The sequence below is a fragment of the Triturus cristatus genome, chromosome 2_2, assembly GCF_964204655.1.
Source record: "Triturus cristatus chromosome 2_2, aTriCri1.1, whole genome shotgun sequence".
Classification (NCBI taxonomy): Eukaryota; Metazoa; Chordata; class Amphibia; order Caudata; family Salamandridae; genus Triturus; species Triturus cristatus.
This window is the reverse complement of record NC_140582.1, coordinates 36,547,330-36,619,418: the sequence shown is the minus strand read 5'-3', so window position 1 is coordinate 36,619,418 and position 72,089 is coordinate 36,547,330.

Below are 72,089 nucleotides of genomic sequence, written 5' to 3'. Positions count from 1 at the left end.
TTTACCCCAAGTTTGCCTTTTCCTATTAACATTATTTTAGTTTTTTTTATATTAACTGTTAACCCATTTTGGGTTACATATATATTAAAAGAATGTATTAATCTTTTTAGTCCTATCATAGTTTGGCTAAGTAAAATAGTATCATCAGCATACTGTAAGTATTTAATTTCTTTACCCATTACAGAAGGGGAATGTGAATTTACGTCATTAAAATGGGTTGGGAGATCAGACATAAATAAATTAAAAAGACAAGGAGCGAGCACACATCCTTGTTTTAAGCCAAGATTTGTTTCGAGGCGACGGGTAGTATGTCTACCATTGCCAATTTTGACCTGCACCCAAGTATTTGAGTACAATAATTTGATATACCCCAATTCTTTAGCTTTTTCCAAAGAATATTTCTGGGTACAGTGTCAAATGCTGCTTTTAAGTCAGTAAAACAAATATACAATTTTTGTTTCCTACATATGGCTCTTTCTCCTAGTAAAGACAATAAAATCAAATTGATAAGAGTCGATTCTCCCTTCCTAAATCCTGTCTGAAAGATTGGAATCAATTCTTCTCTTTCCGCCCAAGACTCCAACTCCTCTAACAGACAACTTGCAAATATTTTAGCATCTACGTCTGTGAGGGTAATTAAATGATAATTTGCAGGATTCTACCGGGGCCCACTTTTGTAGATCGGTTGTATTATACTTCCCCTCCATGAATCCGGAATACAGCCTGACTTACGAATTTCGTTGAAAAGGACCGTTAATAGCTCTGGCCAATATTCAGTTTTAACTTTAAAAATAGCGTTCGGCATTCCATTAGGGCCAGGTGCTCCATTTGATCTAATTTTAAGTAAAACTTTTTTAACTTTGTCTACCGACCATAACTTAATATTAGTAGAGCCCGGTGTATCCCTTATAGCAAGAGGGCCACACCCTTCAACTGGCTCCAATTTATATTTGGGGTCAAGACATTCAAGCTCCTCTATCAGTTGGCTTCGGGGAATTAATTTATTATTAAAAAAATGTATCCAGCTTAATTGATCTATATTGGCACTTGTATTTCTAAAATTTCCATTTTCTAAATTATTAATTATGCTCCAAAACATTCTCGGATCCTTAGATTTACATGCGTAATGGAGTTTAGCCCAGGTCTCTTCATAATACAATTGTTTAGCCCTCCAGATTTCATTCTTGTAACCCCTCTTTAAATTTCTGATTTTAAGCAATGTTAAAAAATAGAATGAACCCTTTACTTTTCTGTACACTGATCTTATTGATTTGTTAAGAGACCGTTTCAGATATAATAAGCGATGGGAAAACCAACCTTGGTTCCTAGGATTCAAAATTCCACCCCCAGATGGTCCCCTATTGGGGAATTTATTCAATAGAGATTCTCATATGGTGGGCCAAAGGGCAATCATCGAGGTTCCGTCAGAGTATTCGACCCACGCATCAAGGATTAGAAGAGTGAGAAAGTCAATATTATCTTTCTCTGTTTTCTCATTCCATATTAACCTTTTTACATTTAAAGCGACCGGGCCGTTCTTAATATTTTAGTCTCTGGTAAATACTTGAAGGGTAAATTAATCGTAATAACTTGCGGATTATGGTCGCTCTCAATCCTTGGCACAACCTCGTAACTTTGAACTCGTTCTGCGAGTTTATCTGATAATATCGTAAAGTCAATTATAGAAAGACAGTCGGCTTTATTAAAAGTTGGAAAATGCTCCCTATCATACAACATCGTTAGATTGTATTTAATAAATTCACACTTAGACCATTGGGATAAAAGATCTGAGTGGGTTTCCCGCTTTTTATACGACAAAAGATGAGTATTAAAATCTCCCGAGATGATCATCTGTGCATCCCTATGATCATAATATAGCACTTTCATCATCTCCCATAACTCAATAAGTTGAAGTGATCGCACCTTTTTTTTCGAACTTAAATAAACATTTGAAATGATCAACGATTGAGTGGCTATTCATTTAACACATTGAATCCATTTGACTTGAAGGTCTATTTAATAGTGTTCAACATTACGATTTAAAGAAACATATATTGAGAGTCCCCCACTTGGACGACCATATGCAGCTTCCCTGCACGCTGTATTCAAATATTCGTAGTAGCCGATCAGCGGCGTGCTGGTCAAATTCCACGTTTCTTGCAGAAGTAACATATCAAACAGATTTAAAAAACTTACAGCATTTACATCTTCTACAAGTGTATTGAAACCATTTATATTCCAAGAGCAAATTCTGACTGCTGTTGGAGCATTAAACGAAGTACCCCAACATCAATCAGTCTTTGCTGAATTTTTTCCAGATAGGATAGCCGGGAGCCAACTCCAATCGTCAGCTGCCGCATTAACCCCTTTTAATTCCTCACACACTCGTGTCCCTGGCTGACAGCTTTTGATTTTAATGCCACCTAGCCTGTTTAGGGCTGATGATGGACCTGAGGCGCCTTTCAATACTCTAAATTGGTTAACAACGATTTGTTTTGGAGCCTCCTTCTTCACTATGGGTATTAGTGGGGTAGGGTATTGCAGACCGTGTAGTCTCCATACTTTAATCCCCCAACTTTCGAAGTTATTAGAATTCGCTAATATTTTCTTTACAATATCATCCGTTAGCCAAGTCGTGATGGTTGTCTCCCTATTACCACCATCTATCTTAAACTCTACAGAATCCAGGTCTTCAGTTGCAACATCCTTAAGATCAGGAGTTGCTTTTAGTAATTTCAGAATGTTCCCTCTATTCAAAATATCATGTGAACCGCCAGTCGAGTATTGGGGGCAGAACACCACTTTTCGATTTTCAACTTGCAGTGATTCAATATTACTCCTAAGCTTTAGACCGGATTGATCAGTATTACTCCTAAGCCCTAAATCTGATCTAACCATATTCCCAGCAGTCACCAACAGGGAACTATCCTGCAATTTAGGGGATTCAATATTACTCCTAAGCCCTGGACCGGATCGATCAGTATTACTCCAAAGTCCTGAGTCCGATCGATCTGTACTCCCAGCAGTCACCAACAGGGGATTATCCGGTTGATTTAAACGATCAAACTGCCCTGGCTTAGATTGAACCAGAATACGGGGACTCTCAACCTGTTCATTCTTGTTAGGATACAAAGGAGGGGGATTTACTAATTTTCCATGAGACAGCTTCTGGTCATGTACACGGGGCTGTATTCTCTGACTAATCTGGTCCCTATGCGTAAGGGAAAGGTTTACAATTGTTTCAATGGCCATATGTTGCTCACTTTTTGAGACTTCTCCTTCGTCACTGGACCGAACGGGCCCTATTTCTTTTGAATAGGTGTGTATATTATTATTAGACCCTATTAATTCTTGAACTGGGATAATCTCATTCTGGAAAAAAATTTCAGTACCCTGATGAAAGAGTGAATCTTGCATAGGCTTATCTTGACCTACCTGATTCTCTCGAATTGACAGAATCTGGGTTTTAGTTCCCACATTTAGATTAGATCCTTCCTTTGACCCTTCACTTCCAGCTTTATTGCATGGCTTAACCTTTTTATTGGCTTGAGGTGCAGTCGTAGGTGTAAAAATTGGGAAGAGAGCTATTGGATCAGAATTCAAGTTTAATGGGCCGCTGTTGTTTGCAACCCCATTAGCTATTTTTTTTAACCTGGACTGCCTTGTTCTGTGTTTTTCTCAATCTTATCCTCGCCCTTTTTGATAATACTTCAGGTACTTCTGTTACTTCGGTGACCGTAGTTACTATTGAGCTACTCATATTTGACTCCAAATTTATCTTTAAATTAGGGGAGTGTAATGCCTCTAAGGGTACCTCAGTATTACCTGCTACAAGTCCGGGGGCCCCACTTTTAACACTAGCCTTCCGCGGGGGAGAAAGTTTTAGGACCAAAGGATTTTTTTCTATGGTTCCAGTATTTCTTATATCATCTCCCGTCCCAACTTCCCTACCGGATAATAGTTTTACTTCGTGGACCATAGAACTAACAATTGATGGCAGATCAGAGATTTTATCGATCAATTGAGCACACGTGCAGAATATTAACAGGTTTTCTTTATCAGTTTGAACTTTAGAAATCAGCTTAGTTAGTTGAAAAAGCTTCGCGTCAATTCCTACAACATGAGTTGCTAAAGTATTTAAAATATCTACCTGAATGTCTAGCTTATCAGAGTGGAAATTAAGAGCTTTTGTTATAGAATCCATAGTATTAAGCATACAATCCCATACTCCACGCTCAGAATTACTAACATTATTTTCCAAGGTATCTGATTTTACCTGAAAATTTCCATGAAACTTTGTTAGAAAAGATAAATCTGCGGGGTTAAAAGACTTACATTTCTCATTAATATCCAACTTAACCTTATCATTCCTACTATCCACACCTGGAATCAATACAGACTTATTGATACAAAAGCTATTTTCCAAAATGATACTGGATTTATCCAAATGAATAGGACGAGCCTCCCCAGTTAAGGAAAGATGTTCAATCGTGCTTAATACTAAATCATCTCCGCCACCCTTATTAAGTGGCTTAAACACGTTATAATCAGCCTCTATGGCCACATCACTGACGTTATGATTCGAACCCGAAGAGATTTCAATTACCGAGCCTACATCAGTTCCACTTTCTGTTGATCTTTTGTTCGACTCTTCCGTTCCTAAATTTTGTTGGTTCTCCATCGCAAATAGATCAGTAGGATGTTCGATTAGCTGATCCACCATATTATCACGGTGAATTTGTGCTTGTGCTTGCAGCCTTCCAGTATACACTGGTAAATTTTTCAACAGGATAAGCACTGGGTCTTGTGAGTCTTTAACCGGCATTGGAAGCTTTTCCATAGGGCTACTCATTTCCAATGCCTTAAATTGGCCCGAAATAGCTTTAGAATCTTTCAATGGGGATGAATGGCCAACAATTAGGTTCGAAACCAAGAACACCGTCTCATCCCGGGGCCTTGGTAGAGACGGGACAAATTTGGGCTCAAGATCTTTACCCAGTTGAGCACTATTTAAACACGGTGACGATACAAGAGAAGTAAATGAAGATGATCTGCAATCGACACCGGGGTTGCCATTATCCTTCTTATTTTGAGTTCGATCTTGCTTTTGAGTATGGTACTTGAAAAAGAAACTCTTAATTGAAGGTTGAGCGTCAATGTTGGCAATCATCTGGATCTTTCCTGGGACTACGGGGCATAAAGGTGGTACACTCAGCTCAGCTGATTCAGTCAAGCAGACCCTTGATATAGTAGCCCCCTCATTTTTTTCATCTGATTTTGACTGTGTCCCCACTTTGGTTAATGCATCAAGATTCTGACGCTGTTTTAACTTCGGCAGAGCACCGCGTTGGCGACCGGATCTCATCGTTAACCAGCACCTTGATGTGACTTCAACAAGTTTCAATGACGTAATAAGGGATTATTAAGTTATGATTAAATTATACCAAAGACGTCAAGGGGATCCTCACACCTCCCAAACAGGCCCCGTTGTTCCTTTGTTGATCTTTGTTGCTCTTTTTGGCCCTGTCCACTTATACTTTGGGGGACGCCCTTCACCACCACTTTTACTTTTACTTTTATCACCACTACTGCTTACCTTCCAGGCCTGCCAGCCTGACCGCCCCAAGTCCTGCCGAGCCCCGAGCTCCGAAGACACCGCAAACCGCCCGGACCTTCAGCCGCAAAGGCAGAACAGCGGGGGAGACACGGCCCTCTCGGCACCACCTCCAGCAGCCAGGCGGACTGCAGACCAGCCAGGTTCAGTCTCTCACCCTCACTGCAGCCACCCACTAATGGCGGCCTGCGCTTGCCGTTGCAGTGTGGGTATTGGGCTCGTTACGGTGGCTGTTTTCAGCTTGGTCCCGCCAAGCTCACTGTAGATCCACCCCCTGGTAGCGGCCGCACGTACCGCGCTTGTTGCTCAGAGGGGGATCGCGAGCCAGTCCAAACATGGCCAAGGGACCGCTCAGCTCCGCTAGAAATCGCAGCTGGCTCCTTCGCGGCGGCTTCAGGCGACACTAGCTGCGAGCACTCCGCACTCCGCACTCCTGCAGCTCTCTGGAGGATCCGGACAGAGGTAGCCAAGCACTTGATGTGGGGGCCAGGGGCTGGTGAGGCTCAAGGAAGTTGGCAGAGACTAGCGGCGCTACACGGGAGATTGCAGGCCAGCCGGCCGATTGTTTGTTTAATTGTTGATTCAAGATTCAAGATTGTAGCGTCGCTCACTATGGATCACTGCACCTCGCTGTGCCGCACCTCTCTATAGGATGGAGAGACCACAAACCGCAAGCTGAAATCCCCGCCTCCGCAGCCTGCAGGGTGGCCACACCAGGAGTCCGCAGTAACTTCGGCAAACTTCGCCACCGCTGCCCCCGCTAGGAGGTAGGAGGTAGATGGTGAAGGCGGACGGTGACAGGGCCCACAACGGGCGGCGGCGAGGCTGGAGGAGGCAGACGGTAAAGCACAGCGGCAGCAAACGGCGGCCAGCGGGAGGGCGGAACACACCAAAAGCCAGGACTGGAATCGCGGAACTCGAACTCAGAGTCTCTCCCTGAACCAATCAATACACAGAGGAGCAGCTTTACATGGGGAATACTGTTCTTGAATAGTTTTTACACTTGGGAAATGTTTTAATAGATTTAGCAAACACTGTGGCAATGTTTTAATTCTTTTTAATATCCGTATTGCGCTTTGCTCAATAAATAGCTTATTTATTGTCATTTAAATATTGTGTCGTTCACATGTGTATCATTTATGATATACTTTTTTATGATCTAATAAAGATTATTGATTTGAATTGAGACAACTCAAACTGTTGCACAATGTCATCTTTAATACGCTCATACATTGTCCTTGCATTCACTTGGCAACATTCACACTATGGCGAAGAAGGTTCAATAGAGCCTCAACCTTCTACTGTGGACTTAGCTTCTCTGTAGAGTAGGCTACTCCAAAGGGAAACAGCCACCTCACCTGTGGGGGTGGGGGGTTAAGGATATTTACAGTGGAAACTGTAGTGGAGGCAATCATAGCTGCTGCTTCACTATTTCATTTCAAGTCATCAGCAATGCTTTCCTTCTAAAATACCCTCTCCTTTATTTTCCTATTGTTTTTTCAACAAATTTGTATTTGTCTTCAACTCAGAAATCAAGACCTCACACAGGTGGGGGTTAAAGATCTTCCCCCAGTCTGTGTTCACTCAGTCAACTTCACACCAACAAAGCAATACACAATAGCCCCTACATTCACCCCTCCCCCAACTCAGTTGTGCCATCTCTATTGAATCATATTGCAAGGTGTGAAGTCCTGGTGTGGACCGGCCATAGCAGAGGAAAGCCCCCACAAATATCCGGAGGAGGTAGCCCTCAACCCACTCCAGTGTATTATAGCATGTCTAATTCCCTCAAGCTTCCTCCCTCTACTGCTGAACCTCTCTCCCCGGTGACCGCAGGTCCGGGTTTCCCATGCAATCAACCAAGTTCTCTCATGATTGTGCCACATCAAGGCAACCACACCCTTGTTTTGCCTCTCTGAACAACACACAACTGTCATAGCCCCCCCATTTGACCAATTCTCTACACTAGGCTTTTACTCTGGGTCCCCAGCTGCCTTCCTATTCTGCGTGGTATCCCATTTTGTCAAGACTATGGCCAAATCAATTAACCTATTTATAACCTTACACTTGGCCTGGCACAGAAACCAGCCCAATAAAGCACAAACCCGGAGAGCAGGAAACATTACACTGGGTAACCTTATTAATACAGGTTAAGATCTCTACCCAGATTCTCACCAATGAAGGGCAGGCTCACAGCATATGATACATTTACACTCCTATTTCCCCACACCTAGGGCATGTGAGCAATACCCAAGGACATCCACCGAACCAACCTTTCACCAGTTACCTCTGCTGGCCAGCACCACCAGCCACTGCAGCGCTATATCCGGTAAATATGAGAGCTGCGTATTAGTTTTCTGCAAGCAGTGCAGCCAGCACTCTCTCCTAACACAGAGCTCAGCAGGGCCTTCACGGGGCAGCTGACTGGGGGGGATCAAGAGCACTTGAAACAACTGTTGGGGCATGGGAACAAACAGGCCTATCTCTTTGCCTGGAGTCCGGTGGCTATCCACCCACTGGGTAAACCACTGCATGTGCCCCATCAAATATGAAGTTTCAATATCCAAGGCAACGAGTCTCCCATCCGCGACTGGATGCTGTTACTTAGCCAGTACCACTCTACGAGGGTTGGTAAACCATATGAAAGCAATCATGAGCGAAAACTGCAACGAGCCACGAGTGGGCAGTCGTGGAAGAGCAACCATTTTGGTAATGGCTATACAGCCAGTCACCAATATCGATAAAGACTGCCAAAAATCCACATTAGACTGAAGGGCCCGGATAGCTTTTGCCCACATTACCAGCCAGGAGAGCCAGTGTGTAGGAGAGTAGGATCTGCACTTATGTTGCCCCCACTTTTTTCTGATGTTAACACTGGTTTCTGGCTATAGTCTGGCTGGGTCCCTGCTAATCAGGGCCCCAGTCTCTCTCTTCTCCCTAAACAACTTGGAGTGCATATTAGATGCACTAGTGATTGGATACTGTGGTACCTTATGAGCCCTTAGTATATGGTACCCTAGGTACCAAGGGCATACGTACTTCATAGGCCTACCAGGGGCTGAAGCTTGTATTATGCCACCCCTGGGAAGCAGACTAAATCTGACACCACAGGCCTGCTACTGCAGCCTGGGTGAGGTAGCGTTAGCACTCCTCACTGAAGCATAGGTTCCTATATCTCACCATACACACACATATAAACCTATCAGTCACCCCTAAGGCAGGCCCTATCAATCCTGAGGGCAGGGTGCTTGGTTTACAATGTGAGGGGGTGCCTCTGCATGAGCAGGACCCCTCTGCAGCTGGCAGAGTCTATTCCCTGTTTCTGTTTGTGGATGCGGTTAAACCATATACTCTTAAGTGCATTATAACCCAACGGTAAATGCTAACTTTGGAATGACTGCATCAAAACATGTCATATTTGGTGTCAAACAACTTGGAATCATACCCCCACACCAGTAACTGGTGTGGGAGTATGATCCCACCCTTCTAGAGGGGACGACATGTACCCACTGTGGAAACACGGTAGAAATCTGAAAGAGCCCTGGCATCACAAAATGGATGCCACCAGCACAGACACTGGGCTGCCCTCCTGCTGCTGACTGAAACTCGCAGTGGAGGAGGCCCAACAATAGGCATCCTGTCACAGGGAGGTGTTACCACCTTCCAGACAGGATTTAGTGTATTGGGGCTGGGTGGGTGCACTCCTAGAGTGCTTTGATGTCCTGCACTGGGGGAGCAGTAGGCTTCTCTGTGCATATGCCAGCTCAAACCGGTTCAGGGGCTACCTGTCCCTACTCTGGCGCAAAACTGGACAAAGGGAAGTGGGTGTAACCACCCCCTACCCTGACCCTCCCAGAGGAGTGGTCATAGAGCTAGTCCCTCCCTGTCTTTTAGTATAAGATAGGGAATATCCCTGGACGACGCTTTACAAGAAGAATCCTGGTCCTTCGACGTTCCACTACCTTTGGAAGACGGAAAAATCTCCCTTGGAGTCAAGGAGTGACTCCCCTGCTTGGCAGGCACCAAAACTTTGAATCAACAGTCGCGAACTTTCCCACTCCCGCCAGAGTCCGAAGTCCCTGCAGGCCCGGAAGTGGATTTCCTGACTTCTCGACGGCCATTGTGAGTCCCCAGCAGAGCTGAGGCGAGTGGACCCCACGAGTGACGAGGAACAGCAATACCCGGGTACTGTGTACTATTGTCAAGTGCAACCCCTTCACGACATTCTACGAACTTCTGCATTGGACCATTTATGTCCCAAGCCTCCAGTAGGTTGTGCACCGAAAATCAGAGGCCTACCCCATCCCGTGTGACCGTGGGCTCCTGTAAAGCATTTCCTCATGAGGCATCTTTGCCATCCCTTGCCCATTGGCTTGTGGGTCCCCTGAAGACTTTCTGATCAAACCAAAGGGCTCCCCTGGTTGCTCCAGGCCTGCCCTCACTTACCTTTGCTGGGTGAGTTCCTCAGACCTTGCTGGTCTGCACCATTGACTTTATTCATTTTCCACAAGACTTGCTGTTGCCAAGGCTTGTTGGCTCCAATCCGGTTGCCAACACCTCAGTAAGCTGCAGACGTTGTGGGGCACTATGAATCCAGCTGCTGGTCATCGTTGATGCCTCCTGATCCTCGTGAGCGAAGAGTCAAAACACCCTTGATCACCTGAAATCACCGCGGGTCGCTGGCAAGTGACTGTGAACACTATCCCTTCTGCTTTCAGGTCATCTTCATCTTGAATCCAGCCTTGGATTCCACCGGACACTTCTTCAGTCTTCGTAAGCAGCAAATCTTCTTTGGCTTCCATAGAAAACCGCAACGCAACCCGCCACCAAAAGACACCTATGCACCCGGCTTCCCTGGGTGAGGTAACTCGTGCACTCCGGTGCCCTAGTGTGTGTTGGCCCTCTAATTACTTACCTTGTAAGTGGCTTGCTTGTAGACTTTCTCGAAGTACCCTAAAACTTTAAAAATCTTATTACCTGCCTTGGGTGGATTAGTGAAGCACCAGCGAATCTACAGGCCCTAGGCCTTGTCCCTCTGCAAGTCGACATTCCTAAACCTCTTTTTTAGATTATGGTCTGGTACGCCCCTAGGGCCCCAGCCATATTTGTTCTTAACTTATTGTGAAAAGTTGATATTTGAATGTGTTCCTGACTTCTAATCTCATAAAGAGATTAGTAGAGTGTGTCTAGTAATAAATACATATATATTTGATATATATACCTGTGTGGTGTCCTTTCATTTGGTAATTCAAGAGATTATAAGGTAAAACAAGCTGCTTTACATTCCTCAGAGACTTAACAGCTTCCACTAGGATAGCTTTCCTTAAAAGGTTGTCTTAAACCTATCTACCATAAGATTCAAATTGGACTGGTGCAATGTGGCCACTATAACTAGTGACCAGCATATGCCAGGCCAACTTCTCACACAGTGTATCATCATATATATGTTAACTTCCAGGTATCGCAAGCAGGTTGGTTCCCACCACAATCCTCTCAGGATCTGGGTCGGCATTTGCAACTCACTCCTAGAAAACAAGCTATACTATTTGTAATTAATACGGAGGCCCAATACTTTCACAAAATGATCTTGTAATCAAACAGCCCCAACCATCTCTGCAGCTGGATTGTGTAAAAATAGCACCATATCATTTGCGGGGGGTACCATCTACGCCACTTTCGTGGATCTCAAAGCAGCTTTCGACACTGTACCAAGGAATAAGGTTTGGTCTGTGTTGAGAGACCTAGGAATCCCACTAGAGCTATTGCAGTTGGTGATTAAATTGCACGAATCCACCTATGCTCAGGTCCGATGGGGTGGTCAAGGGAATACCACAAACAAATTTCCAATCTCCAAAGGGGTACGACAAGGATGCGTGTTGGCCCAAACCCTGTTTTCATTATTTATAAATGGAGTGATTAGGTATTTCCTTGATCACCCCACTGATGCTCCCTCTGTAGCAGGTATCAAAGTTCCAATTCTCATGTTCGCGGACGATACCCTCATCTTATCTAAGACCCAAGCTGGGTTGCAAAAAGCCCTGGTACGTTTTGAGGTGTTTTGTTCCAAACATGAATTAATGGTGAACGTGAACAAGACCAAATTTATGGTGCTCCATAATCATAAAGTTATAAAGTCAAGAGTTCTAATGAATAATGAGCCCTTAGAACAAACTGACATATTCACATACCTAGGAGTAACCATTGATCGAAAAATGGATTGGAAGCCCCAAATAAAACTAATGGCATTAAAACATTCACAAATAGCAGGGGTGATTCTGAAAGAACATAGGCTCTCCCAAACAAAGCCAATAGGCCCCTCACTTCAGATCTATCAGGCCAAAGCTATGGCATCTATCTTATATGGGGCGGAATTGTGGGGGTTTGAAAACTTGTCTGTATTAGCCCAGGCCCAAAATAGTTTTTTGAAGGGTCTGACTGGCCTCCCTCAGAGTACCCCCCTAATTCCCTTATATTCTGATTTGGGGTGCCACCAGCTGACAGAGGTTGCTAGATTCAAACCGTTGACTTACTGGAGAAGGCTATGGTCCACTCCGGAATTAGCCCATTACGCGGCAGCCCTTTTGGACATAAAAGGTAATGATAATTCCCATAAGATTAGCTGGTTACAGCAGGTTAAAAGATCTCTGGTGGACATGGGTATGAGACAGCTATGGGATGATCCGGCTCACAATTTATTTCCGGCTAAAAAAGAATATAAGGATGCGTACCGGTCTATGATTAGATCAGGTATACTGAGACATTCAGGGGCTACATCATTGACCAGTGCTTTCCTGGAACACAAACTGGATCCACATTACGAAGAATTCTGGGATATTTTAGCCAAGCCACTGGATAGGAAACGCTACTTCCAGTTTAGGGTAGGATCATTACCCACCAAAGCTTTTACGAAATCATGGTATCCGAACCTAGACAGTAAATGTTTATTTTGTAAAAACATGGATGAAACTATTTCCCATATACTTTTTGTGTGCCCAGCATATTGTTCTCCAAGGAGGACATGGCTAAAACCAGTCTGTCAGAAGCTTGGTACTAGGTCTAGTACGATTGCCCTCAGAATACTAAAGTCTAGTACCCAAGAGGTAATCGTAATAGCCATAGCGAAATTCCTGGGATGGGCATGGAGAATAAGACAACAGTTGGAAAAAAACAAGCACACTGCGACAATAAACTCTAGTGCTCTGTCTTCTGCTTAGTTTCCCTCACCTGGTATTGTTAAAACTTGTCAAGAATTCCTGTCATGCGAGGGGAGGAAAAGGGTAACCAGCGAAAACGGACTACATCTCCCAGGATGCTTAGCGGTTGAGAGGTTATGTAAACAGGAGAGCTGTTACATAACTCAAGGAAAACACGCCCTTATGTAAACAGGAGAGCTGTTACATAACTCAAGGAAAACACGCCCTTATGTAAACAGGAGAGCTGTTACATAACTCAAGGAAAACACGCCCTATAAAGGGAGGAACCGGGAGGTACAACGCTGTCGGATATTGTGTTTACACCGACGTACCTGCTTAGTGAAGAGCAGTGTTCCGGAGTGGTGCTCCAGTAAGGCAAGAACGGAGGTAGGTCGAGTCGTTACTCCCTGGGCCGTGTCTTGCCCCATCGTCACCTGTGAAGTTCCGGAAGCTCTACCGGATAACCATTGAGCTTCGCTTTTTGACTCGGCTGAGTCAAAGCGCAGTGGCGCTTTTGCTGGTTGGAGTCGTAACTCCCAGCCCGACCAGAGATACAGGGACTGCCAGCTGTAACGCACACCAGGAGGTGTTTGCCGCGTTACAGACTCGGAAGTCCACGGGATCGATCGAGCGGCTGCTCTCGGTTCAGTCTTCTTTGCTTGTGATTGGGGTATCGGTGACGCATCACCAGGAGGTGACTCCGCGTCCCGGTGCAGTCTGAGGAAGAGGTTGAGCGGCTGCTCCCTTCAGGTAGAGACCCCGGCTGGGTGTTTCCCTGACTCCTCGATTCTCCCCAACACTCTTCGTGCCCCTCACAGCCTACCGATTGGCATTGTCGGCCATTTCATTTCTGCCCTCTGTTGGCATACGCCGGGATCGGCGTATATGCAGAGGACGGTTAGGACCATCCGTGCTGTGGGCTGGTAACGTACTTAGCCTGGAGGATTCCAGTGACTATAACCTTTGTTTATTCCTTGTATTATTTTTTTGCCTTCATTAAAATAACTAAACCTTCACAAGTGGTTGCGTTCTCATTTTCGTGTCTGTTAAACGATCCTGAGACGTTCAGGGCGTTACAAAACTGTGATTATATATATATTTATAAATGTTTTATATTTGCATATTTGCACAGGGGCATCTTGGTATCTCTTATTTCAAGTAAAGCTCCCTTTGGCACGGGTTTTTCAAATGTTCTTTTTTTGGGGTTTACTTCGGAGTGGATCCTGACTGATTTTAATATGTTTTTAATATATGTGTTATTCATTTTTGTAAAAGCCCCAAGGAATAACGGATTTTATATTGTGATGTTTTAAATATGTGTGTCTTTTATGATCAATTTGGTCAAAATAAAGACTAATAAATGAAATGAAATGAAATGAAATGAAATGAAAAATAGCACCATATCATTTGCGTATGGGGCAATGTGATGTAGTAACCCATGTACCTCCAAGCCCCTATAATGAACCCTTGCTCTCCTGCTACAGGTTAACGGCTCAACAGCCAGCACAAAGAGCAATGGGGACAACAGGCATCTATATAGGGTACCCCACCCCACCACATACTGCTCTGATATTGCACAGCCGGTTATAACTTGGGCTGTGTGGCTACACACACAGAACAAGGAAGGACAAGAGAGTGTGCCTTCCCTAACTCTCCCTACTCAGACTGTAGACCTCACTAGAAGAGAAGGACAGAAAACAGCTACTAATTAGAGAAAGGTGGTGATTTAGTTATCCAAATTAGTATAATGTATGTAAAGGGAGGAAACAAAGGAAGGAAGGAAAAACAAATAAACAATGAATGACCCTACGATGAAGCATGCCACTACATAGTGGGTGAGGGCAGTCTTAAAAATAACCTTGGGCTTTTCCAAAAGGTTTTGGTGTTTAATTGTTTATTTGTTTTTCCTTCCATCCTTTGTTTCCTCCCTTTTATATATATATTATACTAATTTGGATAGCTAAATCCCCAGCTTTCTCTATTTAGTAGCTGGTTTCTATCCTCCTCTTCTAGTGAGATCTACAGCTAGCATACAAAAGCCTACCCAGTTTACAAACCCGCTACCCAACTACATCCTTTTGATCACTCTGTAAAGAAATCACCACTCTAAACAATCAACAGTCATAACCATTGCGTTCCACTTAACATATGTTTCAACCCTCATCAATGCTAAAAGCCTTTGGATACTGATCGACATATTGCGGCATAAATAAGGCCTGATCTGCGTGTATCAGCTGGGTCCTGTAAGGCAATAGTCTTGTAGCTAGGACACGACTCAGAATTTCATAATCAACATTAAGCATTGATAACGGTCTATAAGCCTTCATATCATGGGGTGGGCGGCCTGGTTTCAATAACAGAATCACCAACACTTCAGATGTAGATGTTGGTATGTAGATTTCGGCAGAGGGCAGAGAGTGTGCTCCATATTTTATACCTCCATGAGTTTGGGGTCGAGTACCTTGACATACGCAGCATAAAAGTCAACTGGGAGCCCATATGTCCCTGGCACCTTTCACCTAGCCATATCCTTTTTTGCACTCCTTATTTCCATCAATGAAAAGTCCTCTCCCAAGACTGTAGCCTGCTCTCGGGTGAGCATCAGGAGGATGAAGAGTTTCAAAGAAGCTCCAATCTCATGAACTAACTGACCAGGAGTGCTTGCATATAGAGATGTGTAATAATCCCTAAAACTATTGCATATGTCATCATGCCTCAGCCCTTGTGCTATCTCAAGTTCCATAATCATGGAGCCTCGCTGAGTAGGGCTAACCGGCCATGCATCAGTAGGCATCAGGACTTGTACCTCTCATTATGTGCCCGAACCATATACTCTTGATAGTTAAAACTTCTGAGCTCTCTACATGGCCCTTTAGAGTTTCCCTGGCTGATACCAGCTCCTGCTGCAAGGCAGGGTTTCCTGGCCTCCGTCTTTCCACATCTCCCAGTACCATCTCCTAAGTCTCAACTTCCTGTAACACCATGCGCAATACCCCTACCACCTCTGCGATACATCTCCCCCTGATCACTGATTAAAAGCATTCCACTCAAGATGCGGTGTGGATGCCATGGTCTCATTAACTTCAAAGTACTGGTTAATTGCATCCTCTATCAAATTCAAGAACACCTGCTCATTCAGCTCCTTAAACGTTAAGTTCCAAGTAGGAATATGGGGGTGGCAATTTTCAGTTCAAGCTTCGGAAAACTGGGTTGTGATCTGCGATTCTTCTAGCTAGATACTCGACATCCTGCACTGTTGCATGTACCCCGGGAGAGCAAAAGGAACATGTTGAGGTTGACATGCAACTCATGTAGAGTAAAAAAAAAAAAAAGAGTAGTTTCTAGTCCATGGATGGGTCCATCACCAGGAATCAAACCGCTCTCTTTGGAGCTGCCGGTTCCCAAACCTCCAAGCTACATGAATAACAAGGAAGTCCTGTTGGGGCGTGTGTACCCTATCTAAAGTGAGGTCCGCTACACTATTAAAGTCACCCCCCAGAAGGACAGGATGCACTAGGTAGGACACCAGGACCCAGGTCAGCTCCTCCAAGAAGCCCGCCTGGTCCTTGTTCGAGGCATACATACTGACCATTATCAGGTCCCACTCAACTAATCTCCCCATCGGTACTATATACCTCCCTGCTGGGTAGATCAGTTCCCTGGTCTTCTGGAAGGGAACCCCAAGATGTACCTACAAGACAACTTCCCCTGTTCAAATGACAAGCACATGGTGTGGTAAGTTTGACTGTGCCAATACCTATGGAATCCTAATCCCCCAGCAACAGTTAGATGGGTCTCCTGCAGAAGGGCAATATGAACGCCAGTTCTCTTAAGATAGGAATACACTTTGTAATGTTTAGACATGTTGTTAAGGCCTCATCAGGACATTATCTTATACATCAAGGAGGCAGCCACAGGAAATCAAACAGCAAAGCACATAACATCCAGTGGGCGGAGATTCCCTCTCACACAGGCACCCACACCCAGGACCGCAACAAAGGTGAAGTCCATCGAAGAGCACAGCACTAACTACAACCTCAAACCCAACTCCCTAAACCCAGGACAGGAAGCCAACATTCACCCACCCAAACCAGCAATACAACACCAAACATAAGTGCAATTAATACATGTGAAACACTGGTGGGGTCGAACACCATCATGGGCAATTTCTGGTCACACACCATTCCATCCAGTCAAACGAGGTAGACCCTTTGTAGGGCCAAGGTATCTGGTTCATATACATGCTAGAATAGACACATCATCCGGAGCATACCTTCCTTCTAGAACCCCCAATGTAACAAGGACAATCACCAATCAAAACAGATCATCAGCAGTCCGAGGTGTACCTAGGGCAGAGCAGTGTCCAAGCCCGCCGTAGACCAATGTTGCATCACAGTCAGTGTTCCTGGTTCCTTCATCTCCCACCATTGACAGGTAGCTCGTCCTTGTCCCCCTCAATGTTGCTGCAGCTGGCACTGCTCCCAATTGTCCATGGTGGACTTGAGCCTTGGAGTGCACTATCAAGTGACCACTCTGCCCTCTCCATCATGATGGCAAAAACAAAAGTTGATAGACAGAATGAAGAACAATGTCATACATTCACCCAGTACAGAAATCTGGACATAAATCCATCGTTTTTTTGCTCACCATGCCGTTCCAGTTTGAACCCAGCCATATGCAAATCAGTGTTGGCCCTGAGCCTCATGGGAACAGTCTAGCCCGAACTGCCAAGCCAGGTCCTCCCTGGACTGGAAACAAGCATCCTAGGACCAGTTTCGTGGTTTCACCCCTCTTCAGCCAGGATAGCTTGATTCCAGTGGCATGGAGAGCATGGGACCCATGTCTGGGCATACCCGTCCCACTCGGGGTGACAAAGGCAAAAACAACAGTTGATGGGCAGAATGCAGAACAATGTCATACATTCACCCCCAGTACAGAGATCTGGGCCTAAATCCATCATTTTTTAGCTCACCATGCCATTCCAGTTTGAACCCAGCCGTATGAAAATCAGTCTTGAGCCAGGGGAGGTTTTCAGAAAGCTGATGGCCATCAAACCAGTCCCACGCTTGTTTTGGCAAGGTAAAAAAACGGGACCTCATCCTCTATCACGCAGCCGGGTCAGGAAAAACATTGCAAATTGAAGTCCCATCTGGTGGAGGTGCTTCTTAGTCTCCAAGATGGTGGCCCTCTAACTCTGGAAATCTCTCTTAAAGTCTGGGAAGACCATGATCCTATGGTTATCAACTATTAGGTCTTCTTTCAATCTGGCGTGGCGCAGAATCTGATCACAGTCTTTGTAAACAAAGCAATTTGGCAACCTCTGGCCTTTTTGGACAAACATACAAAAAGAAGAACACCCCTTTGAGAGGACATGCATTTTTTTAAGGAAAAGACCAGAGAACGTGGGGGAAGACGGAGGAAGAGCCCCTGAAACATCGCGGTACAAAGTAATTTGAGTGGCCTTACCATGAGACAATAAATCTCAAAAATAGAGATCTCTTGTGGAACAAGATACTAGTGCCATACCAAGTGACTTCCTCGCTAAAGCCCATTGGAGGAGTTCCTTCTGCAAATAATAGATGGAAGTTAATGTATTTTAAATCACTGGACCTATTAGGATCTATGATATAATAATACTTTCCAAGACCACTCTGAATAATTTGAAGGTAGTGGATCTAACCGACCAACCAAAGATTAACATCTGTTGTAAATATCTTGTCCTGAAGAAGGTAGTGTTATGTTAATTACATTTTGTTATTTACATTTGCTGAGTGCACATATAACCCAGAAGGGTCTCACGGCACTGTAGCCAGTTTGATAGAGGGAAATCATTCACGGCATGAGAGAAAAGAAAAACAATTTCTAAAAAAGCCAGGTTTGAAGATTCTTTCTGAAAAGTCTATGATCTGTAATAGTTCAAAGTTGCATTGGTAGCTCATTCCAGAAAAGAGGAGCTAGGTAGGAAAAGGATCTGCCGCCATTCCTGTTGTTACGGATCCTGAGAGGAGTAAGTAAAAATGTTGTCCTGACCGAAGATAATTTTTTGGTACATACCACTTAAGTTTTTTGGCCATATACCTTGGCCCATTTCCATACAAAGCCGTGTGAGTCATGCAGGAGATCTTAAAATAAACACACTTCCTGATAGGGAGCCAATGCAGGGATTTTAAACATTGAGCTGATGGGTACCGAGATGGAAGATTCAACACCAGTCTGGAAGCAATATTTTGCAGCACCTGGAGTAAGGTATATAATTCCTCATTAATGGAGACCATCAACGCGTTTCCCAGAGTCTAGATGACTGATTATTAGACCCTGGACGAGTGATTTCCTTGGTTCTAAGGGAATCCATTGGAAGATTTTATGCAGGGTTTGCATAATACCATTGCAGGTGGACAGGACATGCTTTATCTGGTCCTTCATAGACAGTTTATCGTCTATTTTTACACCAAGGTTTCGTACCATGGGCTTAGGAGACGTACAGAGGACTAGGCTCACTGGCCAGCAGTCATTTGACCAAAATTCATGTGCCTTTCCAAATAATATCACCTCCGTCTTACTTGCGTTTGGCTGAAGATGGTTAGTTTTCATCCAGGTCTTTATATGAATCAAGCGGGTTTTGAATCTAGTTCTGGTGACTACTGGATTAGGTCCAAGGGTGATTAACAGCTGCATGTCATCTGCATACGAAACTACAACAAATCCATAAGGACTGATTATTCTTGCCAAAGGAGCCACATAAACAATAAAAAAGCATGGGGCTAAGTATCAATCCCTGAGGGACCCCCTTATCTACCATCAAACTGTGGGGAACTGGTGTGCATAATTGCACAGTAGTAGACCAATCTTTTAAGTAGTTTCTCATCCAATTTAGGGCTTTGCCTCCGATTCCCATCTCCTGCAACCTGAGTAGTAAAGTTATATGGGATATGGTATCAAAGGCAGCCGATAGATCGAACAGGACCAGCATTGCTGACTGCCTGTTGTCTAGGGTCAGTCTTATGTTATCAACCACCTCTACCAGGGATGTTTTGGTGATATGACAAACACTAAAACCTGACTGAGAAGGATCAAGTAATTGATGGCTTTCTAGATAGGTTGTTAACTGTTTATTAACGAGGGACTCCAGTACCTTTCAAAAGTAAGGAAGTAGAGATATTAGCCGATAGTTACTGGGCTCTTTCGGATATGCGGTTTATTTTTTAGGATGGGTTTTGCCCTAGCTGAATTCCATTTAATTGGACCTGTCTCCTGATTTAAGGACATGTTAAAAAGGTTGGTGAGACCTTTAAGAAGAACAGGAGAGACAATTGACAGAATACGGGGTAGAACTAGGTCAACTGGAGAGCCTGATGTGATCCTGAAAAGAGAACCTCTAACTTCCGCCTGAGTAAATTCAGTGAACTTTGCTAGGAGTACTGTACTAGGAGTCTGTATGCTATCAATCTCGATGTTTTGTTCTTCCGTCCTATATTTGAGAAAAGTATTGTAAATATTGTCAATTTTATCCTCAAAAAAGGTAGATAGTGTGTCTACCCGGTTTTGCGAGGTTGGGCTGTCTAACTGGATAGATAAGGGGTTAGTAAATTCTTTCAGGATTCCGTATATTTCCTTTTGAGAATTTGCCACCTTGTCAATTCTATTTATAATGTAAGTTGTTTTGGCTTCCTTGATGTTGTTCAAATATTGTCTGTAAATGTGCTTATAGGCTAGTCTGTCCTCTATGCTTTTTGTTGTTCCCCATTTACGTTCCACTTTCCTGCTAGCAAGTTCATCAATATTCAGCGCGTCTGTAAACCAAGGTGTGTATCAAGACTTATCCACAGATTCCCGGCATCGAAAATTTGAAATTCTTGATTTTAAAAGATATGGGCTTGATGATTTTGAATTTTAAAGGACAAAGGACTAGTGAATCTCAAGAGATTGTTTTTTTACCCACTTTACGATGTGTATTTTTAGCTTGACTGAATGATGTAGTCTACTTGTCATGTTTTGTATATATTGTTGAAGGGATCTGTTTTATAATCACAGTGAGAACATTTTGTAAAAGAGAATATTTTTTAATAAATGTGACATCTTTACATATAACAGCGTTTAAAGTTTAGAAAGAAGAACAAATGTTAGAATGGATACATAGAGGTCCAACACGCATTTTATGTCATTATCTGAATGTGTGGTGAGTTAGATTGAGTGACACAAAAGGGACTGTTTGCTGTTTTCGTTATATTCTGACCCTGTCCCATTTTGGTGGTAAAGGGCACCTCTCCTAGTTTGTGGAGTGCACTGTCCTGTGACCATTCTGCCTTCTCCATCATGATGACTTTCGGGAGGGTACCCATCATCAACCCAGTCCCACGCTTGTTTTGGCGAGGTGAAAGAACTGTAGCCGCACTCCATCACCACACGTTGCTGGGTCAAGAAAAACATTGCATATTGAACTCCCATCTGGTGGAGGTGCTTCTTAGCCTCCACAAAGGTGGCCCTCTGTCCCTGGAAATTTCTCGTAAAGTCTGGGAAGACCATGATGCTATGGTTATCAACCATCAGATCTCCTCCCAATTTGGTCTGGATGCAGAATCTGATAACAGTCTTTGTAAACAAATTTGATAACCTCTGGCCGCGTATCCATGCCAGGCAGTGGGGGCCAGGTTGGGACACAATGTGTTCACCCCAGGGCAAAGAAGAAGGAAAGGCCCTCCGATGGCACTTCCTCTTTCAGCTATTTCTACAGGAAATCTATCATATTGGGCCCTTCAGCACTTTCTGGAAGACCAATCACCCTCATATTGTTCCTCCAGCCCTATTTTCAGCTTCCTTGGCCCTGGTGTCCAGTGTCTTAACTCTCCCTTTCATGGGAATCAGGTGCCCGCGCAATGATTCCACTTCAGGAGATAGGTCTGTCAAGGTACATTCTGTTTTTCGCTCTGCCAGGCACCCATGATCTTCCCGAAGAATCCCCATATCCGCCACATGGTATGCATATTCAACTCCAGTGCCTCCTGTGAGTCAGCTATCGCCTGCAGGATATCATCCAATGTAGCACTGTTTTACTCCCCAGGGGAGTAGGTGTGTTACCCTCCCCACACCATTGCTGCCCGGCATGGGCAGCCACCAGGGGTCTGCCTCACGTTTCTTCATGGTTTTGCCTATTATGTGTCCCACCAGGAGTGTAGGGAGGGCAATCAGGTAGGTCAGACACCTCAGCAGTCAGATCCAGTAGGCCTCAATCACCTTCACACAACAGAGAGAAAGGAGAGCTCCCCAGTAGCCCAAAATCGCAAGCAGCTCATTCCAGGGGTCGCACAGCTCCCTAGATGGGCCCCTTCTAAAGCTCTGCACTCTAGATGCTGGGAAGGGCAGCAAAACAAAGGTTCTTCCAATCCCAGACTGTCCTTGCAGGGTCTAGCTGTAGAGTAACCCTTCCCACGCTCTTCCGATGCACTCGAACGTGGAGGTCCTCCTCCTGCCCATCGACCAGCAAATCTCTCCCTGTCAGGGCGCTCCACAGCCATGGGGCCCCACCTGTCTCACCTCCTGATATTTGAGGAGCTCCAAGGGCTGATCTGGTAGGGCAAGGCCTGCAGCACCTTCGGTGTCCTTATAGTGTTGCAGGCTCTCCTGTACACCACTATTGTGCTCCCCAACTTTGCAGAGCTCCGTAGTGCTGATTTTAGCCTCTACCATGGCCCCTGCTCCCTCTGAAGCATCGACTGCACCGGAAAGCACACCGCACTGTGATCCTGCACTCTGACAGCAGAGCTACTTCTGAGCCACCATCTTGGAGCACAGCCGCACGGCTCTCAAAAAATCCCAGCTGCACAAATCTCCTTTGCAAAAGGATAGGGGACCACAAAATCAGTTGAACCTATGAGTCTGTGCAGGGCTAAGGCTCACCACACCTCAGCCAGGATTCTGACAGGATGAGACTAGATCAATGTGGCTGGTGTGAATTGTTTTTAAAAATCCAATTTCCTAACTATAACATCACTGTAACCTTTGTTTTTTTAGTGAATTTCTAAGGTTTTTTAATTCTATTGCCTAACTATAACATTCCTGTATACTTGGGATTTTTCAGTGTATTTCTATGTTTTTTTCAAAATCCATTTGATATCTATAACGTCCCTGCAACCTTTGTTTTTTTCAGTGAATTTCTTTGGTTTTTCAAAACATTGCTCCATAAGTGTAACTTGGAATGTTTCACCATGGATGTATAAGCACCTATGTGGGTCTGTTAGTGGGTCTGAGTGGATTTCTGAGTGGGAGCGGGAATGTGTCAGAGGGTGTCTAAGGTCGTCTATGAGTGTGTAAGTGGGTCTGTGAGTAACGGTGTGTATACCTCTATGGGTTTGTCACTGATTGTGTCAGATTCCGTGGTTGTCTGTGATTGGAAGTACAAGTGGTGGTTTGGATCTTCAAAATGTTTCATGTAGAGGTTTAATTTTTCCAAAATGACAATCATTCTGTGGCCAAGATGGTGGATGGTTGACACGTGTGTCTCTGTCTCTCCGCTTGGGGCCCCAGGCTCGCCTGTTCTAAAGCCCTTGTTAGCTGAGGAAGGGGCCTGACTCAAACAGCGATAGCCCCCACACCCCACAGGGATACCGAATTGGGCAAGCTAGAACTCCGCTGGTCCTGGAGTGAATGTCTAGCAGACCTGCTCTGTGTCCTAGGCCTGTGTAGATGCAGAGCTGTGGGGTCAGGGATCCAGCCCCCTGACCTGGATTGCCAGTGTCAGGCACTGTATTGGACTCCCAATACAGCTCGGAGAGGACCAGAGGATGGGACTGTTTGCCCAAATCCAGAGGCTCGGCAGTCCTACAGCGATGGGATAGCAAGGAGTGGACTGGCACTGGGCTAGCTAGGACCAGGCTGTGAGAGCGGTAAGATTCTGTGGGGGACTGCGGCATGAACTGAGGCTTGACTGACCCCGCCTGGGGCTCTTGAGATACCTTTACATAATCTGCACTACGCGGTGGGGCCCCCAGGGTGCATTGGTACCTGGGCTCTCCCTGCCTTGTTTCCAAGCTGTGTGGCCTCCGATGGCTGGCTGGGCCGCGATAGATCACAGCGGGCCCATTACGGTAATGCAGCCAGGCCACATCATGCAAGGCAAACCGGGACAGACCTTCAATCAGGACTATCTGCCGACTCTGCATCCGCCAGGCCCACGAAGACCCAGATAAGTATATTGCGATCATACAGCATTGCTCAAAATCCTGTTTGCTCTGACCGTGCTGGGGCACATAGTATCTGTGCAAGCTCCTTCTTCAGCATACACCAAAGGCAGGGGGAACCCAGAGGCCTCAGCCAAGCAAGAGTCTCAATACCTGGGACTACCAGACACTAGGACATTAACTATTATATAAGCCCTAGTGAACGGATATTGAGCGGAAACTGTCTGGCCTGGGGCTGATGTGCCCTCTATTTCAGGACTGGGTACGCATGGCTGGAGATCATCTCCACAGCTCCCTTTGAGGCCCCTCCAATGATATCACCAAGTGTTTCTGTTGATTCCAATCCCAGGTCCTCAATAGTTGCCTGCTCTGGAACTACGTCTCTTGACTACACACGGGCTCATGACATGCCCTTAGGCCTTACTCCAAACTCTTTACTACTAATATAAATCTGCTGCAGGGGTCCACGGCGACATGGCTACCAGTAGGAGAAAGAAATATAGTTCTGTGAAAGACATGCAACTCAAACTCCCGGCTCCCACTCAGGGCCCCACGCTACTCCAGTGCATGGCTGAACTCACGGATTCTGATGGTCCAGAGGCCCCAATCAGCTGCACCTTCATTGAAGCCCTATTCACATCTTTAAGGGAAGACATCCAAACCATGAAAAGAGAGCTCTTGAGCGACCTTAAAGAGGTCCGACACGACCTGGATGCCCCGAGCAACAGTGTCCACACTAGAAGACCATGAATCGAACATCTTCAACATGAAGTCCTATATCTTCGCACCCAGCATTTGGACCTCCATTTTTTTGGGAGGTTGTTTGTTACTTTTCTCCCTGCCCTGGAACACCCATAACTTGGATCTCCTCCATACACAGTTTAATATAGATGTGACTTCCTACATGACACCTCTATCGGATAATACACCCATAATACCAGCCTCCATGCGTGGGCCCATGGATAGTCCTTCATTATTCCCACCTACATGACAGCAGACCTAAAGATTCTTACCCTGAATGTAAACAATCTGATCAAGAGAAGCGCCATTATCTCATATTTAGAACATTCTAGTGCCCATATCTGCTTTATACAAGAAACACACTTTCTAGCAGGGGACTTTTACAGGCTCCTCTCGAGGGCGTTCCCCCAACAGTTTTTTTTGTCCCACGTGTAGTTATTGTTATTTCTAACACCTTTAAGGAGAAGATTGACCCTAGGCAAGCCGAAATCAAAGGTAGGTTGCAAGCTTACTCTGTCACATGGGATCCCGAATCTTGACCCAAGGCTTGGCACAGGCCCCCAATGAAGGGCAGGAACTCTTCATCCAGCAATGCAATTGGCCGGATCTCCCGATCACAGCTTGCTGATTGGGAGGGACCTTAATCGGTCTTTGACAACAAGATGGACCGTTCTGCCCAACGCCATGGGCAATCTGGGGCCCCATCATCAGATGGGGCAACGTGGCTACAAGACATTGGTTTGGCAGATATCTGATGGACCCATCACCTCCACACTGAATATTACACGTTCTATTCCCATGCACACAAAACATATGCCAGACTTGACAAACTTTTAGGTTCGCAGGGACTCATTCCCCTAACTACTACCTCCAAGATCAAGGCTCACTCACTTTCTGACCATGCGGATGTAACCCTTATATTGGCTATTCCCCAACTGGCCAGCCCCCAAACACTTAGCAGTTACGGGACCACCTATTACATCACCTAGAAGTAGTAAAGCAAATCACCAAGACACTAGGGGACTTCCTGGCCCTCAACAATACCCCTGGCACTTCTATCACCACTCTTTGGGAAAAGCTGAAGGCAGTCATTCGGAGGAGGGGGGGTGTTCATAGCGATCTCCTCAGCAGACAAAAAGATACAGAAGGACAAACAAGATAACCTCTCCCGCCAAGTCCTCAATTTGGATTGCATACACAAATGAACTGGAGCTCCACGGGTCTGCGTCAACTCAAAGCCACATGCTCACAGCTTGTGGACATCGACATGGACAGTGCAGAGTATGCTGCTCTGTGCATGCGGCTGTCATACAATGTGGGGGATGACAGATGCGGACGCCTTCTGGACAATAGATTGCGTGTACAGTGCCAGGCGGCAAGAGTCCAGATGGTGTTGGACTCAGCCAGAACAGAATGCAGAAACAATTCACAAATTGTTGAGGTGTTTCACAGTTTTTAGATGGACCTCTACACAGCTCAACAGCTGCCGATACCTTCAGGATGCGGCCACCCCCAAATTAACTCCATATCAAGCAGCAGACTTGACTGCCCCATGCACATTGAGGAAGTGATCTCTGCCATTCCCCATCAAAAGCTTCTTAAATCGCCAAGCCTAATCATAGCGCCTATCCTTACTGGCTGTTCAACGCATTCGGCGACTCTTCTGCTGTTGCCCTATCGATGCTCCTAGCTTTCATTGTGGTCCTTCCAAAACCATGTAAAGACAGACGACACTGCACATCTTACAGACCAATATTCCCACTGAGAGTCAACCTAAAACTCTTCACAGGGATCCTCGTGGCTCGGTTGGGACCCATGTTATCTGGGCTCATAGACCCTGACCAGGCAGTCTTCATCACGACCCAACAATGTAGCGATTACACCAAAAGGCTGCTTCACATAACTGACAAAGCCCAATACACTGACACAGAATGCATGTTACTATCGATCAACACTGAAAAGGCACTCAATAGAGTTCACTGGCCATACCTGGTGGCTACTCTTGGACATTTCAGATTTGGCAGATATCCACAGCCAATATCAGGGTTCCGAGTGCACGGGCACTCCTCAGCGCCATTCCAATCCCCTAATCACAGGCATACACTTCAGGGAGAGAGGAACGTCCTCAGCCTCTACACAGACGATGTCATAGCAACGTTGGATAACCCCTTGGCTTCATTGCTAGCCTTCCTCACTGAGCTTGAAATGTTCACCAAGGCAGTGGGTTTTAAAGTAAATGTATGTAAATTACAAGCCCTTAGCATATCCCTTTGGGCCAGTACTCAGGACACCCTGTGATGCCACTACCCAATCCAATGAGCAAAGTTCGATCTCCTATCTGGTGCTTTGATTCACTGCTAAAACGAAGAACACAGTCTCCCTTAATTACACAAACATACTCCATCAGGTCTGCCAAGACCTACATCGCTTGAAGCAGTGTATCCACTTCAGGAGATAGGTCTGTCAAGGTACATTCTGTTTTTCGCTCTGCCAGGCACCCATGATCTTCCCGAAGAATCCCCATATCCGCCACATGGTATGCATATTCAACTCCAGTGCCTCCTGTGAGTCAGCTATCGCCTGCAGGATATAATCCAATGTAGCACTGTTTTACTCCCCAGGGGAGTAGGTGTGTTACCCTCCCCACACCATTGCTGCCCGGCATGGGCAGCCACCAGGGGTCTGCCTCACGTTTCTTCATGGTTTTGCCTATTATGTGTCCCACCAGGAGTGTAGGGAGGGCAATCAGGTAGGTCAGACACCTCAGCAGTCAGATCCAGTAGGCCTCAATCACCTTCACACAACAGAGAGAAAGGAGAGCTCCCCAGTAGCCCAAAATCGCAAGCAGCTCATTCCAGGGGTCGCACAGCTCCCTAGATGGGCCCCTTCTAAAGCTCTGCACTCTAGATGCTGGGAAGGGCAGCAAAACAAAGGTTCTTCCAATCCCAGACTGTCCTTGCAGGGTCTAGCTGTAGAGTAACCCCTCCCACGCTCTTCCGATGCACTCGAACGTGGAGGTCCTCCTCCTGCCCATCGACCAGCAAATCTCTCCCTGTCAGGGCGCTCCACAGCCATGGGGCCCCACCTGTCTCACCTCCTGATATTTGAGGAGCTCCAAGGGCTGATCTGGTAGGGCAAGGCCTGCAGCACCTTCGGTGTCCTTATAGTGTTGCAGGCTCTCCTGTACACCACTATTGTGCTCCCCAACTTTGCAGAGCTCCGTAGTGCTGATTTTAGCCTCTACCATGGCCCCTGCTCCCTCTGAAGCATCGACTGCACCGGAAAGCACACCGCACTGTGATCCTGCACTCTGACAGCAGAGCTACTTCTGAGCCACCATCTTGGAGCACAGCCGCACGGCTCTCAAAAAATCCCAGCTGCACAAATCTCCTTTGCAAAAGGATAGGGGACCACAAAATCAGTTGAACCTATGAGTCTGTGCAGGGCTAAGGCTCACCACACCTCAGCCAGGATTCTGACAGGATGAGACTAGATCAATGTGGCTGGTGTGAATTGTTTTTTAAAATCCAATTTCCTAACTATAACATCACTGTAACCTTTGTTTTTTTAGTGAATTTCTAAGGTTTTTTAATTCTATTGCCTAACTATAACATTCCTGTATACTTGGGATTTTTCAGTGTATTTCTATGTTTTTTTCAAAATCCATTTGATATCTATAACGTCCCTGCAACCTTTGTTTTTTTCAGTGAATTTCTTTGGTTTTTCAAAACATTGCTCCATAAGTGTAACTTGTAATGTTTCACCATGGATGTATAAGCACCTATGTGGGTCTGTTAGTGGGTCTGAGTGGATTTCTGAGTGGGAGCGGGAATATGTCAGAGGGTGTCTAAGGTCGTCTATGAGTGTGTAAGTGGGTCTGTGAGTAACGGTGTGTATACCTCTATGGGTTTGTCACTGATTGTGTCAGATTCCGTGGTTGTCTGTGATTGGAAGTACAAGTGGTGGTTTGGATCTTCAAAATGTTTCATGTAGAGGTTTAATTTTTCCAAAATGACAATCATTCTGTGGCCAAGATGGTGGATGGTTGACACGTGTGTCTCTGTCTCTCCGCTTGGGGCCCCAGGCTCGCCTGTTCTAAAGCCCTTGTTAGCTGAGGAAGGGGCCTGACTCAAACAGCGATAGCCCCCACACCCCACAGGGATACCGAATTGGGCAAGCTAGAACTCCGCTGGTCCTGGAGTGAATGTCTAGCAGACCTGCTCTGTGTCCTAGGCCTGTGTAGATGCAGAGCTGTGGGGTCAGGGATCCAGCCCCCTGACCTGGATTGCCAGTGTCAGGCACTGTATTGGACTCCCAATACAGCTCGGAGAGGACCAGAGGATGGGACTGTTTGCCCAAATCCAGAGGCTCGGCAGTCCTACAGCGATGGGATAGCAAGGAGTGGACTGGCACTGGGCTAGCTAGGACCAGGCTGTGAGAGCGGTAAGATTCTGTGGGGGACTGCGGCATGAACTGAGGCTTGACTGACCCCGCCTGGGGCTCTTGAGATACCTTTACATAATCTGCACTACGCGGTGGGGCCCCCAGGGTGCATTGGTACCTGGGCTCTCCCTGCCTTGTTTCCAAGCTGTGTGGCCTCCGATGGCTGGCTGGGCCGCGATAGATCACAGCGGGCCCATTACGGTAATGCAGCCAGGCCACATCATGCAAGGCAAACCGGGACAGACCTTCAATCAGGACTATCTGCCGACTCTGCATCCGCCAGGCCCACGAAGACCCAGATAAGTATATTGCGATCATACAGCATTGCTCAAAATCCTGTTTGCTCTGACCGTGCTGGGGCACATAGTATCTGTGCAAGCTCCTTCTTCAGCATACACCAAAGGCAGGGGGAACCCAGAGGCCTCAGCCAAGCAAGAGTCTCAATACCTGGGACTACCAGACACTAGGACATTAACTATTATATAAGCCCTAGTGAACGGATATTGAGCGGAAACTGTCTGGCCTGGGGCTGATGTGCCCTCTATTTCAGGACTGGGTACGCATGGCTGGAGATCATCTCCACAGCTCCCTTTGAGGCCCCTCCAATGATATCACCAAGTGTTTCTGTTGATTCCAATCCCAGGTCCTCAATAGTTGCCTGCTCTGGAACTACGTCTCTTGACTACACACGGGCTCATGACATGCCCTTAGGCCTTACTCCAAACTCTTTACTACTAATATAAATCTGCTGCAGGGGTCCACGGCGACATGGCTACCAGTAGGAGAAAGAAATATAGTTCTGTGAAAGACATGCAACTCAAACTCCCGGCTCCCACTCAGGGCCCCACGCCACTCCAGTGCATGGCTGAACTCACGGATTCTGATGGTCCAGAGGCCCCAATCAGCTGCACCTTCATTGAAGCCCTATTCACATCTTTAAGGGAAGACATCCAAACCATGAAAAGAGAGCTCTTGAGCGACCTTAAAGAGGTCCGACACGACCTGGATGCCCCGAGCAACAGTGTCCACACTAGAAGACCATGAATCGAACATCTTCAACATGAAGTCCCATATCTTCGCACCCAGCATTTGGACCTCCATTTTTTTGGGAGGTTGTTTGTTACTTTTCTCCCTGCCCTGGAACACCCATAACTTGGATCTCCTCCATACACAGTTTAATATAGATGTGACTTCCTACATGACACCTCTATCGGATAATACACCCATAATACCAGCCTCCATGCGTGGGCCCATGGATAGTCCTTCATTATTCCCACCTACATGACAGCAGACCTAAAGATTCTTACCCTGAATGTAAACAATCTGATCAAGAGAAGCGCCATTATCTCATATTTAGAACATTCTAGTGCCCATATCTGCTTTATATAAGAAACACACTTTCTAGCAGGGGACTTTTACAGGCTCCTCTCGAGGGCGTTCCCCCAACAGTTTTTTTTGTCCCACGTGTAGTTATTGTTATTTCTAACACCTTTAAGGAGAAGATTGACCCTAGGCAAGCCGAAATCAAAGGTAGGTTGCAAGCTTACTCTGTCACATGGGATCCCGAATCTTGACCCAAGGCTTGGCACAGGCCCCCAATGAAGGGCAGGAACTCTTCATCCAGCAATGCAATTGGCCGGATCTCCCGATCACAGCTTGCTGATTGGGAGGGACCTTAATCGGTCTTTGACAACAAGATGGACCGTTCTGCCCAACGCCATGGGCAATCTGGGGCCCCATCATCAGATGGGGCAACGTGGCTACAAGACATGGGTTTGGCAGATATCTGATGGACCCATCACCTCCACACTGAATATTACACGTTCTGTTCCCATGCACACAAAACATATGCCAGACTTGACAAACTTTTAGGTTCGCAGGGACTCATTCCCCTAACTACTACCTCCAAGATCAAGGCTCACTCACTTTCTGACCATGCGGATGTAACCCTTATATTGGCTATTCCCCAACTGGCCAGCCCCCAAACACTTAGCAGTTACGGGACCACCTATTACATCACCTAGAAGTAGTAAAGCAAATCACCAAGACACTAGGGGACTTCCTGGCCCTCAACAATACCCCTGGCACTTCTATCACCACTCTTTGGGAAAAGCTGAAGGCAGTCATTCGGAGGAGGGGGGGTGTTCATAGCGATCTCCTCAGCAGACAAAAAGATACAGAAGGACAAACAAGATAACCTCTCCCGCCAAGTCCTCAATTTGGATTGCATACACAAATGAACTGGAGCTCCACGGGTCTGCGTCAACTCAAAGCCACATGCTCACAGCTTGTGGACATCGACATGGACAGTGCAGAGTATGCTGCTCTGTGCATGCGGCTGTCATACAATGTGGGGGATGACAGATGCGGACGCCTTCTGGACAATAGATTGCGTGTACAGTGCCAGGCGGCAAGAGTCCAGATGGTGTTGGACTCAGCCAGAACAGAATGCAGAAACAATTCACAAATTGTTGAGGTGTTTCACAGTTTTTAGATGGACCTCTACACAGCTCAACAGCTGCCGATACCTTCAGGATGCGGCCACCCCCAAATTAACTCCATATCAAGCAGCAGACTTGACTGCCCCATGCACATTGAGGAAGTGATCTCTGCCATTCCCCATCAAAAGCTTCTTAAATCGCCAAGCCTAATCATAGCGCCTATCCTTACTGGCTGTTCAACGCATTCGGCGACTCTTCTGCTGTTGCCCTATCGATGCTCCTAGCTTTCATTGTGGTCCTTCCAAAACCATGTAAAGACAGACGACACTGCACATCTTACAGACCAATATTCCCACTGAGAGTCAACCTAAAACTCTTCACAGGGATCCTCGTGGCTCGGTTGGGACCCATGTTATCTGGGCTCATAGACCCTGACCAGGCAGTCTTCATCACGACCCAACAATGTAGCGATTACACCAAAAGGCTGCTTCACATAACTGACAAAGCCCAATACACTGACACAGAATGCATGTTACTATCGATCAACACTGAAAAGGCACTCAATAGAGTTCACTGGCCATACCTGGTGGCTACTCTTGGACATTTCAGATTTGGCAGATATCCACAGCCAATATCAGGGTTCCGAGTGCACGGGCACTCCTCAGCGCCATTCCAATCCCCTAATCACAGGCATACACTTCAGGGAGAGAGGAACGTCCTCAGCCTCTACACAGACGATGTCATAGCAACGTTGGATAACCCCTTGGCTTCATTGCTAGCCTTCCTCACTGAGCTTGAAATGTTCACCAAGGCAGTGGGTTTTAAAGTAAATGTATGTAAATTACAAGCCCTTAGCATATCCCTTTGGGCCAGTACTCAGGACACCCTGTGATGCCACTACCCAATCCAATGAGCAAAGTTCGATCTCCTATCTGGGGCTTTGATTCACTGCTAAAACGAAGAACACAGTCTCCCTTAATTACACAAACATACTCCATCAGGTCTGCCAAGACCTACATCGCTTGAAGCAGTGTATCCTCTACTGGCTAGGCTCCATTGATACTTTGAAAATTAACATACTACCAAAGATATTGCACCTATTCCAGATGCTACTGGTGGAACCCCTTCCTTCGGTTATTCACACTCTACAACAAGAAATTAACTCCTTTGTCTGGGTAGACAAACAGCCCGAGTCAGCAAAGACTTAAGCTATAGATGCATTGAATCTGCAACGCTATTATCAGGTCATGCAAGCTTAGAGCCCTTTTGCAGTGGTCATGCAACAAATCTGAAAAGCACTGGCTTTTCATGGACTGGGTGGTGGCAGGGCAATTTCGCTGGAAGATTCCCTACCTCCAAAGATCCAAAAGTTCCAGAATCCTGTACCTATCCCCCTATCACAAGACCCATAATGAAGGCCTGGGACTCAACAGCGGAGAGGTACTGACTAACTTCTTTCCCATCATCCCGGACACCTATTGTGAACAATCTTCACTTTACCCCAGGCCTCAAGACTTTGGCCTTCCAACAGTGGAATTGGGCGGGATGTAGATCTATATGCCACCTATTTGATGGGGAGGGACCCCTACCCTTTGAGAGTCTTCATTCAGATCTTCCCTGTGAGAATCATGACCCTTCCATTATAACCAAGTTAGACACTGGGTGATGCACCCCTCGTTTCGCCCTAACACACAATGGTACCTCTCTCTCCTATGAAAAATGGCTGCTTTCTAAAACCCAGAATGCCTGTCTCATCACAGACCTCTATGGCTTCCTCCACCCTCCGGCATCTCAGCTTAAATATCCTGGTCAAAAACGCTGGGAAATGGAAATAGGCTGTACACTGACACAGCTGGAATGGGGTGACATCTATCATCACACAAGACACAAAGCTCGCAATGTCGCTGACATCAAAACAGCAACCTAAATAGCCACATATTGGTACCTCACACCCCTCAGACTACAAGAGGGATCCCGCCCCATAAGCCTGACTGCTGGGGTGACTGTGGCTCTTTGGGCACATTAACTCATTTGTTATCGGACTGCCCTAGACTCACATTCTATTATTCACAGGTTCTTGACATACCGATATTTGTTCCGATACGCAATTACCTCACTTCCCCGCCTATGTAATTCTAGGCCTACCTAATGCACTCACATACCCACTCAAGTCACGCAAAGGCAGACAGATTGGCTTTGCTCTGGGTGCAGCTTTACAGAACATATGGTCACATTGTGGTTTGAGACAAGTCCCCACTGATCAAAGATGGCTGCACCAACCATGTTGTGTGCTTAGCATGGAGCATATCTCCTTTTCTTTATTGAATCAGAGGACAGCCTTTCTAGACCTATGGCACCTGTTTTTTCCTGATCTCAGAGTATCGTGAACTCACTTGCCTCAAAAACCTATGCTTTCTGTGACTCACTGAGCCTCCTATTAGCGCTGCATGAAAATACACAGACACCCCCTTATCCTCCAGGAGATTGGTCACATTTTTGATTAACATGGGTGGTCCCCGGGAAGGGTGGGTGGGTTGGGGAGTTGGGACTGTTCAATAATAATGGCAATGCATTGCTAACAGGCCTATGGCTATTGATCGCTTTGTTTTTAAAACCAATAAAAGAGATTTAAACCATAAAATGAACATCGGGATTTGAATGGAATCACATATTTTTAAAGAGTCTATTGATTTCTGGAAATTGTGTACTCATCTGTTACATTGTACTGGGAAATTATGTAACCAATCAATCAACCAATCAATCAATCAATCAATCAATCAATCAATCAGGATTTGCACAGAACAGCTGTTTCACCCATGAGGGTCTTGAAGCACTGTCTTAATATTTTGTTATTGTGAAATGTGTACTACATAATATATATTACACCTGCATAATAAGCCACTTATGTTTGTAATACTCTGTGGTACTCTTTTTCATTTATTTCAGGGTATTATTAGCTGTGGTTTCCTAATTTTTTTTATTTGTTGCAAATTCGTCGCAATGGATTGAATTGTTGTGATACATATGTTCCAATTCTGCAGGAAAGTGGAGAAGACTGCATGTTTTTCAAAACATATATACACATAGTTTTTAACAATGTTTGACAATAGCTGTTTACAAACATACTGTTTAGACGTTACTATGTGTATGCATTTTTAAACAAATCCACTTTTAAATTGTGCTTCCTGTTTTCATGTCTACGCCCATAGTTGCAATGACGTCGGTGTTTGCGAAAACCTTGTGACCTGGCAACAAAGAGATATCATTGGAGGAGTGAGTTTTCATTAATCTTCAAAGGAAGTCCCCACCCATTTCTCTGTTCTTTAATATTGGATTGATTTTTGGATCATTCATTGGAGCTGGTCTGTGGTTTTACTAAAGCACTCTGATTACAGGTTTAGGATTGTCATTTTTTATTTTCAAAATGGCCACAGGCGGTTGTGAGGAGCAGGAGATGCTACAGTAGAAAGAAGAGCAAGAGGTGGAACTTCAAGACTCCAGTGATGAAGGCCCTCCACCAATGCAGCTGAGTATTGCATGGGCATGCACTTTGTGAGGCAAGGCATTTTCAAGAGGTGCCAGCAAAAGTATTCCTATGGTACAACTTCGATGTTGTACCATTTAAAGACATATCATATTGACAGGTTCAAGCCAGCACGCAAGGAGAGATAAGGAAAGAAAGGCTCTACATTCTGAGCTACGCAATCTGTCCCAGGAGAGAGACTTCTCAAGGAAGTAAAAAGAACTTGTCACCAAATGGCCCCTGAATTGAGGCATGAGGACACATATTGCCTGGACTGCAGCACAACACTAACAGCTGGAAATCAGTATGTTTATGTCATCATTGAAGCTGAAAAGCAACATAGATATTTTTTTTAAGTCATCATTGTTTGTGCACTATTTTTGTGCAGTTTGTTTCAGTTTTTTCTGCCCATAGTTGCCATTTTGTTTGATTAGAAATACCCACAAAAAATACCACGTTACACACTTCTACAAAAAAGAAGAAAAAAGGTCCTTGTCAGAACCACCTCTTATGGTTAAAAAAAAAGTGTGCTGTGTGGGTAAGTGAGTGACTGTGTGACTTGCTGTATAGGTGACCTAGTGGTTACATGAGTAGCTGTATGGGTAAGTGAATGGGTGTGTGAGAAGCTATGTGGGTGTGTGATTAGTTGTATGGATAAGTGGGGGCTGGTGTCAGTGTCTTTATGGGTCAGTGAGTGGGTATGTGAGTGAACATATGGGTGAGTGACTGCTTCTGTGAGTGGCTGTATGGGTGAGTGACTGCTAGTGTGAGTGCCTGTATGGGTAAGTTAGTGGGTGTGTCAGTAGTATATATGAATGAGCGAGTTGTAGTGCAAATGGCTGCATGAATGGGTTTGCAGCTGTATTAGAAGATGTATGAGTGAGTAAGTGGGTGTGTGATTGCTTATATGGAAGAGTGAGTGGCTGTGTGGGTGACTATGGGTGAGTTAGTGGTTGTATCAGTGGCCGTATGGGTGACTAAGTAGGTATATGAGTGGCTGTATGGGTGAGTGAGTGGGGATATCATTGAGTATATGAATGAGTGAGTGCTTGTCTGAGTTATTGTATGGGTGACTCAGTGACTGCGTGAGTGGCCTTATGGAAATGTGAGTGGTTGTGTGAGTGATTCTATAAGTGAGTAACAGCTTATGTGAATGCCTGTATGGGTAAGCTAGAGCCTGTGTCATTCACTGAGTGGGTGAGTGAATGCGTGTATCAGTGGCTGAATGAGTGAGTGAATGGGTATGTCAGTAGCTAAATGGGTCAGTGCATGCTGGTGTGAGTGGCTCTATGAGTTGGTTAGAGGTTGCTTTAGCACCTACATAGGTTAGTGTATACTAGTGTGCGTAACTGTATGGATTAGTGAGAGTGTCTGTGAGTAGCTGTATGGTGTCACAGGGGGAGCCCGTCCGGACCCCCAGAGATTGAAGAGGTAAACAGCAGGACTATACCTCTTGTGCCTTTTTCCCCGCAGCATCCCAAACACTGGAACCAGGAAGATCCAACACTCCCACGACCACAGGAGGAAGCAGGACCCTGTTTCTTTAACTGGGCCGAGTTAGCAGAAGGTCCCGCGCCCTGGGACATCACCACGTCGGAGGTCCCAAAACCCGGAAGAGAGGAGAAAGAAGCGTGGAGACCTGAAGGGGAACGTGAGAGCGCGAGAACGAGAGGACCGGGCCGAGCAGGAATCTGCGATGGAGGCGACCCTCGCACAGACTGAGAGAGCCAGGAGGCCAAGGACACCACGCACTGCCCAGCCACTCGTCAGGAGACGCGTGGCTCACCCAGGTACGGGTGCGTGTCTCGGGGTGGGCTGGGAGGAAAGATTTTAAACTCCCGTGAGCATGCCGTCTACTTCCGCACCCCCCCCCTATCCCTGAGCACTTTTCGGCACGGGCACCCTCATTACCTTAGGATTGGGATATACTGTTTGGGGAAGTGTGCACCGTGTGTCTCCTCACGCCCCTACCCGTTCCCTACTTACGGCAAGACCGGTGACTGAATACAAGTCCTTTTCTTTTTGTTTCTTTATTTGCATCTTGCCTTCTGGTCCGGCGGACGCCACACGAACACACTGGAGTGGAGGAAGGAGGGAAGACCCTTGCAAAGAGGACGCCGATCCCCAGACAATGAGCCGGAACTCAATTTACCCTACAATAGACTGCCTCACCGGAGGAAAAGACTGTTAAGGACAATAAAGGCCAGCATAAAAACAGTACCTGTGTCTGTGAGTTCCTCTAACCCGCTTACACTGGTGGAGAATGCGGGGCAATAGAGGAATCCATCTGTACCAAAAAGATGGAAGAGTTGTTACAGCACCTAGTGAAAGGGGAGGAGCAATTAGGATGGGCTGTGGAACAGCAGCTAGCCTCCACTCATGCCGACAGAGAAGACTTTAAATCCACACTGTCTGTCCAAATGGAAGGCTTGCAAAAGGCGATAACAGAACCTCAGACCAACCCCTACCGGGAACCCAGAGGTCCCCATCCCGGCCCCTCGGGGGTATCTCTCCAGAAATACGTGCCGGGAGAAGATCCAGATGCCTTTTTCTTAAATTTTGAGAGGAATGCGCATGCTTGCGATTGGCCCCTGGAGAAGTGGCCTTTCTTTCTGGCGCCACTTTTGTCCGTTGAGGCTCAGGCGGCATATCAGGTGGCAAACGCCCCCTACGCCTCCATTAAGACTGTCATACTGGATCACTTAGGCCTCGACTCAGAGGCCTATCGCGTGAGGTTTAGGAAGGAGCGAGGTTCACCAGGAGAAAATGCAAAGACTTTATTCTTTCGATTAAAAATGGCTGCTAACAAATGGCTAACTCCGTGTCATCCAAAGAAGACATTATGGATAAAATATATTTGGAACAATTCCTGGAGAAATTACCCTATACCACTCAGAAATGGCTACGGCAGCACCCCGGCTTAACGACTGAACAGGCCGTGGATATGGCGGTTACTTTCGCTAGAGCTCAACCCCGGTTGCCCCCCTGGGAGCCCGAGAAAACCTCTTGCGGTGCCGCGATCAGAGAAGAAAACCCGACCCAGTACTGAAGCATATCAACCCCGCCCCTACCGATCGGAAATCCCCAGCTCCCGGGGCCAGCAATGTTTCGAGTGTGGGACCTGGGGCCACATCGCCAGGCTATGCCCACACAGAAAGATGTCAGAAGAGCCCATGGAAGTAAGATACCTCCCCAAGACGGTTCTGTACTCAGCGGAATTGGGAGGAGCCTACCATGTGGAGTAAGGGTGAATGGGGCGGATATTAGGGCCCTCCAGGATTCGGGCTGTAAACAGTCCGTGATAAATGGGGTTTTCATCAGGGCTCACCAGATCCAACCCAACTCTTCGGTGTATATCAAGTGTGTCCATGGGGACGTTAAAGAGTATCCCGTAGCCAACATAACACTGGAAGTGGATGGAGAGAAGGCCTATTATGTAAGGGTGGGTGTCCTCGAGATTCTCCCTGAAGAGATAATAATAGGGACGGACAATCCCACCTTCCTCGATTTGTTCACGCACGCTCTCCGTCTATCCACTCCCCGGTAACGGAAGGAAAATAATGCCCTCCCCTCTGTGCCGGCATTACTTTCCCCCGAACCTTGGGCCACAGATAAAAGCTTTAAATTCGCACAGGCTAATGACCTCACTCTGTTCAATGCGTGGGAACAGGCACATGTGGGCCACGATAACCCTGATCCCCGATATCCCTACTTTCTCATCAAGGAGGGCCTTCTTTATAGACAAGGGGAGAAGGAGGCCCACCATCAACTCATCATACCTGTTTGCTTTAGAGAGCAAATCATGTTCTATGCTCATACCCACCTGTTAGCTGGTCACATAGGGAATGAGAAAACAACCCAAAACATCCTGAGGCACTTCTACTGGCCAGGCATATATAAAGACATCAAGATTCATTGCCAGTCTTGCGATGTGTGTCAGAGACATAGCCACCGTCCTCCTGCCGTACCCCTACAGCCCCTTCCGATAATAGGTACCCCGTTTGAAAGGGTGGGGATGGATCTGATAGGGCCTCTACCTAGAATCAGGAAGGGTAACGTGTATGCACTGGTCATCATAGACTACGCCACTAGATTCCCAGAAGCTTTCCCCCTGAAAGCCCCTACTTCTCGAGCCATAGCGGAAAAACTAATCAAGCTCTTCTCCTGGGTTGGGTTCCCGTGGGAGATCTTGACATACCAGGGCACTCCCTTCATCTCCAGGTTGATGCGAGACGTATGTAAAATGTTGGACCTCCGTCACATTCACACCTCAGCATATCACCCCCAAACGGATGGACTCGTTGAGCGCTACAATGGCACCCTCAAGTCCATCCTCAAAAAGATGTTGTCGGTGAACGGGACAGACTGGGACCAACTACTCACCTTAGCCCTTTATGTCATCAGAGGCAAAAACAAAGCAGTCTCGGATGTTCATCATTTGAGTTATTGTACGGACGCCAACCACGAACGCTCCTCGAGATGACTAAGGAAGCGTGGGAAAACGAAGAAGCCGGAGAAGAACGGTCCATACTGGAATATAGCCAGATACTTAAAAACCAGTTGAGTAAGATAAAGGAGCCATCCTACTACTGGTTAGCGAAGAGCCAAGAGAAACAAAAGAAGATCTATGACAAGGGGAAGCGCTGGAGACGGCTAGAAGTGGGAGAGTGGGCCCTTGTCTTGCTACCCTCGAGCACAAAGAAATTCCAGGCAGAATGGAAGGGTCAGTATAAGGTGGTTGGAACGGTAGGAAAGACGAGCTATAAGATCCAGCTCACCGCCCAGAGGACCCAGATATATCACATCAACTCTCTGAAAAAATGGATAGGGCTGTTATCCCAGTCCACTAATTTTGTTATACCCACGAGAGCCCCCTCTACGTCAACACTGGAGATGCTAGTGATAAACGACGACCTAAGAAAACAAGAACAAGACGATTTGCAGAACCTGTTGCTCCCTTTTGCCCCCCTGTTTTCCGACCTTCCGGGGAAGACCTCCATAATAGAACATCAGATAGAAACCCCAACCGGAGCCGTGGTGAAACAAAGGCCTTACCGGATACCCGCAGCTAAAAGGGCAGATGTACAAAGAGAAGTGCGAGAGATGTTGCATCTGAGGGTGATAAGGCCATCCCGGAGCGAGTGGTCCTCACCAATAGTGATGGTTCCTAAACCCGATGGGAGCACCAGGTTTTGTATGGACTTTAGGGCCCTGAATCAGATCTCCTCTCTGGATGCTTACCCGATTCCTCGCATCGATGAGCTCATAGAGAAACTCGGAGACGCAAAATTCATAAGCACCTTCGATCTCACCAAAGGCTACTGGCAAGCACCTTTGAAAGAAGAAGACCGGAAAAAGACAGCCTTTGTGACTCCGGATGGCCTCTATGAGTTTAATGTGCTCCCTTTTGGCCTACACGGGGCGCCCGCCACCTTCCAGCGCCTCATGAACGAAGTGCTTAGAGCTCACAATACCTTCAGCTCTGCGTACCTGGACGATATCATAATCTTTAGCCCATCGTGGGAGAGCCACTTGGAACACCTACACACCATTCTGGGTTCCCTGAAGACTGCTGGCCTACATGTCAACTCAAAGAAATCGCGCATCGGGTTCCAGAAAGTGAAATGCCTTGGGTACTTGTTAGGACATGGGGTTATTGAACCACAGATAGAGAAGGTACAAGCCATCTCGGACACGCCATTCCCCCAGACTAAAGAGGAGATGAGGGCCTTCTTAGGGCTTATCGGTTACTATCGCTGATTTATCCCTTCCTTTTCAGAAACTTCAGCCCCTCTAACTGACACCCTAAAAATGGATTCCAAGAACACTGTCTATCATTCCCCTACTCCTGCCATGTGGAACGCGTTCAATACCCTCAAACGAGCCATCACTACTAGTCCAGTCTTAAGACCTCCCGATTTCTCCCGTCCTTTTCTTCTTCACACAGACGCATCTGATTATGGGGTGGGAGTGGTCTTGTCTCAGATGACAGAGTATGCTGCTCTGTGCATGCGGCTGTCATACAATGTGGGGGATGACAGATGCGGACGCCTTCTGGACAATAGATTGCGTGTACAGTGCCAGGCGGCAAGAGTCCAGATGGTGTTGGACTCAGCCAGAACAGAATGCAGAAACAATTCACAAATTGTTGAGGTGTTTCACAGTTTTTAGATGGACCTCTACACAGCTCAACAGCTGCCGATACCTTCAGGATGCGGCCACCCCCAAATTAACTCCATATCAAGCAGCAGACTTGACTGCCCCATGCACATTGAGGAAGTGATCTCTGCCATTCCCCATCAAAAGCTTCTTAAATCGCCAAGCCTAATCATAGCGCCTATCCTTACTGGCTGTTCAACGCATTCGGCGACTCTTCTGCTGTTGCCCTATCGATGCTCCTAGCTTTCATTGTGGTCCTTCCAAAACCATGTAAAGACAGACGACACTGCACATCTTACAGACCAATATTCCCACTGAGAGTCAACCTAAAACTCTTCACAGGGATCCTCGTGGCTCGGTTGGGACCCATGTTATCTGGGCTCATAGACCCTGACCAGGCAGTCTTCATCACGACCCAACAATGTAGCGATTACACCAAAAGGCTGCTTCACATAACTGACAAAGCCCAATACACTGACACAGAATGCATGTTACTATCGATCAACACTGAAAAGGCACTCAATAGAGTTCACTGGCCATACCTGGTGGCTACTCTTGGACATTTCAGATTTGGCAGATATCCACAGCCAATATCAGGGTTCCGAGTGCACGGGCACTCCTCAGCGCCATTCCAATCCCCTAATCACAGGCATACACTTCAGGGAGAGAGGAACGTCCTCAGCCTCTACACAGACGATGTCATAGCAACGTTGGATAACCCCTTGGCTTCATTGCTAGCCTTCCTCACTGAGCTTGAAATGTTCACCAAGGCAGTGGGTTTTAAAGTAAATGTATGTAAATTACAAGCCCTTAGCATATCCCTTTGGGCCAGTACTCAGGACACCCTGTGATGCCACTACCCAATCCAATGAGCAAAGTTCGATCTCCTATCTGGGGCTTTGATTCACTGCTAAAACGAAGAACACAGTCTCCCTTAATTACACAAACATACTCCATCAGGTCTGCCAAGACCTACATCGCTTGAAGCAGTGTATCCTCTACTGGCTAGGCTCCATTGATACTTTGAAAATTAACATACTACCAAAGATATTGCACCTATTCCAGATGCTACTGGTGGAACCCCTTCCTTCGGTTATTCACACTCTACAACAAGAAATTAACTCCTTTGTCTGGGTAGACAAACAGCCCGAGTCAGCAAAGACTTAAGCTATAGATGCATTGAATCTGCAACGCTATTATCAGGTCATGCAAGCTTAGAGCCCTTTTGCAGTGGTCATGCAACAAATCTGAAAAGCACTGGCTTTTCATGGACTGGGTGGTGGCAGGGCAATTTCGCTGGAAGATTCCCTACCTCCAAAGATCCAAAAGTTCCAGAAGCCTGTACCTATCCCCCTATCACAAGACCCATAATGAAGGCCTGGGACTCAACAGCGGAGAGGTACTGACTAACTTCTTTCCCATCATCCCGGACACCTATTGTGAACAATCTTCACTTTACCCCAGGCCTCAAGACTTTGGCCTTCCAACAGTGGAATTGGGCGGGATGTAGATCTATATGCCACCTATTTGATGGGGAGGGACCCCTACCCTTTGAGAGTCTTCATTCAGATCTTCCCTGTGAGAATCATGACCCTTCCATTATAACCAAGTTAGACACTGGGTGATGCACCCCTCGTTTCGCCCTAACACACAATGGTACCTCTCTCCCTATGAAAAATGGCTGCTTTCTAAAACCCAGAATGCCTGTCTCATCACAGACCTCTATGGCTTCCTCCACCCTCCGGCATCTCAGCTTAAATATCCTGGTCAAAAACGCTGGGAAATGGAAATAGGCTGTACACTGACACAGCTGGAATGGGGTGACATCTATCATCACACAAGACACAAAGCTCGCAATGTCGCTGACATCAAAACAGCAACCTAAATAGCCACATATTGGTACCTCACACCCCTCAGACTACAAGAGGGATCCCGCCCCATAAGCCTGACTGCTGGGGTGACTGTGGCTCTTTGGGCACATTAACTCATTTGTTATCGGACTGCCCTAGACTCACATTCTATTATTCACAGGTTCTTGACATACCGATATTTGTTCCGATACGCAATTACCTCACTTCCCCGCCTATGTAATTCTAGGCCTACCTAATGCACTCACATACCCACTCAAGTCACGCAAAGGCAGACAGATTGGCTTTGCTCTGGGTGCAGCTTTACAGAACATACGGTCACATTGTGGTTTGAGACAAGTCCCCACTGATCAAAGATGGCTGCACCAACCATGTTGTGTGCTTAGCATGGAGCATATCTCCTTTTCTTTATTGAATCAGAGGACAGCCTTTCTAGACCTATGGCACCTGTTTTTTCCTGATCTCAGAGTATCGTGAACTCACTTGCCTCAAAAACCTATGCTTTCTGTGACTCACTGAGCCTCCTATTAGCGCTGCATGAAAATACACAGACACCCCCTTATCCTCCAGGAGATTGGTCACATTTTTGATTAACATGGGTGGTCCCCGGGAAGGGTGGGTGGGTTGGGGAGTTGGGACTGTTCAATAATAATGGCAATGCATTGCTAACAGGCCTATGGCTATTGATCGCTTTGTTTTTAAAACCAATAAAAGAGATTTAAACCATAAAATGAACATCGGGATTTGAATGGAATCACATATTTTTAAAGAGTCTATTGATTTCTGGAAATTGTGTACTCATCTGTTACATTGTACTGGGAAATTATGTAACCAATCAATCAACCAATCAATCAATCAATCAATCAATCAATCAGGATTTGCACAGAACAGCTGTTTCACCCATGAGGGTCTTGAAGCACTGTCTTAATATTTTGTTATTGTGAAATGTGTACTACATAATATATATTACACCTGCATAATAAGCCACTTATGTTTGTAATACTCTGTGGTACTCTTTTTCATTTATTTCAGGGTATTATTAGCTGTGGTTTCCTAATTTTTTTTATTTGTTGCAAATTCGTCGCAATGGATTGAATTGTTGTGATACATATGTTCCAATTCTGCAGGAAAGTGGAGAAGACTGCATGTTTTTCAAAACATATATACACATAGTTTTTAACAATGTTTGACAATAGCTGTTTACAAACATACTGTTTAGACGTTACTATGTGTATGCATTTTTAAACAAATCCACTTTTAAATTGTGCTTCCTGTTTTCATGTCTACGCCCATAGTTGCAATGACGTCGGTGTTTGCGAAAACCTTGTGACCTGGCAACAAAGAGATATCATTGGAGGAGTGAGTTTTCATTAATCTTCAAAGGAAGTCCCCACCCATTTCTCTGTTCTTTAATATTGGATTGATTTTTGGATCATTCATTGGAGCTGGTCTGTGGTTTTACTAAAGCACTCTGATTACAGGTTTAGGATTGTCATTTTTTATTTTCAAAATGGCCACAGGCGGTTGTGAGGAGCAGGAGATGCTACAGTAGAAAGAAGAGCAAGAGGTGGAACTTCAAGACTCCAGTGATGAAGGCCCTCCACCAATGCAGCTGAGTATTGCATGGGCATGCACTTTGTGAGGCAAGGCATTTTCAAGAGGTGCCAGCAAAAGTATTCCTATGGTACAACTTCGATGTTGTACCATTTAAAGACATATCATATTGACAGGTTCAAGCCAGCACGCAAGGAGAGATAAGGAAAGAAAGGCTCTACATTCTGAGCTACGCAATCTGTCCCAGGAGAGAGACTTCTCAAGGAAGTAAAAAGAACTTGTCACCAAATGGCCCCTGAATTGAGGCATGAGGACACATATTGCCTGGACTGCAGCACAACACTAACAGCTGGAAATCAGTATGTTTATGTCATCATTGAAGCTGAAAAGCAACATAGATATTTTTTTTTAAGTCATCATTGTTTGTGCACTATTTTTGTGCAGTTTGTTTCAGTTTTTTCTGCCCATAGTTGCCATTTTGTTTGATTAGAAATACCCACAAAAAATACCACGTTACACACTTCTACAAAAAAGAAGAAAAAGGTCCTTGTCAGAACCACCTCTTATGGTTAAAAAAAAAGTGTGCTGTGTGGGTAAGTGAGTGACTGTGTGACTTGCTGTATAGGTGACCTAGTGGTTACATGAGTAGCTGTATGGGTAAGTGAATGGGTGTGTGAGAAGCTATGTGGGTGTGTGATTAGTTGTATGGATAAGTGGGGGCTGGTGTCAGTGTCTTTATGGGTCAGTGAGTGGGTATGTGAGTGAACATATGGGTGAGTGACTGCTTCTGTGAGTGGCTGTATGGGTGAGTGACTGCTAGTGTGAGTGCCTGTATGGGTAAGTTAGTGGGTGTGTCAGTAGTATATATGAATGAGCGAGTTGTAGTGCAAATGGCTGCATGAATGGGTTTGCAGCTGTATTAGAAGATGTATGAGTGAGTAAGTGGGTGTGTGATTGCTTATATGGAAGAGTGAGTGGCTGTGTGGGTGACTATGGGTGAGTTAGTGGTTGTATCAGTGGCCGTATGGGTGACTAAGTAGGTATATGAGTGGCTGTATGGGTGAGTGAGTGGGGATATCATTGAGTATATGAATGAGTGAGTGCTTGTCTGAGTTATTGTATGGGTGACTCAGTGACTGCATGAGTGGCCTTATGGAAATGTGAGTGGTTGTGTGAGTGATTCTATAAGTGAGTAACAGCTTATGTGAATGCCTGTATGGGTAAGCTAGAGCCTGTGTCATTCACTGAGTGGGTGAGTGAATGCGTGTATCAGTGGCTGAATGAGTGAGTGAATGGGTATGTCAGTAGCTAAATGGGTCAGTGCATGCTGGTGTGAGTGGCTCTATGAGTTGGTTAGAGGTTGCTTTAGCACCTACATAGGTTAGTGTATACTAGTGTGCGTAACTGTATGGATTAGTGAGAGTGTCTGTGAGTAGCTGTATGGTGTCACAGGGGGAGCCCGTCCGGACCCCCAGAGATTGAAGAGGTAAACAGCAGGACTATACCTCTTGTGCCTTTTTCCCCGCAGCATCCCAAACACTGGAACCAGGAAGATCCAACACTCCCACGACCACAGGAGGAAGCAGGACCCTGTTTCTTTAACTGGGCCGAGTTAGCAGAAGGTCCCGCGCCCTGGGACATCACCACGTCGGAGGTCCCAAAACCCGGAAGAGAGGAGAAAGAAGCGTGGAGACCTGAAGGGGAACGTGAGAGCGCGAGAACGAGAGGACCGGGCCGAGCAGGAATCTGCGATGGAGGCGACCCTCGCACAGACTGAGAGAGCCAGGAGGCCAAGGACACCACGCACTGCCCAGCCACTCGTCAGGAGACGCGTGGCTCACCCAGGTACGGGTGCGTGTCTCGGGGTGGGCTGGGAGGAAAGGTTTTAAACTCCCGTGAGCATGCCGTCTACTTCCGCACCCCCCCCCCTATCCCTGAGCACTTTTCGGCACGGGCACCCTCATTACCTTAGGATTGGGATATACTGTTTGGGGAAGTGTGCACCGTGTGTCTCCTCACGCCCCTACCCGTTCCCTACTTACGGCAAGACCGGTGACTGAATACAAGTCCTTTTCTTTTTGTTTCTTTATTTGCATCTTGCCTTCTGGTCCGGCGGACGCCACACGAACACACTGGAGTGGAGGAAGGAGGGAAGACCCTTGCAAAGAGGACGCCGATCCCCAGACAATGAGCCGGAACTCAATTTACCCTACAATAGACTGCCTCACCGGAGGAAAAGACTGTTAAGGACAATAAAGGCCAGCATAAAAACAGTACCTGTGTCTGTGAGTTCCTCTAACCCGCTTACACTGGTGGAGAATGCGGGGCAATAGAGGAATCCATCTGTACCAAAAAGATGGAAGAGTTGTTACAGCACCTAGTGAAAGGGGAGGAGCAATTAGGATGGGCTGTGGAACAGCAGCTAGCCTCCACTCATGCCGACAGAGAAGACTTTAAATCCACACTGTCTGTCCAAATGGAAGGCTTGCAAAAGGCGATAACAGAACCTCAGACCAACCCCTACCGGGAACCCAGAGGTCCCCATCCCGGCCCCTCGGGGGTATCTCTCCAGAAATACGTGCCGGGAGAAGATCCAGATGCCTTTTTCTTAAATTTTGAGAGGAATGCGCATGCTTGCGATTGGCCCCTGGAGAAGTGGCCTTTCTTTCTGGCGCCACTTTTGTCCGTTGAGGCTCAGGCGGCATATCAGGTGGCAAACGCCCCCTACGCCTCCATTAAGACTGTCATACTGGATCACTTAGGCCTCGACTCAGAGGCCTATCGCGTGAGGTTTAGGAAGGAGCGAGGTTCACCAGGAGAAAATGCAAAGACTTTATTCTTTCGATTAAAAATGGCTGCTAACAAATGGCTAACTCCGTGTCATCCAAAGAAGACATTATGGATAAAATATATTTGGAACAATTCCTGGAGAAATTACCCTATACCACTCAGAAATGGCTACGGCAGCACCCCGGCTTAACGACTGAACAGGCCGTGGATATGGCGGTTACTTTCGCTAGAGCTCAACCCCGGTTGCCCCCCTGGGAGCCCGAGAAAACCTCTTGCGGTGCCGCGATCAGAGAAGAAAACCCGACCCAGTACTGAAGCATATCAACCCCGCCCCTACCGATCGGAAATCCCCAGCTCCCGGGGCCAGCAATGTTTCGAGTGTGGGACCTGGGGCCACATCGCCAGGCTATGCCCACACAGAAAGATGTCAGAAGAGCCCATGGAAGTAAGATACCTCCCCAAGACGGTTCTGTACTCAGCGGAATTGGGAGGAGCCTACCATGTGGAGTAAGGGTGAATGGGGCGGATATTAGGGCCCTCCAGGATTCGGGCTGTAAACAGTCCGTGATAAATGGGGTTTTCATCAGGGCTCACCAGATCCAACCCAACTCTTCGGTGTATATCAAGTGTGTCCATGGGGACGTTAAAGAGTATCCCGTAGCCAACATAACACTGGAAGTGGATGGAGAGAAGGCCTATTACGTAAGGGTGGGTGTCCTCGAGATTCTCCCTGAAGAGATAATAATAGGGACGGACAATCCCACCTTCCTCGATTTGTTCACGCACGCTCTCCGTCTATCCACTCCCCGGTAACGGAAGGAAAATAATGCCCTCCCCTCTGTGCCGGCATTACTTTCCCCCGAACCTTGGGCCACAGATAAAAGCTTTAAATTCGCACAGGCTAATGACCTCACTCTGTTCAATGCGTGGGAACAGGCACATGTGGGCCACGATAACCCTGATCCCCGATATCCCTACTTTCTCATCAAGGAGGGCCTTCTTTATAGACAAGGGGAGAAGGAGGCCCACCATCAACTCATCATACCTGTTTGTTCTATGCTCATACCCACCTGTTAGCTGGTCACATAGGGAGTGAGAAAACAACCCAAAACATCCTGAGGCACTTCTACTGGCCAGGCATATATAAAGACATCAAGATTCATTGCCAGTCTTGCGATGTGTGTCAGAGACATAGCCACCGTCCTCCTGCCGTACCCCTACAGCCCCTTCCGATAATAGGTACCCCGTTTGAAAGGGTGGGGATGGATCTGATAGGGCCTCTACCTAGAATCAGGAAGGGTAACGTGTATGCACTGGTCATCATAGACTACGCCACTAGATTCCCAGAAGCTTTCCCCCTGAAAGCCCCTACTTCTCGAGCCATAGCGGAAAAACTAATCAAGCTCTTCTCCTGGGTTGGGTTCCCGTGGGAGATCTTGACATACCAGGGCACTCCCATCATCTCCAGGTTGATGCGAGACGTATGTAAAATGTTGGACCTCCGTCACATTCACACCTCAGCATATCACCCCCAAACGGATGGACTCGTTGAGCGCTACAATGGCACCCTCAAGTCCATCCTCAAAAAGATGTTGTCGGTGAACGGGACAGACTGGGACCAACTACTCACCTTAGCCCTTTATGTCATCAGAGGGCAAAAACAAAGCAGTCTCGGATGTTCATCATTTGAGTTATTGTACGGACGCCAACCACGAACGCTCCTCGAGATGACTAAGGAAGCGTGGGAAAACGAAGAAGCCGGAGAAGAACGGTCCATACTGGAATATAGCCAGATACTTAAAAACCAGTTGAGTAAGATAAAGGAGCCATCCTACTACTGGTTAGCGAAGAGCCAAGAGAAACAAAAGAAGATCTATGACAAGGGGAAGCGCTGGAGACGGCTAGAAGTGGGAGAGTGGGCCCTTGTCTTGCTACCCTCGAGCACAAAGAAATTCCAGGCAGAATGGAAGGGTCAGTATAAGGTGGTTGGAACGGTAGGAAAGACGAGCTATAAGATCCAGCTCACCGCCCAGAGGACCCAGATATATCACATCAACTCTCTGAAAAAATGGATAGGGCTGTTATCCCAGTCCACTAATTTTGTTATACCCACGAGAGCCCCCTCTACGTCAACACTGGAGATGCTAGTGATAAACGACGACCTAAGAAAACAAGAACAAGACGATTTGCAGAACTTGTTGCTCCCTTTTGCCCCCCTGTTTTCCGACCTTCCGGGGAAGACCTCCATAATAGAACATCAGATAGAAACCCCAACCGGAGCCGTGGTGAAACAAAGGCCTTACCGGATACCCGCAGCTAAAAGGGCAGATGTACAAAGAGAAGTGCGAGAGATGTTGCATCTGAGGGTGATAAGGCCATCCCGGAGCGAGTGGTCCTCACCAATAGTGATGGTTCCTAAACCCGATGGGAGCACCAGGTTTTGTATGGACTTTAGGGCCCTGAATCAGATCTCCTCTCTGGATGCTTACCCGATTCCTCGCATCGATGAGCTCATAGAGAAACTCGGAGACGCAAAATTCATAAGCACCTTCGATCTCACCAAAGGCTACTGGCAAGCACCTTTGAAAGAAGAAGACCGGAAAAAGACAGCCTTTGTGACTCCGGATGGCCTCTATGAGTTTAATGTGCTCCCTTTTGGCCTACACGGGGCGCCCGCCACCTTCCAGCGCCTCATGAACGAAGTGCTAAGAGCTCACAATACCTTCAGCTCTGCGTACCTGGACGATATCATAATCTTTAGCCCATCGTGGGAGAGCCACTTGGAACACCTACACACCATTCTGGGTTCCCTGAAGACTGCTGGCCTACATGTCAACTCAAAGAAATCGCGCATCGGGTTCCAGAAAGTGAAATGCCTTGGGTACTTGTTAGGACATGGGGTTATTGAACCACAGATAGAGAAGGTACAAGCCATCTCGGACACGCCATTCCCCCAGACTAAAGAGGAGATGAGGGCCTTCTTAGGGCTTATCGGTTACTATCGCTGATTTATCCCTTCCTTTTCAGAAACTTCAGCCCCTCTAACTGACACCCTAAAAAAGGATTCCAAGAACACTGTCTATCATTCCCCTACTCCTGCCATGTGGAACGCGTTCAATACCCTCAAACGAGCCATCACTACTAGTCCAGTCTTAAGACCTCCCGATTTCTCCCGTCCTTTTCTTCTTCACACAGACGCATCTGATTATGGGGTGGGAGTGGTCTTGTCTCAGATGACAGAGTATGCTGCTCTGTGCATGCGGCTGTCATACAATGTGGGGGATGACAGATGCGGACGCCTTCTGGACAATAGATTGCGTGTACAGTGCCAGGCGGCAAGAGTCCAGATGGTGTTGGACTCAGCCAGAACAGAATGCAGAAACAATTCACAAATTGTTGAGGTGTTTCACAGTTTTTAGATGGACCTCTACACAGCTCAACAGCTGCCGATACCTTCAGGATGCGGCCACCCCCAAATTAACTCCATATCAAGCAGCAGACTTGACTGCCCCATGCACATTGAGGAAGTGATCTCTGCCATTCCCCATCAAAAGCTTCTTAAATCGCCAAGCCTAATCATAGCGCCTATCCTTACTGGCTGTTCAACGCATTCGGCGACTCTTCTGCTGTTGCCCTATCGATGCTCCTAGCTTTCATTGTGGTCCTTCCAAAACCATGTAAAGACAGACGACACTGCACATCTTACAGACCAATATTCCCACTGAGAGTCAACCTAAAACTCTTCACAGGGATCCTCGTGGCTCGGTTGGGACCCATGTTATCTGGGCTCATAGACCCTGACCAGGCAGTCTTCATCACGACCCAACAATGTAGCGATTACACCAAAAGGCTGCTTCACATAACTGACAAAGCCCAATACACTGACACAGAATGCATGTTACTATCGATCAACACTGAAAAGGCACTCAATAGAGTTCACTGGCCATACCTGGTGGCTACTCTTGGACATTTCAGATTTGGCAGATATCCACAGCCAATATCAGGGTTCCGAGTGCACGGGCACTCCTCAGCGCCATTCCAATCCCCTAATCACAGGCATACACTTCAGGGAGAGAGGAACGTCCTCAGCCTCTACACAGACGATGTCATAGCAACGTTGGATAACCCCTTGGCTTCATTGCTAGCCTTCCTCACTGAGCTTGAAATGTTCACCAAGGCAGTGGGTTTTAAAGTAAATGTATGTAAATTACAAGCCCTTAGCATATCCCTTTGGGCCAGTACTCAGGACACCCTGTGATGCCACTACCCAATCCAATGAGCAAAGTTCGATCTCCTATCTGGGGCTTTGATTCACTGCTAAAACGAAGAACACAGTCTCCCTTAATTACACAAACATACTCCATCAGGTCTGCCAAGACCTACATCGCTTGAAGCAGTGTATCCTCTACTGGCTAGGCTCCATTGATACTTTGAAAATTAACATACTACCAAAGATATTGCACCTATTCCAGATGCTACTGGTGGAACCCCTTCCTTCGGTTATTCACACTCTACAACAAGAAATTAACTCCTTTGTCTGGGTAGACAAACAGCCCGAGTCAGCAAAGACTTAAGCTATAGATGCATTGAATCTGCAACGCTATTATCAGGTCATGCAAGCTTAGAGCCCTTTTGCAGTGGTCATGCAACAAATCTGAAAAGCACTGGCTTTTCATGGACTGGGTGGTGGCAGGGCAATTTCGCTGGAAGATTCCCTACCTCCAAAGATCCAAAAGTTCCAGAAGCCTGTACCTATCCCCCTATCACAAGACCCATAATGTAGGCCTGGGACTCAACAGCGGAGAGGTACTGACTAACTTCTTTCCCATCATCCCGGACACCTATTGTGAACAATCTTCACTTTACCCCAGGCCTCAAGACTTTGGCCTTCCAACAGTGGAATTGGGCGGGATGTAGATCTATATGCCACCTATTTGATGGGGAGGGACCCCTACCCTTTGAGAGTCTTCATTCAGATCTTCCCTGTGAGAATCATGACCCTTCCATTATAACCAAGTTAGACACTGGGTGATGCACCCCTCGTTTCGCCCTAACACACAATGGTACCTCTCTCCCTATGAAAAATGGCTGCTTTATAAAACCCAGAATGCCTGTCTCATCACAGACCTCTATGGCTTCCTCCACCCTCCGGCATCTCAGCTTAAATATCCTGGTCAAAAACGCTGGGAAATGGAAATAGGCTGTACACTGACACAGCTGGAATGGGGTGACATCTATCATCACACAAGACACAAAGCTCGCAATGTCGCTGACATCAAAACAGCAACCTAAATAGCCACATATTGGTACCTCACACCCCTCAGACTACAAGAGGGATCCCGCCCCATAAGCCTGACTGCTGGGGTGACTGTGGCTCTTTGGGCACATTAACTCATTTGTTATCGGACTGCCCTAGACTCACATTCTATTATTCACAGGTTCTTGACATACCGATATTTGTTCCGATACGCAATTACCTCACTTCCCCGCCTATGTAATTCTAGGCCTACCTAATGCACTCACATACCCACTCAAGTCACGCAAAGGCAGACAGATTGGCTTTGCTCTGGGTGCAGCTTTACAGAACATACGGTCACATTGTGGTTTGAGACAAGTCCCCACTGATCAAAGATGGCTGCACCAACCATGTTGTGTGCTTAGCATGGAGCATATCTCCTTTTCTTTATTGAATCAGAGGACAGCCTTTCTAGACCTATGGCACCTGTTTTTTCCTGATCTCAGAGTATCGTGAACTCACTTGCCTCAAAAACCTATGCTTTCTGTGACTCACTGAGCCTCCTATTAGCGCTGCATGAAAATACACAGACACCCCCTTATCCTCCAGGAGATTGGTCACATTTTTGATTAACATGGGTGGTCCCCGGGAAGGGTGGGTGGGTTGGGGAGTTGGGACTGTTCAATAATAATGGCAATGCATTGCTAACAGGCCTATGGCTATTGATCGCTTTGTTTTTAAAACCAATAAAAGAGATTTAAACCATAAAATGAACATCGGGATTTGAATGGAATCACATATTTTTAAAGAGTCTATTGATTTCTGGAAATTGTGTACTCATCTGTTACATTGTACTGGGAAATTATGTAACCAATCAATCAACCAATCAATCAATCAATCAATCAATCAATCAGGATTTGCACAGAACAGCTGTTTCACCCATGAGGGTCTTGAAGCACTGTCTTAATATTTTGTTATTGTGAAATGTGTACTACATAATATATATTACACCTGCATAATAAGCCACTTATGTTTGTAATACTCTGTGGTACTCTTTTTCATTTATTTCAGGGTATTATTAGCTGTGGTTTCCTAATTTTTTTTATTTGTTGCAAATTCGTCGCAATGGATTGAATTGTTGTGATACATATGTTCCAATTCTGCAGGAAAGTGGAGAAGACTGCATGTTTTTCAAAACATATATACACATAGTTTTTAACAATGTTTGACAATAGCTGTTTACAAACATACTGTTTAGACGTTACTATGTGTATGCATTTTTAAACAAATCCACTTTTAAATTGTGCTTCCTGTTTTCATGTCTACGCCCATAGTTGCAATGACGTCGGTGTTTGCGAAAACCTTGTGACCTGGCAACAAAGAGATATCATTGGAGGAGTGAGTTTTCATTAATCTTCAAAGGAAGTCCCCACCCATTTCTCTGTTCTTTAGTATTGGATTGATTTTTGGATCATTCATTGGAGCTGGTCTGTGGTTTTACTAAAGCACTCTGATTACAGGTTTAGGATTGTCATTTTTTATTTTCAAAATGGCCACAGGCGGTTGTGAGGAGCAGGAGATGCTACAGTAGAAAGAAGAGCAAGAGGTGGAACTTCAAGACTCCAGTGATGAAGGCCCTCCACCAATGCAGCTGAGTATTGCATGGGCATGCACTTTGTGAGGCAAGGCATTTTCAAGAGGTGCCAGCAAAAGTATTCCTATGGTACAACTTCGATGTTGTACCATTTAAAGACATATCATATTGACAGGTTCAAGCCAGCACGCAAGGAGAGATAAGGAAAGAAAGGCTCTACATTCTGAGCTACGCAATCTGTCCCAGGAGAGAGACTTCTCAAGGAAGTAAAAAGAACTTGTCACCAAATGGCCCCTGAATTGAGGCATGAGGACACATATTGCCTGGACTGCAGCACAACACTAACAGCTGGAAATCAGTATGTTTATGTCATCATTGAAGCTGAAAAGCAACATAGATATTTTTTTTTAAGTCATCATTGTTTGTGCACTATTTTTGTGCAGTTTGTTTCAGTTTTTTCTGCCCATAGTTGCCATTTTGTTTGATTAGAAATACCCACAAAAAATACCACGTTACACACTTCTACAAAAAAGAAGAAAAAGGTCCTTGTCAGAACCACCTCTTATGGTTAAAAAAAAAGTGTGCTGTGTGGGTAAGTGAGTGACTGTGTGACTTGCTGTATAGGTGACCTAGTGGTTACATGAGTAGCTGTATGGGTAAGTGAATGGGTGTGTGAGAAGCTATGTGGGTGTGTGATTAGTTGTATGGATAAGTGGGGGCTGGTGTCAGTGTCTTTATGGGTCAGTGAGTGGGTATGTGAGTGAACATATGGGTGAGTGACTGCTTCTGTGAGTGGCTGTATGGGTGAGTGACTGCTAGTGTGAGTGCCTGTATGGGTAAGTTAGTGGGTGTGTCAGTAGTATATATGAATGAGCGAGTTGTAGTGCAAATGGCTGCATGAATGGGTTTGCAGCTGTATTAGAAGATGTATGAGTGAGTAAGTGGGTGTGTGATTGCTTATATGGAAGAGTGAGTGGCTGTGTGGGTGACTATGGGTGAGTTAGTGGTTGTATCAGTGGCCGTATGGGTGACTAAGTAGGTATATGAGTGGCTGTATGGGTGAGTGAGTGGGGATATCATTGAGTATATGAATGAGTGAGTGCTTGTCTGAGTTATTGTATGGGTGACTCAGTGACTGCGTGAGTGGCCTTATGGAAATGTGAGTGGTTGTGTGAGTGATTCTATAAGTGAGTAACAGCTTATGTGAATGCCTGTATGGGTAAGCTAGAGCCTGTGTCATTCACTGAGTGGGTGAGTGAATGCGTGTATCAGTGGCTGAATGAGTGAGTGAATGGGTATGTCAGTAGCTAAATGGGTCAGTGCATGCTGGTGTGAGTGGCTCTATGAGTTGGTTAGAGGTTGCTTTAGCACCTACATAGGTTAGTGTATACTAGTGTGCGTAACTGTATGGATTAGTGAGAGTGTCTGTGAGTAGCTGTATGGTGTCACAGGGGGAGCCCGTCCGGACCCCCAGAGATTGAAGAGGTAAACAGCAGGACTATACCTCTTGTGCCTTTTTCCCCGCAGCATCCCAAACACTGGAACCAGGAAGATCCAACACTCCCACGACCACAGGAGGAAGCAGGACCCTGTTTCTTTAACTGGGCCGAGTTAGCAGAAGGTCCCGCGCCCTGGGACATCACCACGTCGGAGGTCCCAAAACCCGGAAGAGAGGAGAAAGAAGCGTGGAGACCTGAAGGGGAACGTGAGAGCGCGAGAACGAGAGGACCGGGCCGAGCAGGAATCTGCGATGGAGGCGACCCTCGCACAGACTGAGAGAGCCAGGAGGCCAAGGACACCACGCACTGCCCAGCCACTCGTCAGGAGACGCGTGGCTCACCCAGGTACGGGTGCGTGTCTCGGGGTGGGCTGGGAGGAAAGGTTTTAAACTCCCGTGAGCATGCCGTCTACTTCCGCACCCCCCCCCCTATCCCTGAGCACTTTTCGGCACGGGCACCCCCATTATCTTAGGATAGGGATATACTGTTTGGGGAAGTGTGCACCGTATGTCTCCTCACACCCCTACCCGTTCCCTACTTACGGCAAGACCGGTGACTGAATACAAGTCCTTTTCTTTTTGTTTCTTTATTTGCATCTTGCCTTCTGGTCCGGCGGCCACCACACGAACACCCTGGAGTGGAGGAAGGAGGGAAGCCCCTTGCAAAGAGGACGCCGATCCCCAGACAACGAGCCGGAACTCAATTTACCCTACTATAGACTGCCTCACAGGAGGAAAAGACTGTTAAGGACAATAAAGGCCAGCATAAAAACAGTACCTGTGTTCGTGAGTTCCTCTAACCCGCTTACATATGGTTAAGTAAGTGGTAGTATCAGTGCCTGTATGGATGAGTGAGTGGCTTTTTGAGCAGTTGTATGGGTTAGTTAGTGGCTGTGTTAGTGGTTGTGTGTTTTAGTGGCTCTATAAGTAAAAACGTTTGTGTGTGAGAAGCTGTTTGCATCAGTGATAGGATGTGTGAGGCTGTATGGGTAAGTTAGTGTCTGTGTCACTGGTTGTGTAGGTGAGTGAATGCATCTGTGAGTGGCTGTATAAGTGAGTGAATGGGTGCGTAAGAAGCACTATAGCTTAGTGAGTGCCATTGTCAGTGGTGAGTGGCTGCTACTCTGAGTGGCTGTATGGCTGAGTGAGTGCTAGGCTGAGTAGACATGACTGATAGACAGGTTGCTATTGTGAGTGGCTTCATGGTTGAGTTAGTGGGTGTGTGAGTAGCTGTATAACTACGCAAGTGAAGTTGTGAATGGCTGTGTGGATGAGTAAAGAGTTGTGTCAGTAGGTATATGAGTGAGTGAGTGAGCAAAAAAGCATGTATGTGAGAAGCTGTATCCATCAGCCCTAGGATATGTGAGAGGCTATATCAGTAAGTTAGTGGCTGTGTCACTGGTTGTGTAGATGAGTGAATGAATCTGTGAGTGGCTGTATAAGTGATTGAATAGGTGTGTGAGTTGCACTATAGCTTAGTGAGTGCTAGTGTCAGTGTCTGTAAGGGTCAGTGAGTGGCTCTGTCCATGGCTGTATAGGTGAGTGACTGCTGCTGTGAGTGAGTGCTAAGCTGAGCGGATGTATGATGTGGATGTGAGATTGAGTGTATGGGTGAGTGGTTGCATGTGTGAGTGACTGTGAGTAAGTGGCTGTATGGGTAAAGGAGTGAGTGAATCAGTGACTCTATGGATGGGTGAGTGAGTGAGTGAGTTCTTGTGGTGGTGATTGTATGGGTCAATGAGTTGCTGTCTGTGTGGCCATATGAGGGAGTGAGTGGTTATAATTAGGGGTGGGCAGAATTTGCGAAATTCACTTTTGCAAATTATCGCGAAAATGTTAAAAATCTCCGCAAACACGCGGAAATATCGCGAAGATGCGGAAGTTTTTTTCCCGCCCGTTCGCGGTATTTTCTGCATGGTCGCGGCTCGCCAACTTACCCATGTGGTTGCTCACGGGCGCGGTCATCTTGTTTTCAGTTGTCTCGCGGTGCCTGATCGCGAGAAGAAAGACGTGATCGTGTGACGTATGACGTCACTACGGGCGCGAACAGCGCAAATGGCTACCAACAATCTAACATCTCATGGAGAACGCGACCAGATCGGGAAAACTTGCCGGCGAACGCGGGGATTCAGGTAAGGCGATCGCGCGCAGGCGAGAATGTATTATTTTACAGTGCGAGCAAGAAACAAATCATCGCTAAGTTGCGGAATGCGGAAATTTTGACATTTTCGCACTTTCCGCGGAACGCCAAAATGTCAAATTATCGCAATTTCCGCGACCGGAACGAAATTTTAGCCCAGGCCTAGTTGTAATAGTGGCTATATATGTGAATAAATGGTTGTGTCAGTGGCTGTAGTGGTGAATTAGTATTTGTGTCAATGGTGTATGTGTGATTGAATGTGTGTGTCAGTGGCTGTATAAGTGAGCGAGTGGGATTGTGAGTAGTTATATGGGTGAATGAGTACTAGTGTCAGTGGCTGAATGGGTGAGTGAGTGGGTATGTGAGTGACTGTATGGATGACTGACCACTAGTGTGAGTGGCTGTATGGGTCAGTAACTGCTAATGTGACTGGTTGTATAGGTTGGTGAAAGGCTATATGAGAAGCTGTATAAGTGAGTGGTTGTGTTACTGTGAGTATGGATGAGTGAGTAGCTGTATGAGTAGCTCTCAGGGTGAGCTAGCAGCTTTGTGACTTGTTGTATGAGTGAATGTGTGGGTATGGAGTGGCCATGTAGGGTGGTGACTGCTACTATCAGTGACTGTATATGTGATTAACTGCTTGTGTGAGAGACTATATGAATGGGTGTCAGGAATCTTGAATAGCTGTATGTGTGAGCGACTGTTACTTTAAATTGCTATATAGATGAGTGAGCAGATATGTGGGTGGGTATATGAGTGAGTGAGTCAGTGTGTGATTGGTTGTATAAATGAGTGAGTGGGTGCGTCAGTGGATGTTTTAAGTGAATGACGGAGGTGTGATGTTCTCTATGACTGAAATCATGGGTATGTGAGCTGCTTGGGTGGGAAGCTGAATGGGTAAGTGACTGCTTGGTTAAGTGGCTGAATGAATATGTGTGTGAATGATTTAGTCAGTTGTTTTGTAACTGACTCTAAATCTAATCTATTACAGTGAATGTTTTAATTATAAAATACACAAAATATACTAATAGGAATTTAATGCAGGAGCACTTTATGTTTACAAGACTTTCCATAGTTATCTCTAATCAATATATCAGTAGTAGAAAATATGTTTTCAGGCATCTAATGAAGTTCAAGTGCAGCAGCTGTGAAGAAAGGAAAATAACATAAAGATATGTTATCAATAGCTGTAATTTCTAAAATATCTGCTTTCTCCAGTTGTAGTAATTCTTCATTAAAGTTGGAACACTCTTGAAGTGTTGGTATTAAACAAACTATAGATTTCTGTCCTTTAATTGAACATTCGTTCTGCTGCTCTTATATTAGATGGGAATAGACTCTTGATAAGGTGGCTTTCCACAACGTGTTTCCCCTCTTTTGTCAAGTTTAACCAAATCTTCATGTTGTCAATACTTCCCAGAGAGTTTCTTGTATCTTTATGCAGAAGTGTTTTGAAAACCAGTTGTCCTTTTACAGGGGTAAGTAGCAGTAGACTACCAAACACAATTAAATGATTCCCTCCAAAGAATACTTCATAGTTTGCCTATAAACTCTTAAGTGTATGAAGGCAAGCCTTATTGCCAACACCATGCTCATTTCATCAATGATTAGAAGCTTCAGTTTTTTCAATACACTTGATACCTTATGGCAAGCGTCACCGGATAATTTCTGATATTCCAGTTTGCTGTCATGTTCAACAGGAGACATTTGCAATCAATGTAGAATAATTCCTTTAATGCTATGTGCAGCTAATCCTGCTGTTGCTATTACTACACATGACAAATTTGAGTCTGTAGTCTTCTGTAGATAACTGGTGAGAACTCTAGTTAGGAAGTTTTTTTCAGTGGCAGCTTGTCTACTGACGTATAGTAATAATGGTTTATATGAAGAAAATCCACATCGATTCTCGTGGAGAAATCCATGCTCTATTTTTTTCTTTAACTTTGTTGTACATTTCTTTTTGTTCATTGTTCTGTTGTTCTGCTAACTGTTTGAAATCCACAGTTTCCTCTCTTGCTTGCTGCATTGCATTCTCCACCTCATTCATAGCTATAGCTGCTTCATTTTTAATTATTGGTTCTACAAGAGGATCTTGACTCGCAAGTGCAGAACTTTGGCTGCTTTGTGAACTCTCCCTGGCTATCTCAGCAGCAATAGTTACAACATAATCTTTCAACATTTACAAGTATGTTGGAAACACAGAACACTCAATACTGTTTTTCACATGGTTATATGAGTCTTCATAACAGTCATAGTGTCCAAATAAATCTGATTCAGCACGCCGTGGCTTGAACAACTGCAAAAGGGCTAAGTAGAAGAACTCTCTTCACTCAGGAGTTTGTCAACTAAGCTTTCTGTGGCTTATTAGATTTCTTTGGTTGTGTCTCACCAAACAAGTGTTACATCCAAGGATTGCATATCTTCCTTCTTCAGTTACATTAGCTCTATATGTATAATGCTGAAGTGGTTCATTTAGACACATGTTTTCAAGATTGGAACTCCTTCTTGGGTAATATGTATCGAGCATGTTAGTCTTTAGAACATCTGTTCTCTTGGGATCAAATTCTCCAAGGTATTTCTGGGACCGACTTTAATTCTCAGTTATGACTGTTAGCAAGGCCTAGGCTTACCCCTACAATTCCTCTACACTTGGGAGACAAACTAGCCAAGCTCAACCTATCTGAGCATTCATAGGAACCTATTTCTCTGTGGGAAAGCATTTCAGACTGAAACTGAATAATGTTTTGTAAGACCCCTCTGCAGAAATCTCCTCCCACATCTCTTTCATCTATGTCTTCTCTGATTTTGTTATACATGAAGCCATGTTAGCAAGCAACGGTGATGGAGTTGTTTGCAACAAATTGTAGATCCATATTTGCATTCCATATCTTCAGAATGACAGGGTTGTAGTCATATATATATATATTTCAAATCCTCTGTTCTTCTGAGGTTGTATGCATTTTTCGGTGATTTCCATGTCAGGCTGTGTTTGACTGCATACAAAAAGCTGTTCTTCCTTCCTTCTGTGAGGACAGGTCATGGGAATCTCAAATGACATCCCATATCAAATGTTCCTTTGGATCTGTATTTTCAATGACAGTATTTCCCACACCAATGATTTTTAAATCAGAGAACTTATTCTCTCAAGCCCTTGTCAGAAGTATCTTTTGGGATAGCGCATGTCACATAATTTTCTATCAAAGACAAGACACATTTGTCATTTTCTTTTCAAAACTTCGGTGCATCTTTTACCCAGAACAGCATGTGAATATGTGGAGCTCCTCTTGCTTGGTTGTCTTTGTGCCAAAAGAAATCAGTCACTTCACAAAGAGGAGGATGAGTTTAGTTGCAGATGAAAGCCATCATGGCTTGAAATCTGTGGTAAAAATATCTGCATGAGTTTGCAGGATCCAACAAGAAGAGTTCTCCTGGTGTTTTCAGATTGATGTCTTTTATATTTGAGTTTGCTTCTTGTAAGAATTCAAGCAGGTCATACCACGCGTACTCAGCACAGCTAAGTATTAGAAACCACATAGGTGCTCCTAGGTTTCTCAACATGCATTTAAACTCACCATGATGACAATACCAATACTCATTGGTACCACGTTGACATACCATAAAGTTTATCATGGTGTATTCCAGGTTTTCGTGTTTTCCATGAACTTGTTCAACAAATTCCCTTGCTGACAGATTTTGCAGCTTCACTCCTGTTTTGAGAATGTGATTTACTGCATAAGATAGTCCAGACAAGTCACTCTCAAATAGTAGACGAAATATATACGAAATGCACTGGCAAAATCTAGGGTCCTCTGAATACAGGCTAGTTGATCTGTACTCTGCTGCTGGTATTTGTACAAAGCAAACACAAGGAGATGATGGACGGAGTGCTGAAACTTTTCAAACACTCACCCTCAGTCACTGATCTGGGTTGAATCCATCATCATTCTTTAGCTCACTTTGCCACCCCAGTTCAGACACAGCTATATGCAAATCAGTCTTGACCCTGTGCCTTATGGGAACAGTCCAGCCCAAACTTCCAAGCCATGTCTTCCCTGGACCGGAAAGAAGCATCCTGGGACTGGTTTCAGGCTAACAGCCCCCTTCAGTCAGGCTAGCTTGAATGCAGTGGCAAAGTGAGCAAGGGACCCACGTTTGTACAGGCCGGTCATCGTCCCTATCACCTACTCCAGTAGGAAACAGATGCAGAAAACAGCGAGCTTCTAAACTTTTTCCCACAAACTAAATGGAGCTCTTTTTGCTTATTTCACTTGAAAGAGTTCAATAACATCAACAATAATCTCTTCAGAATTCAGAGTATGAATGCTGTGGGGTTCATACATTTCTTCACATCTGACCTCTTGATGATAATGTGTCATCCTCTATATGTGCAATATCTTGAACAACATCTACATTTTTAAAGTAAATGTTACTTTGTACTAGATATAATGTTGCTTTTTTAACTTTATTAACATGAACTAACTCTTGCCACATCTTTTTGTTCTTGGTAAGGACACCATTGACTAGAATAATAAGTGCTTCTTCCAAATCTCTCTGCACCCCTACAGTTTCAACATTATGCTTTAAATCTAATGGCAAGTACACAACTCGCCAAACACAATAAGATGATTGGACAGTGCGCTGAACATTTTCAGACACTCACCCCCAGTCATTATTAGATCTGGGTTGAATCCATCATCATTGTTTTGCTCACTTTGTCACCCTAGTTCAGAACCAGCCATATGCCAACCAGTCTTGACCCCGTTTCTCATGGGAACATTTGAATCTGAACTACCAAGCCAGGTTCCACGGACTGGAAACAAGCACCCTGGGACCGGTTTCGGGGTAACACCCCGCATCAACCAGCTGGCTTGAATCCAGTGGCAAAGTGAGCAAGAGACCTACGTCTGGGTATACCCTGCCAACTTAGGACAAACAAAGGAAACACAATAAGATGATGGACAGAGCACTAAAACTTTTCAGACACTCACCCCCAGTCCCTATTAGATCTGGGTCGAGTACACAAATCTACCTTTAAGACCTTACTGGGGCTCACTTGGAGGTAACTTTCCTGTCTTTGGCTCCATACAGGCTATAGCTTGGCATGGATGTATACATTGTATAAGTATAAATTCATAAACTTTCAAAACGAAGTTCTTGTGGAATATAAACTAGTTCTAGCTTGTTATGCACTGCTCGAGCCAGCATTTAATTATCCTGTAACTTATTATAACAATACTTACATATAATGTGTTGTGGGAACAATCGAAGTGCTCCTCTACAAATAAATAAGTAGCAAATTCTCACCATATGTCACTGTTGTCTCTTTCAGTTTTAGAAGATAGTTTCATAACGAAATTGACTACTGTAGTAAGTTTTTGACAACATATACAAACACAGTCTGGTTTCTCTGAAGAGACTGATTTAAACTTTCTAATCTCTTCTTAAAAGTTATCAACAGTAAAACCTGCGTCCTGTCGCGCTACACCTGCAGATAAGGAATTCTCAATTTTCCTTACACTCCGCTTCAGGACGAAGGAAAAAATATTGAACATTACCACAAACCTGTTCTACCTCTGCCACTGTGCAATGCAAATTAGCTCTATTAATGTCTCCTAAACAGAGCGTAAGAGTTTTGACATAGTAAAGGCTCCGAACTAAAGTTTGTATTTGCAAGTGGTGTACAGCTAACATTCTAAGATGATGAAAGGTGCTTTAGTACACTTTCTTTGATAAACATGCTAGTGAATGTCTCTGTATATTTATATATTTGCTTACTTTGAATGGATCTAAGCATTGCAAAATGCTCATTTTCTGTTTAAGACTTTTGCATGGAAAGATACGTAGGTAATTTCTCAATATATCAATTAATTCCTGCCGAACACTACAAATACTGCTATAGTTCCATTTATATACATTGGCCTGTCTACGCCTTCCCTGTACCTCTTCAACTATGACTTCCTCTACATTTCTAAGTACCATTATCTCTTTTGGAATAAGACAATCATCTTTCATCTCATAACATCATCCAGATTCTTCAACTGCATGCACTAATGTGTTCTCTTGGAAGTAGCTTTCTTCCGCATAAAAAGGCTCAGTACTAGGAATGTCTTCACCTCTGGAAACGTTGCAGAAGCTAGTTCTATTGACAAGTCTTTTGTTTTGTCTTCTTCTCTTCATACTCAAAACTATTTTATCCAGTGTCTTTCGTTGGTTCAGAATTAAAAGATATAGCTTCCTTTTGAGAGCAAAGGCCTTATTGACTACACGCTCAACACATTCCTTTTATCCGACAGCTTCTGTCCTTGTTTTATAATTCTTCATACTTCTTAGTAGATTGTAAATTACTCTACTACAGAATATTTTAACTCTAATTTCCTTGAACTGCTTCTGCCTCCTGGTTAAACTCTCTTTTTTTTGTAAGCTTATTTACTTTGGACATAATGGTCTTTTTTTCCTTTCTTGGTTGATCGTAAAAAAAATGTTGTTTACTTGTTTTTGCTGTCTTTCAAATTGTCTATATAATATTTTAAGAAATGTCTTTGTTCTCTTATCAGCAGCTTGTATGTTTTTCACCATTTTTTCTCACTTTTGTTTCTCTGTTGTGAGTAGATAGTATCCTTGCTTCTGTTTCTTTCTTCTCTCGTTTTTTGAAGTCATTGTAGCTGTCTCTAGTTAATTAGAAGTTGAGCTCTGAAATGAAAATCAATAAGTACATTTAGATTTTCATTATGTACTATCACATTACATATTGTAAATAGTTAACTACCAATATAAACAGTAGTTGTTATATAGCTAACATTATAGTGCATTAATCCTCATCTTTGTGTGTCTCTGTTGTTCTCTGTGTTAGTGTATGCATTAGTGGATCACTGGGTGTGGTATCATAATTATTACTGTGTTCTGTATCTACTCATGTTTAAAGGAATTTTTGTCTCAATAGATAAGTAGGTTGTGTCTGTAGTTGCCTACTTATCTGAGTTAGTGTAGCTGTCCACCACAACTAGTGCCATTAGATGTTTAAGTTAGTATGGCAGCAGCTGACTCTCTGCTTTACTAAGTTTATGGCACTGTCAATTTTTAAGTGTCTGAACTAATATGTCAGTTCTTATGTTAGTGATTAGAAAAGTATGTAAGTGTCTGTGCAACTGCATATATAAGTAGTTACTGAGTATGTTACAGTATGTATAAGTGCCTGTTTCACTCTGTTACTGGATGAGAGAGAAAGGTTCTATGCCTTGGAAACTTGTATGTTAGTTGTTTTTTGGGTGGTATACTCTATGTAGTATCAATCAAAACATTTTATTTGGCTCATAAAAGTCACATCACAAACAGAATATACAAAAGTTAGTACAATATTAAAAATCTTCACAAATACTTTGATAAAATCAAAAGACAGAAAACCTCAAATGGAATCATTAATATCAAATAAAATATGAAGCAGCAATATACAAGTGGGGAAATTTCAATATTTTGATTGTGATCTTAGGGAACTTAAAATATAGTTCAAAACAGCATAAAAAACTATTTTGTTTCTCAGGCGCTGTAAGTAGGAGAAAGCAGCTGTCCGAGATCTAGACCCAGTGCTTGCAGTATCGAGCACAAAAAGCTGCCTTCTTTGACAAATGTAAAATATATAAAGGGCAGGTTGCATTGTTTGGCTGAGGCTTCACAATGAAAGGGGGTCAGGGTTGAGAACCAAGTGCATTGAGTTGGTGAAGCTCCGAGAGAGTATGTAGTATTAAGTTGTAATCTTGTCAAAAGAAATGTTTGTCTCTTACTTTCAATTAACTGCAGGTAAAGTGCCAGACGTGCTGGTAGAACCTGTGAGATAACTTCCCTCGCCTCACAACTGTATCCTAATCATGCCCATTGCATATGTCTTATTTGGGTTGATTGGATGCTAGATAGACTAGCCAAGTTATGGGAAGAATGCTGGCGTGCCCAGACTTTCAAAGCTTGTTTCAAAGTATTTGATCCAAGGGATAGCTAGGCAATTATCCAAATTCATGAAATGTAACAAGATTGATCTGCACAGTTGGGTGTCTGGATTTTTCCATACCCTCTGCTGTAATGGAAGGGGTTTTAATGTGATGTGATCTTTTAAGTAATTCAGCTCTGTCTCATCATGGCAAAATGACGTTGAGGTGGAGTGTGGGGTTGCCAGCAGTCTTCTTATAAACATATTTTGTACAATCTGTAGGGTTTACAGATTGCCCCCCCCCCCCCAGATACCCACACCAAGTGTGGTGACTGATACACATTCAGTTTTTGAAAAATACAGAGCAATTCGCTTATTGGTTTATGTTCTAGCCTTTTTGAGAATCTAAAGACTGTGTCAATTGCCCTTTAAAATTGAAAAACTCTTGCATTCAGTAAAAGCTTTCAGTTAAAATCAATATCAATATATGAAGTAAAGGTTTTGTTTTTTAACTTCTTTGCCACCAATTAAGAACTTCCAGGTCTTAGACTGGTTAGGGCTGCATTTCATTACATATGACTTGGTGTGATTAGTTTTCAAACCTAGGATATCCAGAAATGTATTAAAAGCCTCTAACAGGGCTGAAGGCCATTAGCTGTTTGGGAAAGAAGAATAACATTGTCTGCTTAAAGTAACATAAGTATTTCTCGTAAATTTGTTTCAGGGATATCTTTACCAGCCTTTATCAAATGATCTCCCAGATTGGTAATTTAGATTAAAAAGAGAGATATTGCCATGACACAACCCCATTTAACCCCTGTTACTGATGGGTAGTCTTTGGCGAGGTCCCCATTCATACTGTAGCAGACTCTGGCATGTGCATGAAGCCTGTGAAGCAGGGAAATAAGTGTTCTATCTATACCTAATTCTGACATTATTGGCCATAGTCTGGAGTGGTCCACTGTATCTAAGGCGCATATCAAGACAATAAGGCAAGATGAACACAGCATTTTTTGGCTTTTGTATATTGTTGTGCTATAAGGGAGAGATTTCATGTCTCCTCAATTGTTTTTCCAAGCCTGAGATGAACCTTCTAAGTAGTATTTGGTATAGGGGCCTGCCAGTGCACAAGTGACTTATTGCACTCAAAAGGAAGTCTCATCTTTTAAACACAAAGCACCATGCTTTATAGCATACCTACACAGCATATCTCAGAAGTGACCAGTGTGTACTAAAACATGGGTTTAAGACTTGAGAAACAGCTTTTACATGCCATGTGAAGCTGCAAGTGAGAGGGCATGAACATGGCCTGCACTAGTAGCCCTGACCTATGTTTAAAGAACTATTTCTCTGGATGGTTGTCAAGGTTTTGTCAGTACTTCCCTAGTGTGAGTGATGGAATCCACCTATCTGTTTTAGTAATTTTAGGGCTCTCTAAATGTGTATGCAAGTGGCTGATCGAATACCTAAGTGTCTGTGTTATGGATTAGATGAATATGTAGATGTTTCTGCAACTACCTTTGATACTGCTGCATACATAAATGCTTCGTTAGGAAGTCACTGAATGTATAAGTGCTTCTGTAAATGTTTGACTGAGTGAGAGAGAAATTCTATTGTTTTGTGATTATGTATGCCAGTTGCGTTATGGGTGGCACACTTTATGTAGTACTTGGCATATGGGCCTCCAAGTGCACAAGTAACTCATTGAGCTCAAAAGGACACGTGAAACCTTTTAAACACAAATCACCATGCTACCATGCTTTGTAGCATACCTACAACTTATCTCAGAGGTGACTTTTGTATGCTAAAACGTGGGTTTAAGACTTGACATATACAACACACAAGTAAAGAGTAGCACACATATGGAGGGAAGCTACTAAGGGCCAGATGTATCAAACAGTTTTACCCTTTCTGTGTCTATGGGCAAATATGTTCGTACATCTGCCCCATAAATTTCTTGGATGGGAGATCAAACTGATAGAAAGTACTCCACAATGGTACAGTGACTTTTTGCGGGAGGTGGGTGGGTTGAAGGGTTTACCTAAGTGGGTCTCCTGGGGATTGGGCACCAAAGGGACGTATGTAGTGGACAAACAGTAATTTCTTTTAAGGACTTAACAGTAGATACCAAATTCTAGACTCAGAACAGTTCTGTCACCTGCAACTGGGACACGTGTTGCGAACCCACATCTCTGAGAGCGAGCAGATACCAGAGTAAACACCCCTGGAGGACAGACTTCTGATGGACCCTATGCAAGACAAAGCCACCTCCTTGATATATAGGAAGATTATGAACAACACACCAGACCCACTGGCTGCATTGTTATAGGCATGTAAGGCTGAGGTGGGAATGCTGGAAGGCAACAATTGGGCAGAGGAAATGCAAAGTCTCAGGGAGGTAGTTTTAAGGGCATGTTTTCAACGTGTACAGCTCATATCTTTCATAGATCATACACCTCTAGGGTTCTATTCTCATGCACCGAATGGGCCGCTATGAAACTGATCACTGTGCTTGGGGCTGTCAGGAAGTGGGCCCTTCTTTCACATACTATGGGCCTGCCCCATAATCCAGTATTATTGGGGAGAGATAACACAGTATATGTCTGAGGTGGTGGGCCAGACTATCCCGCTGGAGGCAAGATGGTATATATTGTGTATGACCAGGGAAAAAACATTACCAAAATACTCTAAATTTTTGACTGGGGCCATGCAGCTGAAAATGTGGTATGCCAGAGTTGAGGCTGCCCGCGGAAGTGGGGTAAGGTCTGGGATCCATGGTTTGGAGTACAGGGGCTATTGAGGACCCCACTGGACAAGGTGGGTGGTTTGGGAACGAGAGGGACTAGCTGTCCTAGGTAATGACACTGATGCTGGAAATAACTACACTGTTTTTGTCCCTGAAATGTTTGTACTGTGTGGGCATGAATAACCAGGATCAGTCATGATTAATGTCGAAAAGTATCAATATACACATGTTTCTGTGCTGCTAAGCATTTGTTTAATATAAATAATTTAAAAATTGACTTGACAAACAGCTTCTACATGGCAAGTGAAACTGCAAGTCAGAGGACACAAACAGTGTCTGTACTAGTTGCTCTAAACCATATTTAAAGAAATATTTCTCTGGACAGTTGTCAAGGTTGTGTCAGTACTTGCCTATATATCTGCCTGAGTGTGGGAGTGTTTTTCCTTTCAATTCTGAGACTTGTAGTCCTCTTTTGGAACAGTTAACAGGACTACAAGTCCAAGAATGCATTGAAAAACATACTTTGTGAGCAGTGCATCATATATAAACATGTACAACCTTCTGTATCTTTAAATACATATACACACCTCAACTGTAGATAATATAAATTGTTACATACTCACACACACATAAAGCATCTTACCTTTTATAAAATAAATAAAATCACTCACCGTACCACTCATAGATCATCTCATGTATTTTGAATTTTTTAAAAATATTTCATACTGTCTTAACATTCTCACATACACATATACCTTTTCAATCATTTATTTCCCCAAATTAAATGTAATTCACATACCTGAAAATTGAGTCTGTTGATCCAATTTTTTTTTTTGTTCTACTCAGACAGATTCAATACTCTTAGGAAATGTGAAAACGATGCATAAGAATGGCACACCTCTGTCATACAAAGCAACCATCAATGGCAACCTTTTTAACGTTGCACTGTCTGATACTGCAAAGGCAACAAATAAAAACATGCCTTTCATATTTTAGTTTTGTAAATCCACTGCTAAATCATTACTAAGTGCTAATGCTTTGCTGCACTTTTACAATCAATCCCCTATAATGGAAGACTATTTGTGCTTATTCATGACTTAATGGTGATTGTCGTGACAGATTCACAAAAAACGGGAGTTCAAAAACATATTTACCTTGGCAGTTTTAGGACTTTAAGAGTACTGTAAGCTTTACTAGCAAGCCCTCACTAGGAAATCAAACCCTTAGCATGCAACAATGAGTCTAAACACCTCTACTTTCTAAAAACAGACAACCCTCCCTTCAAAAACCTTCCCCAATACGCTGTTAGCACAACCTCTATAGCAACCCACTTGAACCAGTAGGTCACAAGTTCAACGCGCATTCTAAAAGGAGCATACTAGTTACAAAATGAGCTGCAGCAGGTGCAGTCTATTGAACACAATGAAAAGCATATCCAAGACTGCATTACACTTTTGTGTTTTAAATGCAGCCAATTATAAATCTACTGACTTAATTACACTTTCAAAACACTACCTAATTGTATTCACCTACATAATCACAACATCCAAAAAAGGATGTTTTTAAAACCAAAAAACAGGTGCACACCATTTTAACTGCTTTCATTTTCCAAACTGTCTCATTTAGCTCCAGCCTTCTCCTCTCCGCTACTGTTGCTTCACTTCAAAATGGGTAGAGAGTGGATTGTGGGCCACAGTTCTGTCTTGTGGGCTAGAGAAGCTGCTAGAAAGTGTGGTATTGACAGGGACTTGGGTTTGGCAATCATGGACATTACTTGGATTGACCTGAGAGGATTAACGTGTTATAAAATGCTGTCTTTGGTTAAAAGCATTGTGGATTCCCAACCCCTTGACCTTGATTGCACACTGTTGGGGAAATGACCTACGCACCGTCACAGGAGTAGGACTGGAAATCCTAATGAAGGTTCGCTTAGCAGAATTAATGATTATTTTCCCTCACACTGTCTTGGTGTACTCCAACATATGCCGAAGGCATAAATGGAAGTGGTCAAATTAGTTCTGTCCACAGAGTGACAAAGCCAGGTAACATGTTAATAAAACTGTTTCTGCATTCCTCAGAGACCATAACATGAGCTCTATCTACAACACCCTGCATTTTTACATGCATGGAATCTATAGAAATGACTGAGTTCACTTTACAGATGAAGGAGCAGGATGTTTCTCAGCAACATGAAACTCTGCATCCGCTCTTATGTGTAGCTGTCAAATACACACAATGAACACAAAGGCGGTTTTCAGAGCCATTCTAGTTCCCAAAATGTTGTTAGTTTTCTTTATAAACGTCTTTTGTTTTTTTATTTTTGAAAATATTTGAAATGACATCAAGATATTCATGAAGTAATAGTGAATATGCAAAACAAAAGCAGAAATTAAATAGACACCAGCATATTCGAATGTATTGCTATAAATATGCAATTCAGTGCCTCACACTAGGTACATCACTATCTAAGTAACTCTATAAAACATTTATGACTCTCAGATTATCTCTGAGTGGTGCTGTCAGACTGTGAGTGGTTCTCTCAGTGGGAGCATAACTTTCACAGAAGCTCTGTGAAAGGATGTGCGAGAGTTTGGCTAGGTATATAGGAGCATGTGTGAGTGGATGTGTAAGTGTCTGAATGGGCCTGTGAGTGTCTGAGTCAGTCTTGGAATGAGTGTGTGAGTGGCTTTCTGACTGGGTGAATGAGTGTTTGAGTGGGTCTGTGTGTGAGTGCGTCACAATATCATTGGCTCACTGAGTGAGTGTGCAAGTGTTTTTATGGGTCTATGACTGAGTGCATAAGAATATGAGTGAGACTGTGAGTGAGTGTGTGAGTATCTAAGTGGGTCTGTGAGTGGATGCATGAATGTCTCAATGGGTATGTGAGTAGCTGTATCAGTGGGTCTGTGAGTGTGTGTGACAGAATATTAATGGATCTGAGTGAGCGCATGAGTGTCTATACAGATCTGTGAGTGAGTGCAGGAGAACATGACTGGGTCTGTGAGTGGGTGTATGAGAGTCTGAGTGGGTTTGTGAGTTGGTGTGTCAGTGTCTGAGTAGGCCTGTCAATGGGTGTCTGAGTCACTGACTGGGTCTGTGACTAGAGCACGAATCTCAGACTAGGTCGCTGAGTGGGTGTATGAGTGTCTGAGTGGGTCTGTGTCTGGGTGCATGAGTCTGTGAGTGGGTCTCTGACTGGGTACATTTTTTTCCAGCAGGTCTGTTAATGTTTGTGCAAGTATCAGAGTGGGTCTGTGAGTGGGTCCATAAGTGTCGGAGTGGATCTGGGAGTGGGTGCATGAGTTTCTGAGTTGGTATGTGAATGGTAACATAGGTGTCTTAATGGGTCTGTGGGAGCCTGTGAGAGTCTAGGATTGGATCTGTGAGTGGGTGCATGACTGAGTGGATTTGTGAGTGGGTGCATGAGTGTCTGAGTGGGTCTGTGAGTGGATGTGTG